Here is a 72,089-nt window from a genome sequence, read left to right as displayed (position 1 = left end):
AATATATATTGTTTTTAACTTACCTGGATACTACTTAAATTGTTTATCTATAGTATAGCCTACACTAAGTCAAAATAAATATATATATTTGGATATGTATATGTTTTTTATAGTATAGTACAGTGTTATAAACAATATTATATTAATATCCTGTAATATAATATAATCTTATGTATCCTGTTAATAAGTAAACAATATAATATATATATGTATAGTAAAGTGTTATAAACAATATTATTTATAAAAATAAATAACATAATATATAATCTTATGTATTCTGTCAACAAGTCCTACAAACAATATTATATAATTATAATCTTCTATATTTAAAATATAATCTTATGTGTCCTGTTAATCTAAGTCTAAGATGTGTTTTCTTTTTACACAATAATACATAAACCCTAATTTATTGTTTATATTCAAAGTATACTTTTGTTAATAGGACTATTTATTTATTTATTTATTTACTATATATATATATATATATGAATAAGATACACTGATATATTAACAAAAGTACATATTTTAAATATTTATCATAATGTTTATAGTTATTTTATGTGTATTTACATGTGTTTATTTTGAATCTTATGCATTTGTGTCTTCTATATAATAAAATGTATATATTTACAATGGTTATTAGCGTGTACTTGTGTTTTTGTCATTAATTGTAATTAATTCATAAAAGATCAATATTAGACTACATTGGATCTAAAGATACTATCCAGTAATGAAAAATAAATAAATCATAATATGACTGGCGGACCACCGTCGGGAAAGCGGAGGTGCCGCTAGAATAACGATGAGCAAAACGCCAGTGATCCGCCGGCGGCGCCCGCTGGACTCATGTTAGCTGGGTAGTTTGTCAAGGTAATAACATTAAATCTGATAGTAACTTTGAACTATTAAAAAAAAAAACGCTTCAGTGCGTCCTCGCTCTGGCTGAAGGTTAACAGGTTAACCACTGTACATTCATCTTGATTCATCTTCATAGTGTTGACAGAACGGGTGACAGGCTAATATGGTCATACTTCCTGCTTCTGGTAAGAATTTGAACTGCTGCGTTTTGAACTAGCTGTAGTTTGTTTGTTAAAGCTACACTGTGTGATTTTTACCCCCATCTAGCGGTGAAAAGGTATATGACCATCCAGTGAATATTAGTTTCTGTTCCTCTCAATTCCGATTTCGTTTTAGCTCCTACGGTGGCCAATGTAGTCCAAGATTAACATGGCTTCCAGTTCGACCTCGTCCATGAGTATTCCTTCAAGTGATGAGGTTACTCTAGAAAACTATTATAATTTGCAGTAATTGAATTTGTCAGTTAACATATAGGTTATGACATCTATGTAAAATTAATAATAGTTTTATGTTTTCGTAATTTTTTTTACCATTTCATTGCTAACATCAGCTATCAGGTTCCCAGACGAATGCAAGCTAATCTTAGTAAAGTAACTTTTATCAGTGCTATCGTTATTCTGTATATCGTACGACATCACTAGCGTAAGGCAAAGTTTACATTGTAGGCTATATAATTTTCTCCGTGAGCAGAGATCAGTTGATGTGACGGAGGTGCGAGGGAGAGGTAGAGGGAAAGGAAAAAATAAAAACAGGGCCGGTGCCAGTGAATTGCGAAGACGCAAAAGGCGAAGCTTGAATTAATGGGTATGTCCCTCTTTGGCTGATGTACTTTCAAGATGGAGGGGCAACATGGCGACCGACATTCGAACCCCTCATCCGTATGTATTTTCAATGGCATATTATACACTCACGAGAATACTTTATTCTTTGAATGAAGTAAATATACATTAATGAGCACATATATTTTTGAAAGAACAGTGTTTTTAGCTAAGAATAAACTAAAAAAGTTACACAGTGTAGCTTTAAGCGTGCAGGGCAACCACCCAGTAGAGCATTACAATAACCTAGACTTCAGGTCATGAAAGCATTAACTAATTGTTCCGCATTTGTCAATAAGAGCATATTGCGTAATTTAGACATTTTTAAGATGGAAAAATGCGGTTTTACAGATACTAGACATGTGACTTTCAAATGAAAGATTGGTATCAAAGAGCAGCAACCATCCAAGAACAGCTGCTCTGTTAAATCTTCGTCGTCAATTAGGAACCTGGGTGTCCTAACCGACGACGAAGATTTAACAGAGCAGCCATCAAGTGTTAGACAGTATTCTAGGTTATTACGTGTGGAAGTTTTTTGTTCCAATAATTAGAATCTCTGTTTTTTCAGAATTTAGTAGTAGGAAATTACTAGTCATCCAATTTTTTTATATCAGCTATGCATTCCGTTACTTTTGTGAATTGGTAGGTTTCGTTAGGTTTTGAAGAAATATACAGCTGAGTGTTGTCGGCATAACAGTGAAAGCTAATTCCATGTTTCCTAATGATATCTCCTAATGGTAGAATATACAGAGTCAACAGCAGTGGTCCTAGTACTGAGCCTTGTGGTACGCCCTACTGAACTTGTGATTGATAAGACTTTAATGGAAAAGTATAGGTCCTGTTAATTTCCATTAAAAAAACATAGAAGCCTGCTAAAAAAAACTCACCTTCAGAAAATTTTAGATGGAATCTTCATCCATTGAGTGCAATTGATGATGTTTTGAAGTGTATGTACATAAATTGTGTTAATGCAGTTTAGTAGTCTAGTCTTGGTAGGCCAGTAAACAAACAACAAAAAAAGGGTTTGTTTCTGTTAAGGTCTTAAAACTATGGCTTGCAATGAACCATCCTATTGGACACTGAGAAGAAGAGCAAAGGACAAGGTGGATCAACAACTGCAGACAATGCAAACTACAACTTTGAGAAAGGAGTTGGGCTGCATGCACAGTGAAAATACCTGTCAATGTCAAATTGACGATGAAGACACATTTATGGACCGTCTCTCATATTGATGAGACTAAATGTGTTCTTGACGACAGTGAATCAGACACGGAGTCCGAATCTGATCCAACTTCCCTGGAAGACGATTTGGCAACTAAAAAAATAAATTACACACATGGCAATGAATTCGTAACTAGATATATTGCGTCAGCATAGTTTAAATCTGCCAAAAGACTCAAGGACATTGCTAAGAACAATGCGTTTGAACCCTGAAATACAAGACAAGGCTGGTGGCCAAAATTACCATTTCGGATTGCTGAAATCCATTACAGAGGTGCTACACCAGAACATCGACATTCTGAGCAACATTCACACGCTGCAGCTTTAGGTCAACATTGATGGTTTGCCCCTCTTCACGAGTTCATCAACACGGTTCTGGCCCATTCTAGGAACACTGCAAAATATCTGACAAGAGGGACCAGTGACAATAGGATTATTTTGTGGCACATGTAAACCTGCCTCGCTAACGGAGTATCTTGAAGACTTCATCGCTGAAGTAAATGAATTGGCCAATGGATTCGAATTTGAAGGAGTGAGGTTAACTTTACAACTGTCTTCAATGGTTTGCGACGCACCTGCTCGTGCATTCCTGAAAAATGTTAAAGGTCACACAGGCTATCATGGATGCGAAAAATGCACAGAGGATGGCGTGTACCTGGAAAACAGGATGACATTTCCAAAAAGCGACGTGCCTCTAAGAACCAATGAGAGCGTCAGAAACAAGACCGATTCTGATCATCACCGAGGTATCTCACCGCTGGAAGAAACGTCCCTGGATATGGTCTCTGGCTTCCCCCTCGACTACATGCACCTCATGTGCTTCTCCACTTGTGGCTGAAAATGGGTCCTCTCACTTGTAGGCTGCCGGGTTTTCAAATAAATATATTAACAGCAAGGTTGGTCAATGCGCGGAGAAATGTGCCCATGGAGTTTGCACGGAAACCAAGGGCACTGAGGGAAATTGATAGCTGGAAGGCAACAGAGTTCAGGCAGTTTTTACTGTATACCGGACCGGTCATGATGAAGGATCTCCTCAACACAGAGGTGTACAAACTTCATGCTGCTTTTTGTGGGAATCTTCATCCTGTGCAACAACAGTTTCATTGAAGATTACTGTGATTACGCCAATGACATGTTAGTTATTTTTGTCTCTCACTTTGGGCAACTGTATGGTCTACAGTTCTTGTTCTATAATGCACACTCCCTCGTACATCAGATGATGCAAAAAAGCACGCCGTTCTTGACAACTTCAGTGCTTTTAAGTATGAGAATCACCTGAACAAACTCAAAAGATTTCTGAGGAAACCAACATGCCCTCTGAGTCAAATAATAAAAAGATTCTCAGAGATGCAAAGAAGCTGCAAAAAAACTCCCAAAACCAGGCCACATCTGCTAAAAAAACAGCATGCGAATGATCCTCTACCTGCATCCTTGCACGAGGCGACACAATATAAACAGTTAAGGACAAACCCTTACACTCTTAAACTAGACCAGGCAAATAGTCACGTTTACATTGGCGGCAAAGTTGCTAAGCTCCAGAACATAATTTCTTTCAAGGATGAAACTTATGTAGCTTACAGTACCTTCAACAACCAGGAATCTTTTTTTGACTATCCTCTACCATCTTCTACACTCGGCATCCATTTAGTTGGCGACCTCTCAACAACCGTTGATTTCTGCAAGTTTGAGGAAATAGAGAACAACATTTTTTCCTGTCCCATATCAATATAATTTTGTTGCATTTCCTCTTTTACATACAAATTAATTATTTATCAGGACTTTTTGTTACATAGTTTATGCATTTGAATTACATAGTTGAACATTTTATTCAAGTAAATAAACAATATGGACAACTGTACCAATTGCCAAGTCCAGGTATGCAGACGGCTACTCCTGGTGGCCACCATATAAAAACCTTGACAGGGTGTTGAAGAGCGTCAGAACCACAGAGGAACCACAGCCAGAGAAAGGGTGGACCTGACATAAATCAAGAATCCTGCATGAGTCAGGTAATAATAAAATTATACTGTAAATAAAACATGATCTTGCCCAGCATACCTGTATTTCATTGTTCAGAATCTTTTTTTTTTTTCTATACTGTAAAACGTGATCTCACATCTAGCTCTAATAAACAGAATTTAAACCTTACATGTATTTCATTTTTCAGCATACTTTCAAAATGTAGTCAAAAATTGAAAGAAGGCCAGCTACACATCTGACATAAATTCAGAACCTGAAATTGCCAGAAAAAGGATTCCCAAGTAAGTCACAAAAGACAAAAGAAATGGTTTAACACATGAAAATGCAATAATTAAGATATTTTTGATGAAATCTTTGAGCTTTCTGACCATTCAGCATATTTACGTAGCTTTGCCTTTAAACAGTGTAGCGCATCCAATTGTACTTTTTCTTTGTTTTCCTAGAAAAAACATACTCAGATAACATCTACTCATCAGATGATGAGGCACCAGAACCACCAACCATTAAAAAAAGAAAAACTGCAGACAAAGAAAGTGTTCCTCCAGTACCGAATCCTCTAGTCTAGCACTTCCAAAACGCACCAAAAAAAAAAAAAAAAGGTAATGGAAAATAATTATAATTATAAAAATCAAAAACAGATTCACAGCATTTAAATGCAAACTAACACGGAATAACATAATATTTTTGTTCAATCCATAGAGCACACATTTTCTGTCCTGAGAACCTAAAGGGACAACCAAGGAATAACACAATTTTACACCCCTCACCCAAATAGAGTCAGTTAGAACAGTTCAAATTGCAATTAAAATGCACTTTAAAATAACTGCAAAATAATTGTTGGACAAATGTAGCCAGACTAAAGGCACTGGGATGACTCAAAATTATCCACCCTTGTTAATATAGATGCTGAAATTAGTGTGTCCCGCTGAGTGTGAAGCAGGCCTTAGTGTGTTAATTTGCTAATTTAACAAGCAAATCTTACCTACTCCACCTTTCTCAGCTCCAGTGTGCGTCTCTCAGGAAGACCATCATGGAGTCGGCTGGGGTGTTGATCCACCGAACACACAAGGTAAAAAAGAGCATTACAATAGAAAAGGGAGAAAAAAAACCCCCAGAAATCTTTTTCAAAGCACTTCAACAAAATCTAAAACCATATATTTTATGATCTTTTCCAATCCATAGCGCAGACATTTTCTGTCCTGAGACCCTTAGGTGATTGTGACCACCCAGAAAGATCACAGAGTAAGATGAGAAATAATAAAAATAAATAAAAGCAACAAATAACTAACAGTGTCCTGCCAGACACAGGCTGCGTTTACATATGGCTTTAACATGATACCACAGTGATTCGATCAAGCAGATTGGATCATTAGCCAATCAGGACATGGCGCATTTACATTCACTATATGTGGTCTCTGTATCTGGATAACCGATTGGATTGTAGTGTAGACATTTTTTTGTTGGCCATATGAGTGTCTACTTATTTTTAAGGAATCTTACACTGGTTCAAACTAGGCTTCTGTACTCTATATCTTTGATTTATGTTGTGTTTGGGACAAAGCTTCAAATGAAGAGCATTTTGTTTGTATAACTAGACTCTCTAAGTATATATAATTTTGGATTTAGATTTATCAGCCAATATATCGTTATCGGCTTTCAGATATAAAGAATGAATGGTTATCGGTTTCGGACAAAATCTTCATATCGATGTATCCCTATTTTGGAAAGCAACTACTCCTAATCACGCCCTGTCATGTGATGGAATCAAGTGACCAGACCAATGCTGCAGGGGGTGCCAGGAATAATCACACTCAAATTTGGAAACATTCCCAATGTGAAAACCACATTAGAGTCCTAACTGTACTCAAAAGAACACTGATGGACTGACTGGAGATTGTTGGTAATGCCAGTGTAATGATGAATAAATTAACCGTTAACTGTTCTTACAAGAAGTGAACACAAATCAGTTTTATGCTTTACGGAGGGCTGTCAATCGATACAATTTTTAAATCGTGACTAATTGCATGATTGGCATGAGTTACTCGCGATTAATCGCAATTTTTTATTTGTTCTAAATGTACTTTAAATTAATACTTTTCAAGTTTGTAATACTCTAATCATTATGGGCATGGATGAATATGGATTCTTTATGCAAATGTATGTTTATTATTGAAACCATAGTCAACAGAGCATGAAGACGAGACATGTTTCAAAGGTCATAGATGTTTTTCAAAGAACTTGTTCATGTCTATTAGACACATGAAGAAAGAACAAAGAAATACCAGGTTCCCATTACTTCTCTTTCTTTGCACTGAGCAATTTACTAAAACAAACATTTTGCATGACAGGACAGCTCTTCTGAAAATGCTAGATGTACATTTATCATTTATTATTACATTAGTTTGTCTCTCTGTGCCCATTTTGATGAAGCTAAATTATCAATACTGTTTTCATTGGTATATTTTACTGTTTCTGTTGTCAAACAACGGAATGAATATGAAATAGTGACTGAAACGCGACCCATTAAGACATAACCAGCTCTCCCTTCTAAGATGTTAATCTGCACAAAAATCCTGATAATCGAGCCGTCGTCTGATAAAATCAAATACACATAAGATAAAGACAATATCTGTGCTGTGATTTTGGCTATACTTGTTTAACTGAATTAAAGCGCTGCTCCTCTCTGCCGTGCGAGACGCAGAGAGAGAGAGAGAGAGAGAGAGAAAAAAAAAGGGTGCGCGTGCTGGGAGAGCAGTACCGGCAATTCTCAGAAACTAAATAAGGTTTGGGTGCTCTTTTAAGGGAAAAAAAAAATCGCTAAAGGGGTCTGCAATGTCGCTAAGTTGGCAACACTGTGTACCTCCATTTCTCCAGTCAACGGGTCAAACAGAAAATACGTGCTGTATTTTCGCACGTTAAAAAAATTTGTGCCGTTAATATGATTTTGCGTTAACGCGTTATACGAATACATACATAGACTGCTGTCAGGCTTTGTTGACTAAAGTCCAAATAACACAATTGTAGGACATTCAGCAAAATATGGCAGCTACACCATGATGGACTTTAAAGCTAATAGGGTCACAAACATCCAACTAGTCCAGGTCCAGGTCCATTTTGTTATGTGAATTACTGTGCATTGATCTAAAGTATTTGTTTGTGTTTGCAGAGCAATGAAGTTGGAAACAGCCAACGGATGGAGAAGCAGGGATATGAAAGAAGCCGGTCTCTTCTTGAGGAAAGAGGTGTTGTGGTCCAGTCTTGGTGACTGACAGTCACACAGGGGTACAGAGGTTTATGAGGGAGCAAAAAAAGGACATTAGACACTTCTTCGACCCTTGGCATATGGGAAAAGGTTAGTATTTTTAATTGAACAAAAACAGTTCCAGTATTTCTAACAGAAAATGTTTCAGTTAAAGTGGTAGTGGTAGAACGTAATATAATTTAAAGCTTTCAGGCCACACTGTCATCAACTGTTTTATTAACAACTTTAAATATTTTTTTTTAGGCACAGCAGCATGTGAAAAATTCACAGCAATTTTGTTGTCACCACGTCTTCTTAAAGACATGCACAAAATTAGTCCACATACACAAATGTGGTGTTCTCCTTCAAAGGAATGTTGTGCAGGTAAACAAGATAATGGATTACACATTTAGTCCTGTTTACTAAATACACTACAATGTTGAAACCTGTAAAAACACATTTGTAACTTATCTTAAATCATGTTAGAGATTGTTTCAGAGATTATAATATTGATTAATGTATTTTTTTCCCCTCAGACTACAGCTTGCTGCGATGCATTATAATGAAAATGCAGGCAGATCACAGGCATCCACTGCAGCTGGTGATCTGCGATACTCAATCGTTTTCCCAAAATTTAAGCATGGCAAATTCACATTGAGAGCTCTGAAGAGCAATCCTACCACAGGTAATTTATACTTGTCTGAGTTATCTCAGAAAAAAATATATGATATATATTATAATAATTCTCTTTCTGAAGGCTACATTGACAAATGAATGGAGCTGCTGTTCCACCACGTGGTGGAAGACCCTCAGCCGTACCTGGACTTCTCTGGACAAATGACTGTACCAGAAAAACTGTGTGCTCAGTTTATTCGGCCCGACAAGGAGGCGGCAGTGAGCAGACGCAGGTCAAGGTTCTTTAAAAACACATGAGGTCCGAGATAATCGTGAAACTTGGTATCCCCCGCCAAGCAAATTATCTTCTTTATGGAATTAACCTGTTTAAAGGGATAGTTCACTTCAAAATAAAAATTCTGTCATCATATCCACCTCATTTTTTTAAAATGCGGAAGTAAGCTATTTTCTGTGAATGTGCGAGACTTCCGGTTCATTAGCCACTATAGGGAAATAATGAGAAGAAAATCAAAGTGCAGTAAATGGTAAAACTGTTTGGACTACTGTAACTCTCTGTACGTTGGCCTACCTCAAACTTCTCTACTACTTTTCTCTTTATTTTATTTTCTTGATTTATTGTATTGTAAAGCACTTTGGATCAACTACGGTTTTGTTAAATTTGTGTTCTATAAATAAAATTTGACTTGACTTTATTTTTATATTATAAAAAAAAGATTCAAAAATGCAGTGGGGGAAGGAAACCTCTGTATGGTCCTCCTCAGGAAACTCTTCCCTGATCCGTGTCACAGCGCATGAAGGTATGACCACCAGAACGTGTCGGCCAAGGTACCCCCAACACCACCAAACGACATTGCGATATGCAAGGTGTCTAAACACTGAAAGAGAGGTGGTGCACATGTATGTTGAAGTGAAGGGTACATTTTTTATTTTTTTTTAATAAATAAAATTGTAATTGTAGAGGGACACTGGAAATATCTGTTTTTCGCTTAATTAATAACACTAAATCATACCGAAATTAACCTAAATGCATGGGTTTTAATTTTGTATTAATTTTTAGCCTAATTTAGAAGAATGATTAGAATAGAATGAGGCATTTATATAGCACTTTCATATGTACTACTGTACACCCAAAGTGCTTTACAATCTTATCACGGGGTCTCTCCTCAACCACCACCAGTTATGGCATATTTAGCCATAATGCTAATGTTTTACCACTCAGACACTGGCCCCATTCTCTCTTGCGCGGCTGCTTCGCTAGCATCATCGGTTGCCGATCGCAATGCAGGAGTTAAGGCCGCAGTTTGAGCCAGCGGCTCGAATTGATATGGCTCTGGCTCTGTGTCCACAGACAATTCAACATCCTCCACTTCAGGTGGGGGAGAAAAGTCCTCAACTTCAAATGACCGCTCTGTTGCAAAGCTACTTGCGTCACTCCACTCACTCTCCGGCTGAGTTCGAAACCGCATACTTCCCTACTATATAGTATAGGCGAGCGAAAAAAGTATGTACTAATCATAAAAGAGTAGGCGAGAATTACCTGGGTGACGTACTAATTATCGCGAGATTCGGACGGACGTATACTAATATGGTAGGAGAAAACAGTACGTGAAAGAAGAAGTAGGTTCGAAACATCAGTATTCATAAAAGAGTAGGCGAGAAGTTCCCGGATGGCTTACTGCTTCCAGCCAGATTTTTGAGTGCTCAACCGATGGATACTCTTCTATCCCAGGAGGCCACGCGAGAGGATACGTCATTATCAAACATCACGGAGATCAGCGACGCGCGGGGTTTCAAATGTGAGTAAACACGGTTCCTTGTGTTAAAATTGCATGTGTTAAACTACTATAGAGTAAACGTTTTAACTGTTGAAGGTTTAAAGGAGTTAGACAATATAGTATAGTTGTGATTTTGCTGTAAAACACGTTTTATTATGTATAACGTTAGCTCTAGCTGACAGGAGCTCCAGTAAGGACACGTAAGTTACGTCTCTAAAGGGGATTTACATAAACCATATACATCTTAAAGACGCTTATTTTAAACGTCTATTTACATCTGACAGGAACATATTTTATAAGTATTGCAGAAGAGCACATCACAACATGAAATATACATCTGAGTGGTATGTGTGCTATTATGTAGAACAAATCTATAAATTAACTAAACATAAGTTATCTATTTTATTTGTCCATTAGTACTGTTGATAAATTGAGGAACATGTATGTTGGATAAAAACTTAAAACAACCTCAACATGTAAATGTTGTGTTGAGCTCATAAATCACAGAGGTTATGTGAATCTTGTCTGGATGTTACAGGGACAGAAGAACAGATGTGGGTTTATCCGGTGGAGAGAGGCTCATGAAGCTGATGCTGTCATCAAAGGCTTTGAGTGAGTATACTACAGAAATTAATAACAACTATTTAAATATTAAGTTGTAGTTTATTTTAATTATTGTAATTTCAAACAGAGCTATTATAGCACCTTTCTGATTCTTGATTTCTGTGCATTTGCTGCACAGCTGTTGTGGTGGAGCAGGACCTGCAAGGAAAGATGATGGCGGCATTTGTGAAAAAAAAAAAAAGCGTTTTTGTCTGCTAAATATTACAGAAATCAAATGACATTGTGCTGTTAAAATTACTGCTTTTGTGTTATGTTTTCGCATTTTTGTAGGATCTGAAATGTCAGCAGACTGGTGTGAGCACTGAGGATGAGGAGCACAGAGCTGAATCCTGGAGATGGTGCCATGGACGAGACCCTCCATCACTCCACCGGCCCTTATGAGTCCCTCCATCTCTCCACCGGCCCTTATGAGTCCCTCCATCTCTCCACCGGCCCTTATGAGTCCCTCCATCTCTCCACCGGCCCTTATGAGTCCCTCCATCTCTCCACCGGCCCTTATGAGTCCCTCCATCACTCCACCGGCCCTTACGAGTCCCTCCATCTCTCCACCGGCCCTTACGAGTCCCTCCATCTCTCCACCGGCCCTTATGAGTCCCTCCATCTCTCCACCGGCCCTTATGAGTCCCTCCATCTCTCCACCGGCCCTTATTGCCTCAGATTGTGAAGCACAACACATCACGCAACAACCTCCGGCACTACGGCATGGCTCACCTCTGGCGGTCGGCTGGTTCATCAGAATAAAGCCGCAGAATGGGAACCGCTGTGTTGAGATGGCAGTAGATGTGGTTCAGCGCCTGTAGTCTACATACATGATTGTAGTTTGAATAAAGCTTTGTTTAATGTGTTGACTTGTATATGCATTTGTTTATTGTGTGATGGTGACTTTCATTCATTAATTTACTCATTTATTAATATTTATCATTGTTGTCAGTACATAAAATATAATTATTTAATTAATTAATGCTTTAATTAATTGTTTGAATGAAAATGTAGATATGTTCACAATATACACATCTAGAGTGTATCCATGCATAGCTATGTCATTTGACATACATTACATTTTGTTTGTTTTATTGAATTATATAATTTTCAGTAAAAAGTAATACAATTAAGTATTGGTCAGTATTTGTCGTTGTTATTATTGTCTGTTTTGGGGTGGGATAGCAATGCAATTCATTCTGGGGTAATATTGATTTTTAATATTAATGATACATATACAATCTATAAAGTCATGGGTTTGCATACATAATATCAGATTTTATATACAGGAAAAAGGTTGAATATCTTAATATATATTTTCTTAAATAATTCATTATTATTAAAAAAATATTTTTTTTTGTTACTTAGAGGTCTGAGGGATGAAACGACAGAAAAAGAGGAAAACAGCAGTAAGCCACTTTTGCTTGTGGATGAAAATGTTTGGATATAAAATAAAGAAATTAACAACATATTCAAGCAGCCTGTTCTCACGCAAATGCGTCTCTATAGCACGCAGTGTGTTTATCGTGCAATTTATACGCGAAAATGAGTTTTTACGTGGATATGATACGCAGTTTTGCGCGTGCATATGATACGCACTTAATTTCGTGATATACACACGCACCCCACACCACTAATCCTACCCAAGCGTATAATACACACGCACCCTACCCCACCCTAAACCCAACCATGTGCTATCCATGCGTATACTATGCACGTAAAAACTCATTTTCGCGTATATATTACACGATAAACACACTGCGTGCTATATAGACGCATTTGGTGAGATCGGGTTGATTCAAGAGATGATCATTTTGGGTTTTCTTAATAATATAAATAATATCGGTAAAATGTAAACGGTGGGTCACATAAGTTGGGTTAAATAAAACTTAAAAACCCTAAATGTATTCACAAAATAAATGGGCAGCAGTTTCTTTAAAAAGACCATAAAATGAGGAAGTTTAATCAATATCAAGATATTTACAGATAGATGAATTAAACGTGTCTTGTGATAACGCGTTGTAGGTCACATGATAATGTCAACATGGCAGATGTCCGGTTCGCATTCATACTTAACGAGATTTGGCTATAAAGTACCTATTCTTTTAGCGCTCGTTAAGTAAATACTTATTGAAATTAAGTACCTACTCATTGAGTATGCGGTTTCGAACGCAGCCTCCATTTTAGCGAGTCTGACATCAACTGTCAATTAATCCGTCACCATTCCAGCACCTTCCAGCATTTTTTAAATATTGCCAGTGGGTGTAGTCAGGCCAAGGGTTTAGTTACCCTTTAATCTCACCTAAACAGTATGTAAGATTAAAATAACTATAAAGGCTCATGTTGCCCACAACACATTGCACTTTGGAGGAACTACAAAAACGTGTTAAAAAAATGACAAAACATGGCAGATATGTGCGACTGTTGGTGAGAGGTTTAGATAAAAATTTAATCTTGTAAAAAATATTTTTTATTTCATGTTATCCGAGTTATATTTATTGCAAGAACAATGTGGACTTTTATAAAGATCCGTTTGCCCATTAACTTTTAAATCCATCATTAAGCATGAAAATGAGGAGTCTTCACATAAAAGACCCGCGACTGCAGATCAACGTGCTTCTGCATTTCTCTCTGATACGGTAGGGAATTAAATTAATGTGATGGGGATATAGAGGTACTTTTTAACTGCTTTTGACTACGCCACTCCAATTTTACTTGGGTAGGAGATCCCAAATGACTAGAGGGTTTCCCGCTCGGCTATCCAAATAAATTAATAAACTTAAGGCAAGAATTACTCTACAATCAAAGAATCACTTTTATTAAATACCAAATATTGGAGTCTGGTCTCAGTTGATTTCACTCAACAGCTGGCTCAATTTACTCGTTACAGTGATAGTATGAGCAACTATGGGGGGTAACAACACTGTTAAGAAAAAGAAAATACACACAAAATAAATAAATACAAAATCCCCAAAAAAATAAATTACAAATTTCTTACACAGCACACTAAATGCACAAATACACAAAAGCTCTTTCCACACCACACTTGTATGACTCAACGTGAATATCTTCCCCCTAGTTACAATATTGAGAGCTGTAGGTAATGACCCAGCTTTAGTTCACAAAATAAACCATAACAAAAATAATTACAGCTGATTAGTTTCTGGGCCTACAAACAAACGAAAATATGATAAATCTCCAACCCATAAACTATTTAAAAGACAAAACTAAAGGCAGGGAAAACAGTGATTAGTTGCGCAGGACCACTCGAACTCTTTTGGCTGATTTCAGAAGCCACAGGAAGTACAACAGCGGTTAGTATCTATCCATAACTCTTCCAGCTTGACATAGCCAACGTGAGGGCCTTTAAAGGGATACTCTACCGTTTTTTCATATTAAACTATGTTATTCCCTTAACTAAGACGAGTTGATACATACCTCTCTCGTCTCAGTGCGTGCACTTAATCGCTCTGGCGCGCCGCGAAACTTTGATAGCACAGTTCATTCAATAGGGGCCAAGCAGAGAAGCTACCAAACACCTCCACGTTTTCCCTATTTAAATACAGTTACTCGAGTAGTGTAATTCGACCTAGGACGGTGACGCAAAACAAAACGTTGTGCTTTTTTAAGCGTGTAAAGTGGATAACTATATTGTATGGCGGAATACCATAGCAAATGCTTGGGAGCACTTCGACTTGCCGCAGTAATATCTTCTGGGAGAGTGAGCGGAGGCCGGTGAGAGGATTTTTTCACGAGTGAAATATTACTGCGCCAAGTCGAAGTGTTATTATGCTATATAATAATTCAAGTGCAGTATGCTGTAATGGTAACTCAGTGTCCACCACTCATCCAGCCAAACCTTGTCAGCATAAGGACATTTAGACCACACGTCTACAACAAATCAACAGAGCTTGTTCTTCCAGCGACCATGCCAAACAATTCAGGCACTGCAACCATTCCATTCATAGGAAGTGGCATATTTAAAGGGAAACTACAACCTCTATAAATACCCTCAGCAGCACCCTCTATTGACTTGGCTACATTAAATTAAATGTGGAGCATTTTATCTTTTGACAGGCCAGTTTACTGTGACAGGATGCGGCAGTTAGCAACAGTTAAAGACGCAATTGTATGTCCCAAAGCTTGTCTACTCTTCTGCTACACACTCAAAAGTATGCACTTTATCTTCACAAAAAGAGTACCGGTACATACTTTAGGGCGTAGTATAAGTAGGCGAATTGAGACGCAGCAAGAGAGTGTGACAGTGTGAGCTGAATGGCTGACCTCAAGGTGCTTGTCCAGCCGAACCAGGTTCTCCTGGTACATATACCGCACATCAGCCTTCCTGTTAAGCTGTGAGATGTGTAGGACACGATGTACAATAACTCATTTCGATTAAGATACTCAAGCAAGTGGTAAAACATTTAAACATACTTATCTTAGGCCTATGTGAAACTTTATCACAAACATTATAAACTAACTTGTCATCCACACCAACAGCCAATGAAATTGCCTCCCATGCCTTGTCTTTCATGTTTAAATCTTTATATGAAACATCCCATACAACGCCTGATCATCCGTGTTGTGTAGCCGCCTTGTTCCGAATTTAGTTCTCCGACCACCAGCCTGTCACATAACATGCTATGTAATGTATTTCACATAAAAAATATAGTTTATAATGTTGAAATATATTTGTGTGATTACAAAGTTAAAGAATAACAACCCAAAATATTCCCCATTGATTGTTGCATATTATTTGCATTTTTTTTTTTTTTTTGGGAGTAATCTGTTTGGTTTAATTTTATTCACAAACCTTGTTTATTGTATAACCTAAGTGTTTTTCCCCCTCTGGCACTAGAAAATGCATAGAACAAAAAAGTATGCACTGCCCAAATATGACATATAATTTATATATATAATATTTGTTTTGTGTGTTTTTTTTTGTAAATAAATATCTATGCACTTGAGATTTTAGCGTGTGAATAGGACTTTTATTTTGGTGTGGCGATGTGACGTCATGAGGCTGCGTCCGTGATTCGGCTGAAGAAAGGTTTGTTTTTAACAATTTAACGTTTAAATCGCTTGAAACGGTTTAGTAAATGTAATCGTTTTTACAAGCGATGAAAAATGAATGAATCTGTAATGAATGTAACTGTAAGGGTTTATTGCCCTTTTATTTAACATTAAGGAACGATTTTTTATGGGATTTAAAACGCGTCTCGTTTCGCTCTCTGTAGCCTATGGTGAATCAGTTTCTCAAACACGAGTTCGGTCACTGACTGACAAGTTGATGGAAGAAGAAAACTGCGCTTTTGAGTCGAATGATTTGCATAATGATTCACTCACACGAAACCGTGAGAGAGAAACCCCTGTAATGACAATTTTTCCAGACCAACTCCAAATGTTTTCATGAATGCAGTGACAGAATTTTATTTTATAGGGTGGCATGAGGACTCCAAAACAAGCAATAATAATTATTGTGGATTAATGGCCTGATATACACATTCGTGTCCTTTACCAATTCAAGTAATACTGTTTAAAAATATGTAAAAAACGAAATGTAAATAGCCACCAAACCAAGAACCAAATCAATTTTATCTTAAAAATGTCAACAGACTGATTTATTAGGCTACTTAAATTACAATTTTAGTGCAAGTTTAAGAGCAACAAAACACGTAAAGAATGTTAGCAAAGCACTGAGACTGGATCAGTTTTGCAAATGATATTTGAGTTTCTGCTATTAACAGGTGTGAAAAAGAAAAGAAAGTGACATGTGAAGGCTCAGTATGGTAACCCATACTTGGAATTTGTCCTCTGCATTTAACCCACCCAAGTTAGTGCACATTAGGAGTAGTGAGTATATAGCGTACGTGTATAAGTTAAGTATATTTTGGGCTTAAATAGACAGACGTGTGTGTGTGTGTGTGTGTGTGCGCGTGCGTGCGTGCGTTCACTAACTATAGTGTCTTGTTTTTTCTTAATTCTCCTCATCTCTCTTCAGACACACAGAAAAACTCCCGGTGAAGCAACTGAGATCCACATGACATACGATTATAAAGATGGCTATTATTAAAGTGGAAAGTGAAGACATGAAGATTGAAGAAACATTCAGAGTGAAACATGAAGATACTGACGAACAAACAGGTTGGTTTCATTCTTAAAAGCTGAATTCAGTCATTTGATCATTATTAAAATGTCTAGCTCTACAGAAATGAATGATATTTTTTTTTAAATGTCACATCAGTGCCCTTATTAAAGTGGTTTTATTTGACCTGGAGCGGGTCCCTCATGTGGACACTGGACAGACATGTTGAGATCACATGACCAGACAAATATTAATGCCACCTTCATTACTGAAGGCCCTGACTGAAACCCCACGGTACGCTACTGCATGTTGGACATTCATTATTGACAAGTCACGCATTAAATGAGGAAAAACAATACAGAAGTAGCTTAAACAATTATTTTGTGCTAAACACAATAATTGAAAACTACTAAATTGAAAACTATTCATTAATCAGGGTATCTGCACATTTTTTAAAAGTCAAATTAAAGGCTTTTTAAGACCTGAAGAAATCAAAATTAATACCACCGTACATTAGGGGTGTGCAATATTAACAAAAATATATCTCGAGTTTTGTTGATAATAATTAAATGATATTTTACTGATTTTGTACTGGTACCCTGGCTGGTTTAGGCCTGCTGTTGACAGCAGACTCACGAAGATATTCATATTTAACATATTCTATCTATGCAGTGGTCAGTTCACAGTAGTGACTGAAATAAAAAATTGTATTAAGGGGCAATATTTGCCACCTTAAATTGATTTACAGGGGCATTTTCACCTAAATATGGAAATTATTTCTAAACGTATTTAGACAGTGGCGGGCCGTGCATTTCACACCTAGGCCTTCAGTGATGTCCAACCTGAATTAATAACGAAAAACAGTGAAATTCCTGTTTTTATTTTGCACCGGCAGTTATAGGGTTAATGCGGGGAGTTCGGGAAAGGCTGGGTAGAGAGAAACGAGCGAGTGCGTTCGGCTGGCTACAGTGGTTCTTGCGTTCTGATTATAAATTCAGAAAAGGAAACTCCCTTGTCTTGTCCTTCAATGGTTACAATAGTATTAATGTTTGAAAAAAGAAGTTGCTTCGATCATAAATTTACAAGAAAAATTAGGAAGAAAATATTATGCACGGACAAAAACGGGGGCAAAAAATGCATTATACTCACCAAAACTACTGCCTATTTCTTTAATACAAAATCCATTCTAATTTCTTTCCTCAAAAAGACTTGAATTACTTGGTTGTACAGGTTGTCTGTGCGTTTCAGTCCCAACAACCTTTTCTATCGCCATCGAGGCTATAAAGTGCTGAAAGTCGAGTCCGTCCCGACGTATTTCTGGCATAAGTTTTAATTCGCTTTAGTGCTGCGAGTGTCTGCTCGACAGAAGCAGTAAACCGGGAAAACACCGCAAAACATGATGATGTGTAACGTTACAGCCGACACAAGCTCTCACACAGATTTTTGAACGATATCAATGAGATCAGCGGGACTTTTGCCTTCAAAATCAGCCCTGGCATAACTTTACATTGCAGTCAGTTCTGTTTTTACCGGGACAGATCGATATAGTTCCGTGACTCTGCGTAAGCTGAGTAAAGCTGAATAAGGGATTTTTTCCGGTAGGTTTGAACCTGCTGGTGGTCGAGGAAGGAAAGAAACATTAATTTGTGGGTTGAAAAACTATTAAATCTACAGGAATATATTTTAGTTTACACAGTTCGCTACTGACGCGGTTAGCTAGCTCTGACTACCAGTAATAATAGTACACGCTCTGACCATCCAATCAAAGGACGTGAAAATGCTTACGTTATTGTATGCCTGCTAGATGGCCCCGGTGCAGTCAACTCGAAATCTGATTGGCTTATTAAATCTGACTGATTGTCTGATTGGTTAAAGCAACAGTTTCATTGCCATTCATTGTAAGCTACAGGCGCCCGCACTATCGATTCTGAAGGCCTCGAGGCAGATATATTTGACCCTGACAACACATGATGGCTGAAATATGATTGGATAAAAGCGCTAAAATAAACATACACTACTGGAAGCAGCGCAACCAAGAGAAAAGCTATGACATTACGAGAATGGACTATTGGGAATCATGTAATACTCATTCATAAAACCTATATATTAAAGTTCAAGTCAGTGATTCTGATAATGTTTAGGCCAGCAGAGAAGGCCTTGCTGGCCCTGACGGCCCACCACTGTATTTAGAAGTATGCATCACCTTTTATGTCAAATTCTAACATTCAAATTAAATTCTATTAGAATAAGACCGTACCACTGTCAAATTAAATAATTAAATAAAAAACCATCCTTGCAGTGCAGAGGTGACACAGAAGCGGCATCCGAACTGGCATTACTATATTTACACTTAATTTGCAATTGCATAAATAAAGCTATTCAATATTTAAATATGAAATTATTTATAATTTTAACATTTTAATTAAAGGGTACTTTAAATATGCAACTAAACCCGCCAGTAGGAGGCAGTAAGTCACTGTCTTAATAAGTGAGTTGTTGGAGTCATTTATTCAACAGATTTGTTCATACGGCTGATACATTCATTGAATCAAATGATTCGTTCAAAACGTGGATTTCAGTAAAAAAAAAAAAAAATCGCTGTCTGTTGGACTATAGTTTCATTATGAAATTCTCGTCGGCGAAATAAAGGGGGAAACAAACAATATTGACAATATAAAAAGTAACGCACAATGTTAACTTTATTGTTAATTTAACTGTTGTATAAAATAAATAGCACATTTGTGCACAGGAAAACGGCACTCTTGCTCGTGATATTCTAATATAACAACATAATATGATATAAATATAATAAGACAAAAACTCATGGGGACATACCTATAACTGCACTGACACATCACGCAGTGAAAGCAATGAGAGACAAATGCGGTCAGCTCGCACTCGCAGTGCCTCGTACGTAGTTTAAACAATGATTACAATATCATCATAGTTCATAGACAATCCTAAGCACAAAGAATGAACTTAAAATTGAACTGACATTTATTCGTTCTCTTATCCTCTCCTCTCGCGTGCAGGAGACAGACGCAGGCTAATACGCTGCCGTAAATGACGCGAATTGTCACGTGAACAAGCAAATCCACAAAGATAGAATAATAAAAAATTATATGTACGCTAATTAGATCGTTTTCATTTGGAAAGTATTTAGATATGTCTAAGTCAAAGTGTCATCTAAAATTTAAGACCTTTCATAGGTAAAAATAAGACTTTTCATAAGTAAAAATAGGACTTTAAGACTTTTTATGGCCTTAAATTTTAAAAATCGAATTTAAGACTTTTTAAGGATCCGCGGGGACCCTGTTAATTTTTGTACAGTGCACATGGAAGATAACAGTATTCAGAGCCTCAAAATCCAAAAAGTTATTATCATGGTAACATAATAATAAAACTAAATATATAGCAGAAAATATTCATTGAATTGAGCTATACATTAGTCAGATGCAGGGTTGGGGAGTAACGGAATACATGTAACAGCATTACAGTTACATAAAAAAAACGGAATACTATCTGGATAGATACTTAAAACTAAATAAATTGGTATTTTGACATAATAACGCTATATGAAGAACGCTTCTTGTGGCTTGATTATAGTTCCTGGTTCTGTTGCCAGTCAAGAATCACGTGAGCTGGTGCATGCACAAAAAACACATTTACAATCATTCTCCTCAGGTGCAGGTTGAGAGATGGCTAAATTATTAATTACGATGCTTCCCATTCGTTTTCATGTCTGGAAATTTCACAGTTATTTTGTTTTCAAAGAGGAAAAAGGAAACAACATGGTTGTATAGCACAAACCATGCCTTTCAGCTATGAAAATGCTTTCTTTATCAAAGGACTTAACATTCAATTTAAAGGGATGGTTTGGAGTGATTTCAACTTAGGGTCCTTTGCACCATGACCACGAGCCAAACACACCCCCAGTCACAGAAGCTCTTTTTCCCTTGGTCGAACATTATTAAAGTTAGAGCTTATTTAGAGACATCAGCCGAATTGCTTAGTGCAGGCGCTAACGGATCCAAGATTGTATCTCTTAAATTACCCCACTAACAATGCCTGGAATGGTACCAAACTTCTACAGTAGTACAAATAGGTTCTGTACTCACAAACTTTCCAATGCCTTGTTTTAAAAGTACATCAGTTTATTTAAATAACACTTGCCAGATGGCTTATGCTACCGCTAACCAGGACTTCGAGGTCCTGGCAGAAAGCGACACCAGGCAATCACCCGGTAAAAGTTTCTTGGTATATCCCCAAAAAATTAGTATTTTTTCTGAAGTTTTGACAACTTAATTTTAACTAATAATTGTTGCAGACTGGTACTACAAACAAAATATTAGTGCATTCCTGAAACTGGGCGTCGTTACACTACATCCTTAATGCATCGCTTTCTGTCAGGACTTTTACGTGCTTTTCCCAAATCACGGAAGTGACCTTGACGTCTGGGTGGCGGTAGCATAAGCCATCAGGCAAATGTTATTTAAATAAACTCCTGATGTTGTGCGACGTCAAGACATTTTGGCTTCACCTTTCAGCACTTGTGTAGCACACTTGGAAATTAAGAAAGATCACAGCCTTGACCAACATGTATTTAAGTAGACTAATATGTAGATGGTGTACAATTTTTTTTTCCCTTTTTTTTCAAATATTGTGTATACACTATTAAGTATTTTTGTCCTTGTACATGTTAAGGAAATAAAAATAGAACCATCTTTAATACTATACTGTATCCACTAGATGTCTGTATAGACTTTTAAATATATACTGGACTGTGTAATCTAGTTGGTGAAACAAGACAGTTTTTATTTTTTATGCAATCAAAAGTAACCCCCAAATTTCTGACAGCTGGCTTAAGGTATGACGCCAAGGCACCCAAACTTAACAGCTGGACCGTTTGGGGTGCCTAAATTACTGAAGATACACTCCGTTTTAGCTTAAATTTAAATTAAGAAAGTTTTGTGACAGCCACAACTTAATATCATTAATACAGCCAAGTAGGAAGTCTAGTGCAACACTGTCATTCAGTTTCAGAGGCAAATAAATTTGCAAATCATCTGCATAACAGTGAAAAGACAGGTTGTGCTTTCCTATAATAGCCCCTAAAGTGCAGTGTTGGTAGACCAGAAGAGGTCCTCTTGTTATGTGCACACCCAGGAACTTGGTGCTGGGTGTGAGCTCTCCGAAAGTCCACAACAATCTCCTTTGTTTTCTCTACGTTTAGAGAGAGATTGTTTTCGCTGCACCACCTGGCCACCACAGTTGTATCGTCCGCAAACTTTATGAAGTGATTTGTGCTGTTCATTGGTGAACAGTCATGGGTTAGCAGAGTGAAAAGCAGGGGGGCTGAGAACACATCCTTGGGGAGCCCCTGTGTTCAATGTGATGGTACTGGACGAGTTGTTACCGACCCGAACTTCCTGTGGTCTTCCGGTAAGAAAGTCCAACAACCAGTTGCACAAAGAGTTGTTTAGGCCAAGCCGGTCCAGTTTCTGTATTAACTGCTGTGGAATGATGGTATTAAATGCCGAACTAAAATCTATTTTACAACAACGTTGTTGTGTTTGGTGCTGCTTTATTCAGGGTATATGCAGGAATCCTGAAGTTAATTTCAATACCTTTTTAAGACTTTTTGAAGACCTTCTCAAAATATTTTAAGACCTCATCGCCACTTCAAGTTCTAATCAGCAACAAACCTTTAACTTAATAAACGGTTGTAGTTTGTGCCATGTAGAGGACGACAACACATCACCTAATAGTTTTAATTTTTTTATTTAACATCACCTAACCGTGCGTTTCGCAAAATACGTGCCGTCACCTGTATGCAGCGATCTGATCTCACTGACCGACTACGCCGTTGTTTTTTATTAGTAATGGGGAGGAAAATAAATATATTCAAGCATACTTTTTGGAGTCAAACTCTTTGGACAAAGCTTGAACAAAATTGAATACCTCATAAAATCAGGATTAAGACTTTTTAATACCTTTTAAGGGCCTTAATTTTCCCAAAATGGATTTATCAACTTTTAATACTTTTTAAGAAAGTATTAAAAGTTGATACTTTTAATAAAACCCCGCGGACACCCTGTTATTGTATTTGCGGAGAAGACGTCGGACTCTGAGATTTTGGGTTCATGACACCCTCCATGACCGTTATCAATTCGGAGAGTATCACCGGCTGGTGCAGCAGCTGCGGCGTGTTGACGAGAGGTTCCAGCGGAACTTCAGACTGGACACGAAGCAGTATGATAGCGTGTTGTCAAAAGTGGGGCCGCTCATTATGATGACTAGCACCAGAGAATGTCTAATAAGGGGAGAAGGTTCACTCTCGCTACACTTCCGGCTTCTGACTGGTTGCAGTTCCCCTATGATTCCACATGAGGGCGCTCACAGGACGAGTGCAGAATGAATGGAGGTCTATGGAGCTATACCCCTCAAAATCCACTTTTCTCAGGATATAATTTTTTGTCTAGTAATTTGAATGTTGTATTCGAAAGGAGATGCAAAGAAATTGCACATTGCTGGGTGTTAGATTTTTTAGAGTCACTTATTTGCTTTAAAAAGTCTTTCAAAATGTCAATGACGTCATACACATCGTGCGACCAGAGTTACTGCTTTACGGCAATCCTTCAGTCACTTTGGTGTTTTCGCGCTCTGCACTTTCTTTTCTCTCGAGGCATCGCCAGCACAGTGGACACAGGTAAACACACGTGCTAGAAGAGTTTCTGCTAGAAGACATTCTGTTCCCGCTTCGGATGCCATGATGCCATCAAGCGGTATCTCTGGTCGTAACCAGTCATTCACTGACCAATCAGCGTTCATTAGCAGAATGCTAGCGTGTTATGAGCAACAACAACTCAACCCGTAAGAAATCGAAAGAACATAAGTACTCGTTCATTCAACTTTCGACCTATAACCCATGTTGAACTTGCCAAACCTACAATCAAATCTGAGATTTCTCAATGGCAATCGGGTGAAAGACAAATTTAGCCGTCTAGCCCCATAGACTACCATTCATTTTGCACTCGGGCGATCGCCCCCAGTGGAACTCTGGTGGAACTACAACCAAAAATTCGGTACAATAGGACTTAATAGGGAGTGGGCAGGCTCTCTGTAGACGGGCTCTGCTAGCACCAATTACCGCAGTGCAATATGTCCTGCTAAGCGTCTGGCTATTTGCCTGTGGCAAATCTTGTCCTATCTTGTCCACAGGGGACTCCTATCGCACTATTGCTGCCAGCTATCATATGGGAGTGAGCACTATGGCCAACATTGTCCCCCAGGTCTGCAGGGCCATTTGGGACTCCATGGTGAAGGAGTACATGCCAGTGCCCACCACGGAGGATTGGCTGAGCATTGCAAAGGGGTTTTACCAGCGCTGGGCTTTCCCAAACTGTCTTGGATCCATTGATGGGAAACATGTGGTTATTAAGTCTCCTGACAATTCAGGGTCCATGTATTTTAATTATAAGGGGACTTATTCAGTTGTGCTTCTGGCAGTGGTAGATGCCCAATATTGCTTTCGGGTAGTGGATGTGGGCAGCTACGGGAGGACGAGTGACTGCGGTGTCCTGGCCAACTCCACCTTCGGCTAGGCACTACTGGACGGGACTCTTGGCCTGCCACAGGATGCTCTGCTGCCGGGAGCTGAGCATCTAGGACCGCAGCCACATGTTTTTTGTTGCTGATGAGGCCTTCCCACTGCGTCCCAACCTCATGCGGCCTTTTCCTAGCTCCAACCACTCTGGCAGGCCCAGAGTATTTAACTTCAGGCTGTCATGCAAGGCTGATTGTTGAGAATACTTTTGGTATTCTCACATCTCAGTGGCGTATGTACAGAACTCATTGGGGTGCAAAATGTGGATGCCTGTGTGAAGGCTACCTGTGTCCTGCATAATTTCCTGAGGAGGACCTCCAAGACGCCAACCAGGGCAACTGCTAGACGTGCAGGACCACCACCAGCTGCAGACAGGGAAGTTGCTGGCCTACAGGCAGTAACCCGAGTGGGCAGCAACAACTCCGCACGGAAGAATTCATACAACGTAACTTTTTTTAATAAGTTAGTTGATGAGAATGCTTGCATAGTGACAAAACATTTACTCTTGAACGAGCTAACAAAAAGTTGGTCCCAACAGGGCCTGTAACATCAACATGTTGAACAAGTCCGCTGGCTCCAGCTATGCATTAAACAGACAGACGTGAACGTGGTTCCTCACTGCACTTTGGTTCCTCACCCCATTCCTCACTGCAGTTCCTGTGTGAATGATACTGTGTGTGTGTGCATGATTGTGAGGGAGAGAGAACAGGGGCAGCTGACAGCACTGCGAGGGTAACAAGCTTATGAACACCCCTCACAGTGTTGTCAGCTACACCCCGTTCCTCTCAGTCCAAGGGTCAACCTCACGACACCTTGCCTCATACACCAGGCGGTGCATCTCAAACTTGAGATCATGCCTTGTTCTTAAAGACAGGGTTCTAAAGTCTTCCTGCAGGCTTTTAAAAAACAGCTATCACTATCCTCAGGAGGAGGCGGAGGGGGAGGAGGAGAAGGGCTGGGGACAGGTCCCGGTCTGTTGCTCACAGCCTCCAATGCTGTGAGCAGTCTCTCCTCAAAGTCAGAGGTTGTGGGACCTCTTCCTTCTCTGGGCGGGCTGTCTTACTTTCTGCACTGGTGTGTTGTCTGATGCCTGAAGCTTTGGTGCCTGCTCTTGTGCCTGAAGCTCTGGTGACTAGTGTGAAAATCCATGGTTCTCGGTACCAAATCAAACCAGAAGAAGCTATCGAACAGCAGGAGAGAGCATCAGTCTGTGAGTGTTTACTTTTCTCAGTAGATTTAAGCGTGGTTCTTTGTTGCTAGGATACTTTGTTTTGTTTCCTGTGTTTTACTCTGGCCGCCTGTATCCGGGATCTTGTCCTTTCGGTCATGACCCAAAGCCCATGACCATAGGTGAGAGTAGGAACGTAGATCTTTCTTCACCACGACAGACCGGTACATCGACCGCATTACTGCAGAAGCTGCACCGATCCGTTTGTCAATCTCCCGTTCCATCCTTCCCTCACTCGTGAACAAGAACCCAAGATACTTGAACTCCTCCACTTGAGGCAGGAACTGAACCACCAACCTGAAGTGGGCGAGCCACCCTTTTCCGACTGAGGACCATGGCCTCGGATTTGGAGGCACTGATTCTCATCCCATCTCATAGTCTTTGACTATGGGGATATTATTTATATGCATGCTGCCTCTACCACGCTGCACACACTTGACACAGTCTACCATGGTTCATTACAAATGCCAAGATTCATTTACAGAAATCAGCTGGTTGAATGAAAATTGCTGAGGTTATTGGATTTTCAGGTGATAATCTCATACAGTTAACGGACGCTCTGAGGTAAAATGAATTCAGACTGCAGACTAAGCAAAGTGTGTATGTCAGGTTACATTTTTTTTTTTAGATATATTAAATAAGGTTTAGATGTTTGAGTGAAAATGTAATTATCATTAAAATGATTACTGTAACTGCCCTACAATGAGCTTTATAGCCATTTCTGTCAAGATCGTATTTTTAAAACACAGCTGAGCTGTGACGTCAGAGGAGGGAGACGTGCCAACAAAGTTCTATTCAAGTATGGAGAGTTTTGAGTCTGAGGAGATCCAAAATCCCCCTCAAACCTACGATGGCCCACAGCCTTACCATTTTGAGCGTCCCAGGCGTGAGACAGATGAGGAGCCAAACAGAAATTAAAAAAATTCCTATCGAAGAAAATATCTGGTGTGAAGAGAACCAGTGGAGAGTTGGTCAGGTGTCTGGTAATATAGGCATAACTTAGAGGTGGAACGGTAAATGTATTCGTATTGAACCGAAACGGTACGGGCGTCACGGTGCATGAATATACACGGAGAATACACGGCAAATTAATTAATGCGGAACTACTGTTAGATACGCGGGTTATTTAGGGACACCTAATCTGTAGCTCCGCCTTAGCTCTGAAGCTCCGTGGCTATAATGAACAGGCTGCGATGTCAAGATTGCAGTGCTGGAATATGTTGGTTGGTGTGTGTGTGTGTGTGTGTGTGTGTGTGTGTGTGTGTGTGTGTGAGAGAGAGAGAGAGATGCGTGGGTGCGATCAACTGCTTCTACTACAGTAGCATACACCGTAGGCACCGCATCAACTACCAGTCTCACTCGGGTTTTAAATCCCATTTTATAACTCATGAGATCTCCAACCGCGTAGTCCTTCTCAGTGAAATGGGCGCTGCAAATGACCGAAGTCTTGGATACCGAAGCAGCACGTTTGGTCCGAACAAAGTGGACCCAGGCACGGAACACAGTGGACTCTGTGACCGGTTTTAACAGTGTTTTTGCACCCAGCACAAACGCAGTAATTCATCATTGTGAAAATACACCTGCGTATACTAACTACCTAACTTAAATAAGCGGGCCCCTTTAGAGGAGGTTGACTCGCAACACTTGACAAGCCGACTGAACATGACATGGGGGCGTGGCAGCATCGATGATTCCATTTTTTAATTCGAAGTTCGAGATTGTGACTTAATTTCGGTCGATTTCGATTTTAAACAAACCCTTTAAGTGACACCCTTACTGGGTATAGGATCTACTGTTGTTTGTTTTGATGCTTTACATCTCTTGTTTTAATGTCTGTTGATTTGTGCCATTAAACTGGGGTTAACTTTGTATGTTTCTCTTTTCAATTTAGACCTGATTTTACTGAAAGAGGAGAGTCAAGAACTGAATGAAAAGGAAGAGAAAAATCAGTATGAAAAACATGACTTCATAACTGGAACAAAAACTTATAGTTGCTCACATAAAAGAACTCAAAAGGCAGGAACTACAAGTCATTTCACCTGCTTTCAGTGTGGAAAAAGTTTCAGACAACACGGGAAGCTTAAAGTTCACATGAGAATTCACAATGAAGATAGCGCTTTTACCTGCCAACAGTGTGGAAAATGTTTCAAAAGAAAAGAAAACCTTAATTACCACATAAGAGTTCACACTGGGGAGCAGCCTTTTACCTGCAATCAGTGTGAAAGAAGTTTCAACAGAAAAGGAAGCCTTGAAAGCCACATGAGAATTCATACGGGAGTGAAGCCTTACACGTGCCCTCAATGTGGAAGGAGTTTTAAACATAGACCAACTCTTAATGCCCACGTGAGAATTCACACTGGAGAGAAGCCTTTCACATGCCCTCAATGTGGAAAGAGTTTTGATCAACATGGGAACCTTAATGCTCACATTAGAATTCACACAGGAGAGAACCCTTTCTCCTGCCAACAGTGTGGAAAAAGTTTCAGTCGGAAAGGAAACCTTCAAGTCCACATGAGAGTTCACACTAGAGAGAGCCCTTTCACCTGTCAACAGTGTGGAATAAGTTTCACTCAAAAAGGAAACCTTAACATTCATATGAGGCTTCACACTGGAGAGAAGCCTTACATGTGTCTTCAGTGTGAAAAGAGTTTCACCTATCAAAGAGACCTGAAACGGCATTTACAAACTCATTCTGAGAAAGAATTTGCAATGTTCCTCAGTGTGGCAAGAGGTTTACAAAATTAAATTCTTCCTACAGAGTCAATGTGCAAGTGATTTTTTTTAAAATTGCTCTGTAAAAAAATATTTTCTCATCACTTTTACAGATGCACCTGAAAAGATTTAGATTTTCTTTTCTTTCTTTTTTGACCAGTTATTTTCTGCAAATAAATGCTTTAAATGACAATGTATTTACTTTAAATTTGGCGGAAATTTACAACGATGTACATATTTTGGTCACACGTGTGAGAACACCTACACAACCGGTGCCTTGTGTGAGGTTGAGGTAAACTGCTACAAAACTAAACTACATTAAATATGAGGTCCTCTATCCAGTTTTCCCACTATGCTTAAGCTTAGTTTTGAATAGTTTCAATAATTTACAGTTCAGTTACATTTATCACTTTAACAACAATTTCTGTTCCTTTACAGCTAATGATACAAAATGAATCCAGAGAAGACATTTAGACACTTTTTGTATAAAGGTGAAAAAGGTAGTCTTTAAACCAAATTTAAAGTTTAAAATTTCTTGAAATCCTTCAACAGAACACAAAGCACTTCCAGAAAATGCTATAAAGGACAAGTTCGGTATTTTACACTTAAAGCCCTGTTTTCAGATCGTTTCTGATGAAATAGAACGGTTAAGATAAAAATGTGGACACATGCTGCTGTCCCGAGAATTTTGGTTCTCTTACGTAGACTTCTCTCGTACTGCGTCGAAGAACGCTACGGGAAAGATATTTCTTTGTCGAGATTGAAGCCTAAAATTAATCCTTAATTTTGTAATAATGTAAAACGCTTTTCTGAAGCATACAACCTAGGCGGAGCAATACAGCTCACCCATTGGCTGCTCTGCCAGAAAAGCACAGCCTATGCGAGGCCAGGACGCTGACCAATGAGGACGCTTCGCGCCCTTCTGCGTCACCTCCCGCCCAAACAGGCGTGGCCTAGGCCTATAAATACGAGCATAGCTGTCTAACACGCCGATTTTCTTAAATTCAACGAAGCTGCACGCATCGCTGGATTGATTCGAGCCGCCACAGCCGTTTGGAACAAGCACCTCAGCAGGACGAGCCCTTACCTGAAGCCGCTGGTCATCGCCGCCTTCAGCCGCCGTTCCCTGCTGCGCTTCTCCGGCGTGGAATATCCTTTCAGTTTTGTGTGTGTTTTGTGTGTGTGTTCGCCTACCGCGGCACACATTTTTTTTCCTCACAAAAGAGCAACGAGTGTCTTTTTAAAGATGTCTCGCGTTTCCTGCGGCTCCTGCCGAGCCGCGCTCATCGACGGGGACCACCACGAACTGTGTGTTTCCTGCTTGGGCGAGGAACATGCAGCTCTCGCTCTCGGTGATGGCGGCTGCCATCACTGCGACATGATGCCAATCGCGACTCTGCGGACTCGCCTTGCATCTTTCGCCGAGACTGCTCAACCGCCCCCTGTAGCGCCGCGCCGTAAGAAGCGCCGCGCTCAGCGGGTCCCGGAACCTCCCTCCACGAGGAGCTCGCCACCGCCGCTAGCTCCTCTCAACGTGTCGCTTGAGTCGCTCACCGACGGACAACAGCCGCAGCACGCCGCTTTGTCCGTTATGGAGGACGACCAGCAAGCCGTATCAGAGGGGGATGACGATTGCTGTTCGCTTCTCGCTTCGGAGAGCGAGGGATGGGCGAGCTCTGTGGACCTCCCCTCCCCCGCCGTTCCGGAACGTCGAGGAGGGAAGATCAGCATCGAAGCAGAGCTGATGCGTCTGCTCACACAGGCCGTATCGAGCCTCGGCCTCGAGTGGTCGACGCCCGAACAACCTGCACTCAACCGGCTGGATGGCCGCTTCCTCGCTGGAGACCGCGCTGCGCCCCCCTCCAGACACGCACCCTTTCTTCCTGAGCTTCACGAAGAGGTAGCGAAATCGTGGAAGGCGCCATTTTCAGCCAGAGTACGTACTTCTGCTTCGCCAGCATTCTCCGTAGTGGACGGTGCTCGCGACAGAGGCTACCACGCTCTCCCTCCGGTCGAGGAGGCTGTAGCGACTCACCTTTGCCCACCCTCTGCTGGACGGCGGGCTAAGGGAGTCCTACCATCTAAAGCTTGCCGCACTTCGTCAGCTCTGAACGGCCGCGTGTATTCCGCCGCCGGACAAGCTGCATCGGCGCTGCACACCATGGCGGTGCTCCAAATCCACCAGGCTAACCTCCTCTGCAAGCTAGACGAGGAAGGCCCGGGCGCGATCAGTGTTCCGGACTTACGTAGCGCCACAGACCTCGCTCTTCGCGCTACAAAGTCCGCCGCACACGCCATCGGCAGGATTATGGCCTCAGCTACTGTTTCCGAGAGACATTTGTGGCTGACTCTCTCCGAAATGGCGGAGTCGGAGCGCTCTGCGTTCCTCGACGCTCCCATTTCACCGACTGGCCTCTTCGGATCCTCCGTGAAGGACTTCGCGGACCGATTCGCCGAGGTACAGAAGACTTCGCAGGCCATGAGACATTTTCTGCCAAAGCGCTCCAGTTCCGCAACAGGCCGCCCTAAACAGCCGCCTGCCCGAACTCAGCAGCGCCCCGCGCCCGCCGCACCGGCCCAGCAGCAACAGGCCCGAGAGAGACCACGGTCTCGCTCCGCCGGACGCCGCCCGCCACCGCGTGGTCCTCGGCCCAAGATCTCACTCAAGCCCGAGGCCTCGGCTCCATCCTAGCCCTGCTAGGAAAACGACGGTGTTCGGGTCCCGCTGCGGCCGGACTTCCACCAAAGGTTTTCGCTTGTACAGCCCTAAGTTCCGTGTTTGTACCAGTGTATTTAGCAGCCAACAAACCGGCCGTAAAGCCCGTTTGCCTGCACACAAACGCCGTTTTCACGGCGACCCAGATAAATCTAAAAAAGAGTTTAATTTCTGGTGTTCCGGCCAAGGCCGATGGTGTAATGTGTGTAACTGCAATGCCCACCCAGTGCCCATTCATTCACACAAGCACAGCCCCGTTCAACACAGGGTTTGCACACATAAAATCGGCTCATGCCGGTTGTGCTTTACATGTAGTGAGCGTGCCCACTATCCAGTGCCCACAACCACTACACACTGCACGTTCCGCGGTTTCTGTAAAAACGAAACTAACGAACGGTCAGTCAGTACACAAACACAGTGTCCCCGGTGTTATAAATGTGCCCGCCACCAAGCGCCCACGTTTATTCACAAACATAACGAGCCCCGTTGGGCTCGCCCCGCGTGCTCTCTCTCAACTCAGAGAGTCGAGCGCGCGCGGGACGCATACTGTGTTAAACATGTCCCCCGCCTCAGACGCCACGGCGTCCATGTTACAGCACACGGTTGCTCTCGTGTCGCCGCCATTTCGCGACCAGGGCCCAGATTACATTCAACCCCTAGTCACACGTGCACATGCATGGGAAAGACTTCCCGGGGTCTCAGAATGGGTGCTAGAGACTATAAAAAGAGGCTATTCGCTACAGTTTCATCGACGCCCTCCCCGTTTCACGGGAAAAGTCGAAACCACGGTAAAAACAGAAGTAGCACATCTACTTCGAGCCGAAATAGCGAAGCTATTGAGCAAAGGGGCCATAGAGCCTTTATCTCAAGCTCAGAGCGAAGGGGGTCTGTACAGCAGATATTTCCTGGTACCGAAGAAAGACGGGGGTCTCAGACCCATTTTAGATCTAAGGCGTCTGAACAAAACGCTAACAAAGCGGAAGTTCAGAATGCTCACGACCAGAAAAATCCTCGCGCAAATTCGCCGAGGAGACTGGTTTATGGCGATAGATCTGAAAGACGCGTATTTTCACATACAAATTGCGTCACGTCACAGGCGATTTTTGAGATTCGCCTTCGAGGGCCGGGCATATCAGTACACAGTCCTGCCATTCGGCCTATCCCTAGCACCTCGTACATTTACAGTGTGCATGGACGCGGCGCTGGCACCTCTGAGACTCCGAGGCGTTCGAATTCTGAACTATTTGGACGATTGGCTGATTCTAGCTCAATCGTCGTCAGAACTCGCTCACCACAAGACGCTAATACTCGATCACCTCGAGTGCTTAGGTCTGAGAGTCAATTGGGAGAAAAGTTCACTGTTTCCCAGTCAAAGGATCTCCTTTTTAGGACTGGATCTGAACTCACTGTCTATGACAGCACGTCTGTCATCACAGCGCAGGCGAAATACCCTGCAAATGGCGAAATCCTTCCGCAGCGGCCACATAGTGCCGCTCAGGAGATTTCAGAAAATGCTGGGCCTCATGGCCTCAGCCTCTACAGTGCTGCAGTTGGGCCTGCTGCGCATGCGCCCACTACAGTTCTGGTTGAGAACGCGCGTACCGCGCCGAGCATGGTTACACGGTCGTTATCGCCTCAAGGTCACTCAGGAATGCATTTCAGCCCTGACACCATGGAGAGCGTCAGACTGGTACCGGTCAGGTGTAAGCCTGGGGACTTCCTCGAGCCTGAAGGTGGTGTCCACGGACGCGTCCACCTCAGGCTGGGGAGCACTGCTCGACGGCAGACCGCTCTTTGGCCAGTGGGCAGAGCGAGCCAAACTACCGCACATAAACTGCCTGGAAATGATGGCAGTGGACTTTGCGCTGAGGCGTTTCTGTCCCCGGATAAAAGGACACCACGTCCTGGTCCGCTCGGACAACGTGTCGGTAGTAGCCTACATAAACCACCAGGGTGGCCTGAGGTCCCGAAACCTATTCAGGTTAGCGGAACGCATACTGGTGTGGGCCCAGCACAACCTGCGCTCGTTAAGAGCAATACACGTGCCAGGCCACTTGAACGTAGGCCCGGACAGACTCTCACGGAACAATGTTCCTACGGGAGAGTGGTCCCTACACACACAGACAGTGCGTCTGCTGTGGAAAAGGTTCGGCAGAGCGGAAATAGACCTGTTTGCAAACCAGGAGAACGCTCACTGCCCAGAATTCTTTTCGAAGAGCGCGAACGCGCTGGCCAGAGTCTGGCCCCGCCGTCCGCTCTATGCTTTTCCTCCTGTCTCACTCCTGCCTCAAGTGCTGGAGCGTATCAAGGAGAGCGGATGCTCGGTACTACTGGTTGCTCCATACTGGACGAATCAGACCTGGTTCCCAGCTTTGATGCGACTGAAAAGTACTGCCCCGTGGCCGATTCCAGTGAGGAGAGACCTCCTCTCACAGGCCAAGGGCGCGATTCTGCATCCTCACCCCGAGCTTTGGTCCCTACACGTATGGGCCATAAACGGGTACCCGCTAACCTCCCAAGAGGAGTGTTAGACACGATCGAGCAAGCTAGGGCTCCGTCTACTAGACGGCTCTACGCTTCCAAATGGTCGGTGTTCTCTGGATGGTGTTCAGATCAAGGTCTGTCACCACTTCAGTGTGGAGAACCGGAGATTCTCTCCTTCTTGCAAGAGCTATTGGATAAGGGAAGAACCCCATCCACGCTCAAAGTCTATGTGGCTGCCATATCAGCGTTCGTTAATCCAACGCTTGGCCGTTCACTAGGCAGGAACGACCTGGTGGTCCGCTTCCTGAGAGGCGCCAGGAGGTTAAACCCTCCAAGGCCTCCTTCAGTCCCCGTCTGGGACCTTTCTACAGTGTTGAACGCTATGAAAGGGGCCCCTTTCGAGCCTATTCACTCAGTTGACATGAAACACCTGTCTTTCAAGACCGTGTTTCTTTTGGCTCTCGCTTCAGTGAAGCGTGTGGGAGACTTGCAAGCGCTCTCAGTAAGAGCTTCTTGTATGGAGTTCGGGCCAAACGACTCTGTAGTCGTATTGAAACCGAAGCATGGGTACGTGCCTAAGTCCCTCAACACACCGTTCAGGGCTCAGGTCATCTCCCTGTCGGCCCTGCCGGCTTCAGAGGACGGAAATAGCTCCCTTTGCCCGGTCAGGGCATTAAGAGCTTATGTGTCCCGCTCCGCTGTTTTTCGACAGACGGAGCAGCTCTTTGTTTCGTTCAGTGGACGCTCCAAGGGGCGAGCCGCGACGAAACAGAGTCTGTCTCGATGGGTAGTGGACGCCATTGCGCTAGCCTACGCATCTAGAGGTTTGGAATGCCCTTTGGGCATCAGAGCACACTCCACGAGAGGCATGGCCTCTTCATGGGCTTGGTATAGCGGAATCTCGCTACAAGATATCTGTATGGCGGCAGGCTGGGCCTCCCCGTCTACATTTATTAGGTTCTATAACCTAGAGGTTCCTGCGTTGCAGGCTAAACTGCTCTCGGTCTAGAAGACTATGTATTAGTGTCCTGCCCCGCGCTGCGGCCCAGGTCACTTCAGTGTTAATATGTATATGTGTTCCTGCCCCGCTGTGCGGCCCAGGTCACTTCAATGTTTAAGCATCACTCACTGACAATGTGTCCCATGAGCATGCTATTACCCCTCATATATATCTATATTTACATATATATGCTATTATGCCTTATGAGGCACTACTATAAAGGGATGATGCTAATTTAGCCGCTCTCCCTATACTTCTTGGGGTAGGCACTTGTATACCAGGGCGCGCGCGCCCTTAGGTGTCTGTGTCGGTCCAAGAGCACGCACGGCGTTTTACATGGGGTTCCCGTAGCGTTCTTCGACGCAGTACGAGAGAACTCTACGTAAGAGAACGTACTCGGTTACTAACGTAACCTCGGTTCTCTCTAGAAGAGGGAACGAGTACTGCGTCTCATGGCCGTGCGTGTCCGCGCTGCGTCGCTTCATTGACGAAAATCGGCGTGTTAGACAGCTATGCTCGTATTTATAGGCCTAGGCCACGCCTGTTTGGGCGGGAGGTGACGCAGAAGGGCGCGAAGCGTCCTCATTGGTCAGCGTCCTGGCCTCGCATAGGCTGTGCTTTTCTGGCAGAGCAGCCAATGGGTGAGCTGTATTGCTCCGCCTAGGTTGTATGCTTCAGAAAAGCGTTTTACATTATTACAAAATTAAGGATTAATTTTAGGCTTCAATCTCGACAAAGAAATATCTTTCCCGTAGCGTTCTTCGACGCAGTACTCGTTCCCTCTTCTAGAGAGAACCGAGGTTACGTTAGTAACCGAGTACGTTTTCTTTCGCTTTCCCCCCTCACCTCCACAATGGCTGCATAGGTGCACAGGAATAATCCTTCCTAAAACGCATTAAACTTTCATTTACAAAGACGTGAAACTCACCGAGTGGTCGGGTGTTCACTTATATTTTCACACAAAAATCGCTGAAAAAGACGTGTTTAACCATTCGTTGTAAAACTGTGGACCTATTTTTTCAAACGCCTCACTCCCATTCTTCCATTGAGAGCTTGAAAACTACGATAAAACCTGTTGGAAAGCATCTTTTGCAGCGATTTTTGTGTGAGCATATCAGTGAACACACGCCTGACCACTCGGTGAATTTCACATCTTTGTAAACGAAAGTTTAACTTTTAAAATACCGAACTTGTCCTTTAAAACTGCACTGAAGACACAACACTGCCATATGCAGTTTAAATCCTAACAAACACTCCATATAACAAAGCCTGTTTGAACTCAACACAACTTTGAGCAATGCTGACACGTCTTATGCTGCGTTCACACCAAACGCGAATAGAGCATCAAATTCGGGTCTACCGCGTCTAGTTTGACGCTTGAACATTGTGAATGCATTCGCACGTCCAAAGCGAAATGGACGCGTGTAAAAAGCAAGCGTTTGAAGCGAAATTGACACGCGTTCACAGGCGAAGTCTGCTTCTTGTGGGAGGGGCAAGTGCTAGGAGGTGGTCTGTTTGCAAGAAAGGTCACAATGTAGTTTTAAGCTCAAATCTGTGGTTTATTTATAAAGATTGCGCCTATTCAAAATTTTTGATCTGGCGGTTTCGGAGTTGTGAGATCCAGGCGATCACCGGGCGCTCAGCACTCATGTAACCCGCCTGGAACAGCCTTACCTCGGCTAGTCCTCCTGATGTTTGCCGCTGGTAAACGAGAAATGTTTAAATTCACAATCTATACCTTTGGTTCTATTATATGAAACATAAGTTAAAATACATTATGATTCGTTAACGTAGGTCAAACAACTTCTTTAATTATGTGAGTTTTTCTTCATCTCATTCAGAAATGCATGACTGCAAGTGTTCAGTGTCACATATAGCTGAACAATATCATTCCTTCTTTCACGCAGGCATTTAGTCATATTACAAAATCATTTATTGAGGCCAAACATTTAAAATGACATTATAATCTGAAAATCAAGAGAGTCACTCGAAGTTGCACAGAAAAAAAATGAAATGTCATTTTGATCGTAAATCTGTACAGCGTTCCTTTAACCAGGGCGATCAGGTGTTGGTGTTGCTGCCTATTGCGGGGTCTGCTTTATCAGCACGATTTTCTGGACCATATGAAGTGGTAAGAAAACTCAGTAATACAGATTATGTAATCGGAACTCCCGATAGAAAGAGTAAGACTCGTGTGTGTCATGTGAATATGTTAAAGACATTTCACAACAGAGAAACTGTTCAGGTGAATGTTTCACCTACCCATGAAATGAATGTCCCTGTGTCATCTCCTGTCTTAGTAGCTTGTGCTGCGGTAGAGATTGCTGATTCGGAGGATGATGGAGTAATCTTGCGTCACACTTGTCAATGTCAATGTCACATTTATTTATATAGCACATTTCCAAGGCCAGGGCCTACCAAAGTACTTCACAGTAAAATACACAAAAATATTAGTCACAGACTGATACAATAAAAACAATGAAATAACAAAATACTAAGAATAAAGGTACACATAGAATACAACATTCATCAAGGCGGCTCCCCTGTGCCAAAAGCTACTTTAAACAAATGAGTCTTCAGCAATGATTTCAAAGTGGACAGGCTACTAGCATTACTAACGCCCGTTTCACACATACTCCGTGTGCAGTGCGTGTGCGGTGCGTGTTGCGGTGCGTGTCCGGTACTGGAGCAGCACGCGCTATAGTGCTTTCACATATGCTGTGTTTGCAGTGCGCTACTGATACGCAGTTTCTGTGTGTCACAAAATAAAAAATGGGTAAGTAATTTTGATTTTAAATCCAAATTTTAACTTTGATATTGTTACAGACATTGAAACAGTATGCAAATTAATTTTAATCATTGTGATTCTTTGTTTTACGTAGTTCGAGTTGACAGAAGAAAAGCTATCGCGCTATATCTGTTGCTAAGAAGGAGAAGAAAGAGACGCATTTGGGTTCACTCGGTCAACCAGTGCAGGAGACAGTTTGGTGCTTATTACCATCTTGTCTCAGAACTTCGGCTTTACAGTGACCGGCACCTAAAGTACTTTCGGATGAGTGCTGAACAGATGGACAATGTTCTTTCTCTGGTTGGAGCAGACATCACAAGGCAAACCACAACTTATCGTGTGTCCATCGAACCCAAGCAGAGACTTGCTGTTACACTGAGGTCAGGACAAATTAAGTATATTAATTACATGTATAAATTAATAAATTGAATGCTATATATTTGTTTAAAATTTGTTTTTTAAAATGATTTGATTAGTCATATTTAAAAATACAAAAGTGACATTTTCAACTATAGGGTACTTGTAAAAAAAAAATTGTGTGTGTAATATATATATCCATATATATATATATATATATATATATATATATATCCACATATGTATTTCAATATTTTTATTAAGTACAATATCCAAACATTACAACTCAATCATGCATACATGGGATAACTTTGTACATATTATTATGAGAACTTTAACACTTAAAAAAAAAGAGTACTTTAAAAAAACATTAAAGTAATAACTTGCCATAATTTAAATGAACAAATATTGCAAACCTATTAATAATTCACATTAAATGTAGTGTACAAGAACTTTAACTAAGGGAACTGATGATAAACATGAGAGGAATCCTGTTCTGATCCATGCTGATGGTAGGATGTTGTTGGGGGAGGTGTCATATGGTGGGGGTGATGGGTCTGGACAAGAGGTGGTGGGGTGGATCGGCTGAAATCCTGTTGTTTGTGGGGACTGGGTATGTGAGAACACAGGACCGGCTTGTGTGGCTTGAGGTCGTTGATTTTCATCCTCCAAATTCGCAAGATAGTTGAGGATATGGATTTGTGCCCTATTTTGGTTCCTTGGATGAAGCCTGTTTAGTTTAGGGACTAAACTAAGGGCAAAATAGTACATCTCATCCTCCTGTCTTGGTACTTGAGGTGGAGCTGTAGTTGTTGGTTGAGTGATAATATCCAGAAGCTGTTGTTCTGTTGGACTTGGTGATGCAACTCTTCTCCTTTTTTGTCTGTCGGCCTTCATTCACTATTGTCTGCACTCTGGGATGGGCAGGGGGGTCAGCGATTTGTGTTGATAATGGAGGAGTAGAGGTGGCTGGGGGTGCTGTGGGGGTTAAACATATTTGATTTTCCAGTGCAGGTGTTGCAGGCCTTTGAATAACTATGAGGGGACTGTATGGTCTGCTGAGCTGGCATATCTCTGGATCCACATCCTCCTCAACCAAACTCATATCCACTGGTTCATCCTCTAGTTGTAAAGTGGTTTTTGAACTGAAATAATAACAGGTGTTGTTAATTTACATTTACAATTTAATATAATTACAACACATTAGTTTTGTATTTTGAAAACATACGGTATAACAATATTCAAAAATTAGTAATAAAAAATAATTTGGTTACACTTTACAATAAGGTTCAATAGTTAATGTATTAACTAACCATGAGCAATACATTTGTTACTGTATTAGTTCATCTGTGTTGACGTTAGTTAACATAAATACAGCTGTTCATTGTTTGTTCATGTTAGTTCACAGTGCATGAATAATGTTAACACGATTTTAATAAATTATTATTAAATGTTGAAATTAACATGAACAAAGATTAATAAATGCTGTATACGTGCAGTTCATTATTAGTTCATGTTAAGTAATGTAGTTAACTAATAGTAACTAACAAACCTTATTGTAAAGTGTTATCAATTATTTAAACAATTCTTGTTTCCCCTAATTAATTGTTGAGTTATTTTGTCAACATTACAAACATACTAACCTTCTTGTCTGCATATGTGGCAACAGGAAAGACATCACTCGTTCATATTTCCACTCCTTGACAGTGCCACCAGCAGAACCACTAGGCATTTTCTTTTGCTTTTTACATCTTACAAAGGCATCTCTCAGTAGTCTCCATTTCCGCTTACATTCATTAACTGAAAAAAAGTGATTTTTAAAAAAAAATACATTATTGTTTCTTATGTTCACAGATTCCTTGGCACAGGGGAGAGTTTCAGCAGCCTAGCATTCCAATATAGGCTTGGAATAAGTACCGTGGCTGAATCTGTCCACATGACATGCAGAGCTATTGAGAGGCAAATGATGGCTTCCCAGTTCCCAAAACCATCTGAGGAAATGTGGAGAAATATTGCCACCAACTTTTGGGAGAAATGGAATTTTCCAAATTGCATAGGTGCAATTGATGGAAAACATGTCACCTTAGTGTCACCAGCACATTCTGGGAGCTTGTATTATAATTACAAGGGAACATTCTCTATTGTTCTCTTAGCACTGGCTGATGCTGACTACCGATTCACTTTTCTACAAGTGGGTGACTTTGGTAGAACAAGTGATGGAGGAGTATATAGTGGTTCAGCACTTGGAAGAGCAATGGAGGCCAAAACATTGTCTGTGCCTGCAAGACTGCCCTTTGCCAGGGTCTGGGGCACAAGGTCCGATGCCACACACCATGGTGGGAGATGCTGCATTTCCCCTGAAGACATATCTGATGAGGCCATTTCCTGGGAAACAAATTCCAAAATGGCGCAGAATGTTCAATTACAGATTGTCTCGGGCACGGATGGTTATTGAGTGTGCCTTTGGCATTCTATCATCCAGATGGAGAGTGCTCCACACAAAGATGAACGTGAAGCCGTCAAATGCTGATTCTGTGGTCACTGCAGCCTGCATCCTACACAACTACCTCCTGAATCCTTCAGAAAACCAAAGGTGGCTGGAGGAGTCAGAAGAAAGAGGGGAAGTGCTACCACCTGTGCGAAGTATGGGTGGCAACAGGGGATGCAGGGAAGCCTATGACGTACGCGAGAGGCTTTGCACATTTTTCAACTCCCCAGAAGGCAGAGTGTCCTGGCAAGAACAGATGATCTAAGATCTGTATTAACCTTCTCCAAGTACCGAATCTTTACAGAACATTTTGAATTGTAAATAGTTAATAGTTAAAAAAATAATTTGAGAAAGTACAAATACCAATAAATACAACTTAACCACTTCTTGTCTCAATTCTTTTGTAATGTAAGAACATATATATATATATATATATATATATTTTTTTTTTATACATATATATACACATATATATACATATATATACACATATATACACATAAATATATATATACATATATACATATTTATTAGGGCTGTCAAAAGATTAATCGTAATTAATCACATCCAAAATAAAAGTTTGTGTTTACATAATATGTGTGTATACTGTGTAGAATTATGTATAAATACACACACATTCATGTATATATTTAAGGAATAATTGCATTTATATACTGTATATACATTTATGTTATATATAAATATTTTATATATAATTATAACCAATTTTTCTTAAATATATACATGATTGTGTGTGTTTTTATATATATATAAATAATTATACACAGTACACACACATATATTATGTAAATACAAACTTTTAGTTTGGATGCGATTAATCACGATTAATCTTTTGACAGCCCTAATATATATATATATAAGTTATCATTTGTATTAGCCTACATATATTTTAAATTAGAATACAAATGTATAAATACTGATTATAAATGCATATTTTAAGATTGAAAAAAATATAAGAACCGGAAGAGAGGGCTAGCACCCAGAAGACAAAGGTCCTTTTTGGAAATTAACATTTGATATAATTGTTAGTACATGCCACTTATCTACATTAAAACGAGTATTTTTCCTCTGCTATAAATAAGGCTGGCTGTAGCACCAAATAGATAAACAGTTTGATTTACAATTACATAGTCAAAATTAATTATAACTACATAACTATAACAAACTTATAATTACACCCTGTTTAACTTCTGTATATTCAAAAATAAAACTAGCCTATATAATATGATTTACTTATGAATTCAGATATAGGCTACAACTACATATTCTGCTGTTCATTAACATTTAATAAATTCGCATGACATGAAGGTTGAATGTGACGATAAACAAAATAAATAAAAAGGGCAACACAGTAACGTTACATATTGTTTAAATAGAACAACATGCAGCAATAAAATATATTTATATTCTCGTTTAAACGCAATAATCATATAAATAACTTTTTGTATTCATTAGTCAACTAAAGGCCTATAAACATCGCACTTGAAACAAACATTTTAAAACTTACCATCGACACCAATAGCCGAGGAAATGGCTTCCCATGCCCTTTCTTTGGCATTTAAATCTTTATACAGCATATTCCGTGGATCATACAGAATGGTGTATTTTTCCACCTCCACAATAAGACGATTGTCATCCATGTCACTGTTTTTTGAGTAACTTTTCTCTCCACCAGCCTCTCACGTGATTGTCTGCTATGATGCTAGTGCCCCCCTCCCCTCCCCCATATCATGTATTTCTTGACGGGGAAAAGTCATATCTGATCGCATTTTGCAACTCTTGGGACTATACAGATTTTTTTTATTAATTTATTGATCCTGTAATTTAGTAAATGTAGAACACATTAACTGTAATTATGAGTATATGATCAAATTATTACAGTTTCTTGTCAATCTATGTTTATTTCAATGTGAACAATACGCTCCGGTGCGGTGCAGCACAGCAGAAAATAGACTCTGTGCGTAAACGATCGCGGCACTGCTGTATACGCACCGCAACTGGAACGGATTGCCGGACCGCATCCGTGTGCAGTGTGAAAGCTCTAACCTGTTAACATGGGTACGGAAAAAAATACGCACCGCATACGCACTGCACACGGAGTATGTGTGAAACGGGCGTAACAATCATCAAGGTGGCTCCCCTACTAGCAGTCCGCACAGCTACAGGCAGTGAGTTCCAGCGAGTGGGAGCTGCCACTAGCTGCGTTTACATGGACCCTTATAATCGGAATGAAGGCTCAATCGGATTGAAAAACCTTCATGTAAACACCTTAGTTGATCCGATTGAGCTCGATCCGATTGAAATTTCAATCGGATTGAAAGGGGTGGTTTATTCCTTTTGTAATCCGATCAAGAGAACATGTAAACACTTAATCGGACTGTAAACCAAATCTGAAAGGAATGCGCATGTGCAATGACAGCTACCGAGTTTATACAGTACGATTGCGACTCGCATTGTCAATGGTATTGGTGCTCTCACACATGGGCGTCAGTTTGGTTTGAAATGTGCTGGGGACAGAGACGCATAATTTTTTTCTTTAAACACTTGCATTTTCCTATCAACAGTGGAAACAACTTTAAATACTCGATCTTTTCTGGTCATACAGACAGGAATAATGCATCAGTCGCAAGTACTTTTATTTGGGTAAACTCACAATAACAAGAAAACGTTGTGCTTTTGTAAAATAAAATAAAACAAACAGGACGTGCTATAATTATCTCCATTGCGTGAACTGGATGTCATGATCTGGGTGCTTTCTCTGACTCTATCTCACACACACACACACACACACACATTCACACGCGGTCTAGTAACGCCCATTCACATACTCACACGCTGACCCATTTACGCACATACCTCTTCAATCCACTTTCATGTCTTTCAGCTGATGCTCTTTACCAGTCTTGGCCTATTACTCTCATCACCTGTCCCTCCTTTCTCACTGATTGCTTCCCTATATCCTGGGTCTTCTTTCTATCAGACCTCGCTGGAGTATTGCATTTGCTATTGTGAACTGTATTGTGTCTGACGCTATTTTTGTCCTGTCTCAGTCCTGTCGCGTGGACCCGTGTGTGTCGGTATCGAACCCAGTCCAGAGAATCGCTGACCGCCTCGTCTGCCTCCCGGACGCTATCACTCACGGGGAATTCAGCCACGCAGCTCCAGTCTAACAGACCTTTGTTCACCTGTTTGCTTTACGCGCTTCCTGTGTTTCGAACTACCTCGGGTAGTCTTTTGTTTCTTTTGAGGCTGCATATTTGTCAAGACTTGTCAAGCTCTAATTAAAGTGACTGTTTCTCCAAACCTGCTGTGTTGTCCGCTTACCCCCATGACACTGGAGCGCGTCTCAATAATGAACTGAAATACAGTGTATAGCCTCAAAAATATGATGAATATTTGTATATAAAGCTCGAAATGTCCACTTTTAAACTAAAAAATTTGAATCGAAAGCAAATACCGGCTGATTAGGCTGTAGGCCTAATCCATATGAAAGGTGCATTTCTCTCTAAAGGCGCATCAACTTTACAGCGGAGATGTAGTAGATATGTTTGGAGACGACACTGATTTAGAAATATATATTTTATTAATAAACAATAAAAATGCCTCATTATTTTTTCAGACAAATTATCATTAGTCTGCTTTTGCCGGTGCTTTGCGGCTAGATTTATGCATGTGCTTGAGCGCAGAATAGCCTTGGCTATATTCCTCCATGCACTCAGTATTTAAGCAGAAATTAATATAAACATGAGAAAAAATAAAACGAGCTCCACAGAACATAAAATATTCATTTTATTAAATTTTTCGTGTTCGCATTTATGAGGAAAAAACAATGTTACGGACGCGACCGGTCTGAAATCGGCACTAAAATATGCTTTAAAACATTCACAGACCTCAATCAGAAAGCACAAAGCCTTTCTTTAAAGTGAATTTCGTTTTGTATGAATTGTATCTTAATTTTAATCAATGTTTCATCAACCAATTGCCTGGATTTAATAAATAATAAGTAAAGCAAATATATCTATATCGCGCTCGTCGTCTCCTAATTAGCAGCTGGAGTTCGTAAATGTTATATCTGATTAAAAAAAAAAAAAGCAATGGTAAGAGGGTGGCTGTTATGCGCATCGTGGAACGGCGGCGGGAATCGTCTAGTGGACTGATTGTGCGTAACTGCGCATGTCTAAAACGATCAAATCAGATGTAAAGCTTGTGACATGTAAACGCGCACATCAACCCGATTACTTTTATTTGTCGTCCATGTAAACACCTTGTTCGGATTCTTTAATCGGATTGATTTCATTCGGATTGAGCCATGTAAACGCAGCTCTAGTGAGAAGGCTCGATCACCACTGGATCTCAGTTTCGATCTATAACCTCCAGGACCATCAGATTGGCTGAACAGAGGTCTCTGGAGGGCCTATGCAACCTGACAAGGTCTGTAAGGTACTCTGGGGGTAGCCCATTGATACATTTAAAAACAAATAAAATGACCTTAAAATCAATCCGATACTTTACTGGAAGCCAGTGAAGTAATGAGAGCACTGGAGTAATGTGCTCCCGCCTATTCCTGCCGTTTAAAAGACGAGCTGCTGCATTCTGGACAAGCTGCAGACGATAGAGCTCAGACTTCCCAATGCCTGTATACAAGGAGTTACAGTAATCCAGGCGAGAGGTAATAAAAACATGAATAACTTTTTCTAGGTCAGCCTGTCTCAGATACGCGCTCTGAATCTTGAATCAACCGCGCTGTCTTTTAAAACAGCTGGGCGCCATCAGTGTGGACGTCGAAGACCCGCCTTAATGATGATGGACATCTGACACAGCCAATCACGGCAACCTAAGAGCAGATAGAGAGCGTACCAGAGAGAGAGAGGAGATAACGAGGGCAACAACAAACACGTGTGTACCTAATGAAAATAATAACAGACACGTGGGGAACGTAACACTCCGTGTTAACGCGTGACTGATCCAACACATCATGTATAGTAAGTGGTTCGCACCTGAGAACCCAATGGCCCGCATAATGACCCCTCATAAGGAGCTTGCATAATGAGCCTTTCATTCAGGTGTGTCACACAAGAAAGAATGTGAGGAAAATTATATATATATATATAATACAAATATAAATTAAAGTCAAAAGCACATTTTTAGTACATAGTCATACCTGGAAACAAATCCTGTTCAAATAGGCTATATGAGCCATTCTACAGAATTGGTTCAAAGTTAGATTTGGAAACTTTTCTTCTTTTTTTGCACAATTTTTTTTTATACATGAAAATTGTATAATATCCTAGGTAAACATTTCTAGTAATTGTGCAGTTAATTCTCATACTGTATTTTCAGAAAGTTTTGGAATACATCCTCTGCCCAAATGTGTCACTAATACAAAAACACTCTTAAAAATGATGGGTTAAAAATAACCCAACTTGGGTTGTTTTATAACCCAACCGCTGGAGCAATATTGCACCAGACCAGCAGTAGTTAATTTGACCCAGAAAGATGGGTCGGTCATATTTAACCCACCAGTTGAGTTAAATATTCTACCCAAATGCTGGGTCAAATTAATTACAATTATGGGTTGATTTAACTACATATTAGTTATATAGTGTACCCAAATGCTGGGTCAAATTAATTACAACTATGGGTTGATTTAACTACATATTAGTTATATAGTGTACCCAAATGCTGGGTCAAATTAATTACAATTATGGGTTGATTTAATTACATATTAGTTATATAGTGTACCCAAATGCTGGGTCAAATTAATTACAACTATGGGTTGATTTAACTACATATTAGTTATATAGTGTACCCAAATGCTGGGTCAAATTAATTACAATTATTGGTTGATTTAACTACATATTAGTTATATAGTGTACCCAAATGCTGGGTCAAATGAATTACAATTATTGGTTGATTTAACTACATATTAGTTATATAGTGTACCCAAATGCTGGGTCAAATGAATTACAATTATGGGTTGATTTAACTACATATTAGTGTACCCAAATGCTGGGTCAAATTAATTACAGTTCTAGGTTGATTCAACTACATATTATGGTGGATAAAATTAACCCATATGCCAGATTAAGTCTAACACATTACAGTACAATTTAGAAAATAAATTGCAATTGACTACCCATTTAAACCTGTTAAACTACAAACCTAGAACAGAATACATACAATACATTTAGGCATATATTATGCAATAAACACTTAAACAATACAAAAACAAAGCAACAATGGAATCTTTGAAAAAATTTATTACATTAATATCGACAACTGGAACTGGTGCAGTTCTTAACAATATACTGGAACTGGTGCAGTTTCTAACAATATACTGGAACTGGTGCAGTTCCTAACAATATACTGGAACTGGTGCAGTTCCTAACAATATACTGGAACTGGTGCAGTTCACTCAGGTTGGAACACATCCAGAGCAAAACAACAATTTTGATTAAACTGGATGAACACTCGACAGACCAACACTCAGCAGCTCTATATTGAACAAATAAAAATTCCTAAAAGCTGCTATTAAGCTACTTGCAAGCAAGTATTCTAGTTTTGAAAAACTTAATTATTTTTGACTCACCACCTGGAATTTCATAGATCACATTTTGCACGAATTTCCACACATTCTCGCATTGTTTTGGGTATTCGACGTCAAAGACAAAAAATGCCTTAAAACAGACATCAATGGCCTGAAGCAGTGTTTCTTGCTCCAGGGCCTGTCCAGATATGATTACGAATGCCTGAGATGCACTCCGGTCATTACCCAGCGTCAGGACGTGGGGGTATGGCTTGGATGCCTTGGCCTCATGGAGATACTCGGCCATGTTTATTCCAGGCTAAAATAGAAAATACAAGAGAGTGAGATATACAAGAGTGCGAGTAAGGACCAAATGTCTACCGACTACTATAGTAAAAAAAAATTAACTGTAATAGTCTACATTTCATTGCATAACAAAATATTCCAAACCTTTTTTGATCAAGTGTTAGAGCATATAGCTCACATTACAGAAAATAAATAAAGGATTCAGACCTCAAATGACTTAAAAAGCCATAAATTGATTGATGATCTATCAGTAAAATAAACATTTTCAGAAAATGTGTGCGGCTCAACTTTTGTCAACTTTCTGATAAATATGTTAATTTCTGAAATCAATACTTAGTCGGTGCCAGTTTTAGAACAAATTACTGCATCAGTGCGGTGCGGTACAGAGGTAATCAGTGGCACTGCTGAGGTGTTCTAGAAGCCCAGGATGCTTTGATACTGACCAACTTAGTTCAGCAAGTTCTAAGCTTGTAGAACAGCTATTTTCCGAATACTGTCAGGCTATATTTGATGCCTGTCCCCAAAAGTATAATAAAACCTGAATATGCATGTGTGCCTGCAGTCTTGAGCTCAGATATGTTGATAAAATGAATAAAGTTTCCTCTTCAGAAACTTGTGCTTCGAGGACTCACAGCCTTATGATTGATGAAGGCCAAGCTGCATTCACGATTGGTGTGGCGTACCACTTTCGCACCACGGCCACGGCCAACTTTGTATGTTGTAGGGGGGAGTAATCCTGGCAGCTGCCTCAGGGCGAGTTCCCCAACGTCATCTGTAGGAAGACATATGTGTCAATACGATGTGAATTAGCATACCTTTGATTTCACAATACCAGCAATTTCATCGCATAAATATCCCGTATATTCCATAGCATTCCCTGCATTTACAAGATCTGCTGACAATATATTATCTGGTGTTAAACCATCCAGGGGCAATGTTAGCTTCCCCTCCTGTCTTGCCATGTACAGGACCTTCTCTGCATAAATGGGTAGCCAAGTTTCAAAAAGCTTGGATGCAGCATCCCCATGTAGGACAAGAAAGTCCTGTGCAATCTATAAAATGGAAAACACATTTTTAAATTCCAATTCAATGTGGCACACTAATAAAACGTTATAAACAATGTATCCTCATATGTAAGATCATTTTTCCCTATACCTACCATGCCTTTGGTCATTAGGCGAGGGAACTCTTCAAGGATTTGATCAATAGTCCAACTATTGTCTCTGATCCACTTTGCCCTGTAGACTGCCGTGTTTTCCATATAGGTCACTAACTGGCTGAGGGGCTGAGAATTGTTTCTCAACCATTCTTTACACTGTGACGCACGTTCATCTGATATGGTACATTCTGTGAAGAACAACAAAGTTGTCAGTCACTGAAATATGGATGTTGTGCTTCATCAAATAAGTTTTTTTTATTTAATAATTACCTGGTATGCGAGGCCTTGCAAGATCAGCATCATCTGGCGTTTGTGGTGATGTCGCCTGTGCCGTGCTCCGCGACCTGCTGGTTGATCTCAGCCGCTTCCTGATGTTCCGCAGCCTTTCCTCTAGGAGTCCAGTGGCTGGCCGGTGGCTCCGTCCTGGGGTGTACCATATTTCCTGCCAAGAAATCAAAATCTTTAATGAATAGAGATAAAGGACGTTTGACTGACAGCATGGGCTTAAAACAGGGTTTTTCTGTCCTCAGAGAAGTAGATAAATTATTGTTCCTGCTACTTAGTGCATAACAGCAGGCATCAAACAGCACAGAAATATTTCAAGGAGTGAGCTGTATTTTGTCTGTTAACTGACTGTTTTAGCTTTTACGCTCAATATATGCTTCACACTCCGTTGCCAAAAACAACAGTGTGTCGAGGTTGTGACTTCCAGCCAAATTTAGCAAAAATTAAAGCCTCAAATTCCCAATTACTTATTTACAACTTTTCAAAGGACCTGCGGGACAATGATTTTCACATGTACGAACCCTAGTGTCTATTCTTTGGTGATGATTCGCCAGAAACAGGAGATCTAAATTGGAAATCTAGCAAAAATAGAAGGGGGCCTGTTGTAGAGCCCTCGGCTGACTCTAGTTAACTAAGTAAAGTTAAAATTGAGAATCGAATTGGATTGCAACCTTGAAAAAATTTTTTTATAGTTGTATTATACTTCATTTTTCAACTTTAAAGTGTTAGTTTCTTTCGTTAGTGATTTTTCTGTGTTTTTCTAAATAAAAATCGGAAAATGTATTCTTTTTTTTTCTTCTTTTTTTTTGTCTATTTAAATTCTATTTACAAACTCACCACACACAATAATGGTCAATAACTGTAATTTGTTGAAAGCTAATCTTTTTCTGACAAAGATGACACCTTGCACATGAAGATAGCACATTGTTTTAGAATTGTACAGTCAAAAAATCTAAATATGTGAAAAACACCCATTTTAGCTTCAGGTTCTAAAGGGTTAAGTGTGATCATTAATCTTCTATGGCACATTTATGACAGGTTGTGTTGTCTTGGTAATGTCAAGTTGTCATGACAAAGACACTGACAGGTTATGATGTATTGGTTTATGTCAAGTTGTCATAACAAAGACATCACAAACAATGTCATCGTTGCATTAAATATGACATAATTAAGCGAATGACACTTAATGACAGTTGTCATAAACATGCATAAAACCTTGTTCATATTCATGACATGCGTCATGTCATTATTATGAAGGTGTCATGTCAGTCTTATGCACACCCCTTCAAGTAAAGCGTTACCTGTGGGGTATTAGAAGTGGCATATTAATTACTTCCCACACAGTGTTATTTCATACCTATTTGCTTTTTCAGAGGCTGTAAGAAAATGTTCCTTTCAGCCAAGTCCTCCTGATTCTGAAATTGAGAGTGAGATAAAGGTGTGGCTGCGGAATTCAAGAGACAGAGCGGGTGGACGAAAGGAGCGCTACCACCGTCTGCTGACTAGGCAAGAGACCTCGGGGGAAGAGTGAGCTTTGCCAATTGTTACGTCTGACGTGAGAAGCGGGAACGAACGCATAGACAGCTTGATTTCTTGCCGCTCTGTTTGTCGCTCTGTACGCTCCTTATTTTTCGTTGCTGTCATTTTTCCTGTGTTGTTTTCTTTGTCACGTCGTTTTGAATATGATTATGATACTTTCCCTTTATACTCCCTTGTGCTCTGCCCATGTTGGCGTGTTTTGAGGATACCTAATGTGCTCTGCCCATGTTGGCGTGTTTTGAGGATACCTTGTGCTCTGCCCATGTTGGCGTGTTTTGACGATACCTAATGTGCTCTGCCCATGCTGGCGTGTTTTGAGGATACCTAATGTGCTCTGCCCATGTTGGCGTGTTTTGAGGATACCTAATGTGCTCTGCCCATGCTGGCGTGTTTTGAGGATACCTAATGTGCTCTGCCCATGTTGGCGTGTTTTGACGATACCTAATGTGCTCTGCCCATGTTGGCGTGTTTTGAGGATACCTAATGTGCTCTGCCCATGCTGGCGTGTTTTGACGATACCTAATGTGCTCTGCCCATGCTGGCGTGTTTTGAGGATACCTAATGTGCTCTGCCCATGTTGGCGTGTTTTGAGGATACCTAATGTGCTCTGCCCATGCTGGCGTGTTTTGAGGATACCTAATGTGCTCTGCCCATGTTGGCGTGTTTTGACGATACCTAATGTGCTCTGCCCATGCTGGCGTGTTTTGAGGATACCTAATGTGCTCTGCCCATGTTGGCGTGTTTTGAGGATACCTAATGTGCTCTGCCCATGCTGGCGTGTTTTGAGGATACCTAATGTGCTCTGCCCATGCTGGCGTGTTTTGAGGATACCTAATGTGCTCTGCCCATGCTGGCGTGTTTTGAGGATACCTAATGTGCTCTGCCCATGTTGGCGTGTTTTGACGATACCTAATGTGCTCTGCCCATGCTGGCGTGTTTTGAGGATACCTAATGTGCTCTGCCCATGTTGGCGTGTTTTGACGATACCTAATGTGCTCTGCCCATGTTGGCGTGTTTTGACGATACCTAATGTGCTCTGCCCATGTTGGCGTGTTTTGAGGATACCTAATGTGCTCTGCCCATGTTGGCGTGTTTTGAGGATACCTAATGTGCTCTGCCCATGCTGGCGTGTTTTGAGGATACCTAATGTGCTCTGCCCATGCTGGCGTGTTTTGAGGATACCTAATGTGCTCTGCCCATGTTGGCGTGTTTTGAGGATACCTAATGTGCTCTGCCCATGTTGGCGTGTTTTGAGGATACCTAATGTGCTCTGCCCATGCTGGCGTGTTTTGAGGATACCTAATGTGCTCTGGGCATGTAATATAACAATGTAATAATTTGGTATTTTTTATGTTTATGTTTATATTAATTTTTTTTATTTTTATTTAGAGAATTTTAAGTCCCTTTCAGAGTGTTAAATTAGCTTAATTAACCTGTATTAACCTGAATTGAATGTTTTATATTTTGTAATTAATAAATGCATTGATTTGAAATCCCTTTGACTACTGTACATTTTTAACAATACAGACATTAGTTATGTGGTGACTGCATCCATTTCAGATGTATAGAATAATTGTTTTTCCAAAAGACTTATAGTAGATGAAAATAATTTATAGTGAAACAGATTTATTGTTGTAGATTAACAATAAATAAAAAGAATAACCCTGTGTGGGCTCAGTGAGGGCCCTGTGTGGGTTCAGTGAGGGCCCTGTGTGGGTTCAGTGAGGGCCCTGTGTCGGTTCAGTGAGGGCCCTGTGTGGGTTCAGTGAGGGCCCTGTGTGGGCTCAGTGAGGGCCCTGTGTGGGCTCAGTGAGGGCCCTGTGTGGGCTCAGTGAGGGCCCTGTGTTGGTTCAGTGAGGGCCCTGTGTGGGCTCAGTGAGGGCCCTGTGTGGGCTCAGTGAGGGCCCTGTGTCGGTTCAGTGAGGGCCCTGTGTGGGTTCAGTGAGGGCCCTGTGTGGGCTCAGTGAGGGCCCTGTGTGGGCTCAGTGAGGGCTCAGTGAGGGCCCTGTGTGGGCTCAGTGAGGGCCCTGTGTTGGTTCAGTGAGGGCCCTGTGTGGGCTCAGTGAGGGCCCTGTGTGGGCTCAGTGAGGGCCCTGTGTCGGTTCAGTGAGGGCCCTGTGTGGGTTCAGTGAGGGCCCTGTGTGGGCTCAGTGAGGGCCCTGTGTGGGCTCAGTGAGGGCCCTGTGTGGGCTCAGTGAGGGCCCTGTGTGGGCTCAGTGAGGGCCCTGTGTGGGCTCAGTGAGGGCCCTGTGTGGGCTCAGTGAGGGCCCTGTGTGGGCTCAGTGAGGGCCCTGTGTGGGTTCAGTGAGGGCCCTGTGTGGGCTCAGTGAGGGCCCTGTGTGGGTTCAGTGAGGGCCCTGTGTGGGCTCAGTGAGGGCCCTGTGTGGGCTCAGTGAGGGCCCTGTGTGGGCTCAGTGAGGGCCCTGTGTGGGCTCAGTGAGGGCCCTGTGTGGGCTCAGTGAGGGCCCTGTGTGGGCTCAGTGAGGGCCCTGTGTGGGTTCAGTGAGGGCCCTGTGTGGGCTCAGTGAGGGGCCAACGTTTTGCCAATGAGCAAATTCTCATGGGCCCTGCGCTGGCAGCCTGCTAGGGGCCCTTAGGCTAGCCCTAAGTGGGCCCGTAAAGGGCCAGTGTGGGCTTGTTTGCAGGGTAGTGTGAGTACACCGAAAGTGCTTGTCCGATGTGCTAGACGCGCTCAGATGTCCTAGACGCGGCTCGGTTCTGCGCTTCTCGTCCACTCTTGGGCGGCTCGCAAACCCAAACAAGTGTGTGCGGCGTGCCTGTTGTTTTGTTTCTGGTCTCGCTAGATCCACTGTGGTGTTGTAGTTTTAACAACGTTACTAGTTGTTGCAAAAGTATGTGAAAAAAACTACAAAGTTTGCTAGGCGTTAATCTCGCGGTAAAAAAATTGACGCCGTTAAAATGGGTTTGCGTTAACGCCGTTAATAACGCGTTTAACGGACAGCCCTAGTAATGAGTGTCCCCGTTGCATTATATATATTATATATTATAATATATTATATTGCTCAATATATTATATTGTACAAGACGTGCACAAATTAGCAAGTTTCGCGGAGGGACTTCATCACGCGACTGGCGAGCGAACTCGCTCCGACCACATGAAATCAAAAGCCACACGACCGGTGGTGCGAGAGCCAGGACCATACCTGTCAACACTCCCGTTTTCACCGGGACTCTCCCGTATTTCACACCCATCTCCCGCCCCCCTCCCGTTTTGTCCTTTCTCCCGTGAAACTCCCGTAATTTGTGTTCCCAAACGTTGTTATATGAATAATCACATCAATATATTATTCCAAGGTTGCCCAGTTGTCAGATCTTGTATGAAACCCATCCTACTCGCGCAATCAACACATCATTCACATTTCAACCCATTTGTGAGCTCAACCTGGCAACCTACAACTCAGTTGCGCTGTTGACGTGCGCAGATCGACGTTGGAAATTGAATAAAGCGATCACTGGTAGAAATGGGAGGAGAAGACTCCGTGGTAAATATTTCACGTAATTAACGCAGCATACGTTTTTTCTGTCATCCTTTGGCTGGCGTTACATTATATGATGCGCTTTTATTCTTGCAAATGCTTTTAAACCATTCACGCAAAGACAAATTGAGCGCCAGAATCGAGTTCTCTTTCGGCTTGAAGTTGACCGAACTAACACGCAATTCTGCAAAAATGTCCGTTTTGTCGAGTAGCATATCCTCATAAGAGCAGACTGGGCACTCTTAAATGAGTTAAATAGTTTTAAATGAACAAAGAAGAGTTGTGAGAGAATGAAGCGCGTGTGAGATCCGCGTGTGTCTCTCTCTGTCAGCAGCGGCTGCTCTTAAAGACACAGTAGCCAAAAAATCTTTCTGTCAGTAAAGTTAATCAAAGAACAAAGGGAACAGAGAAAAACACTCACTGCTCTTGACAAAATAACATTTGTAACTTTAATAATGATTCATCTATGTATAATTTAACATTTATGCAGTGCAAACTGTTTGATAACTTTATAAAATTTCTGTATATTTCCTACCTTTTAGACAAATATTTAAAATATACTGTCTTTGTTGTTTCTACATTAATTTGGAGATTAAATGTGAAATTATGACATTATAAAATATATAAAAAACAAGTTTTTTTATCGTGAGTAACCACGATCAATTTTTGTTTTTAACCAAGCACCCCCCATGTTATTTTGTTATTGTATATATGTTATAAGCTATTGTATCATAATATTTGTTTTTATTGTACAAAGAAAATAAGAATGTTTGACGCAAAACTTTCCTCACAGAGAGGCAGCACCTGTCGGGGCAATCTTTCTTTTGTGCTTGTTTTAAGGGCGATGACATCATAACATGACGACAGGAATTAAAAGCTTCATTGGAAAACTTAAAGAGAAGGTTCAAATGTAGATATGACATGACGAAAATGACGTTTAGTACGGCCATATGAACGTCAAAGTATAAACGGTCAGAATGATCGCTATGTTCGTTCTAGTAGTTATGGAATTCCGGTAGTTCTAGTGTTAAATTGAGTTGTTCGTTTATTCTTCTCACTTTCACGGATGAAAATAAACAAGTGAGATGAGATAATTTTCATTTTGCTGCATAATAATTCTGCACACATATATTCTCCTAAGAAAGCCAAAAACTCACTTTTACTTCCTTAAATATTCAGGATTGAGGTTTATTAACATTTTTGGATTGACTGAGAGCACTGTAGTTGTACAATAACAAAATTAATCCTCAAAAATACAACTTGCCTAATAATTCTGCGCACAGTGTATATCGATATATTAAGCTGTTTTCGTTTTTCACTCTTCTGTATGTGTCATTGATTTCTTACCTCTGTATAAGCTACTGTTTGTCTAATTTGAAAGAAAAAGAAAGAGAGAAAAAAGATTTAAGGGTATTTCAACTTTTGAATGGTGTCATTTTTATAAATTCAGCTATTTGTCTTGAGGACTAAATGTAAACGTCTTGTATCTAAAATAGCTTATTCAGGACAACACTAAATAAAAAATAATAAAAAAAATTGTATCATCCCTTATTTTGTTAAAATTATTCATTTTTGCAGATTCTTCAAAGGGTATGTAAACTTTTTTTTTTTAACACAACTGAATTTATATGATCTCTGCTTTATGAACTTATAATACATGTTATTTTAACCTGTAAACCAGACTTGTCACTTTTTGCATTTTAATATTGTGATATCTTGTAAATGTTTGCTGCACTCAAACGTTGAAGTTTCGAAAATTCGTTTGAATTTTAGACAGAATCTCACACTGTTTCATTAGTCATTATTAAAATTTCATCAACCTCCTAAAATAACTGCCCACGTCATTTTCATTTTCAAATGACTTGGCCAATTATTTTAGGAAGGTGACGATTTTATATATGTCCTCATGTAATATTCTATACACTTTTGTGATTTTAGACAGCGTGTGATTGGGACTTTTATTTTGGTCTGGCGATGTGACGTCATAAGTGTGCACCGCACTGTTGTAATTCGGCTGGAGAAAGGTTGGTGTTTATATGAAATCATGCCGTTCAATCAATTTCATAATATTTACAAGCTCTGTAAGATGAATTAATCATTTACTGTAACATTGTAATGCTTTATTTAACATTAATGAACGTTATTGTTGTGAGTAAAGCGCATCCACAGGAGTAACACAAAAGGTGCGTCTCATTTTGCTCCCTATATCGTAAATGAGTTCGTTGTACACGCGAATTCGGTGACTGGCCAGCAGTAATGGGAGAAACGGAGCTTTTCGACACTCCCGAGTTAATTTATTCATAAAATGAATCACTGATTCAAATTGCTCGATTCACCGCACGCTGATCAGACCTGCAAAACAGTGTAAATGTAACGAGAACAACATGTAACAGTTCAACTGCAAATGTTGTCATGAAAGTGTAATCTATTAAAAATTATTTACAAATAATTGAATATATAAATAAATCATTAGTCTAGTCTAAATATGAAGTGTAATTTGTAAAGCTTGTTTTGAGTAGGCTATATTTGGCTAATCGGGCCATTAACTATGACTGAATCCCTAGTGAGTTCAGAGATTTAGTTTTGATTTTCTTTCTTTCTTTTTTCCCCCCGTTATTTATTCTCATCTTAAAGATGACAGATTGTCCAAGCACACAGAAAAACTCCTGGTGAAGCTGCTTACCTGAGATCCACGTGACACTATTATAAATATGGCGCTTATTAAAGAGGAGAGTGAAGACATGAAGATTGAAGAAACATTCAGAGTGAAACATGAAGATACTGAGGAACAAACAGGTTGGTTTCATTCTCAAAGCTGAACTGATACGGTTTAAAATCTATACAGAAATAATGATATTTTTGAAGAATATTATGAGTGTCAAACTAAAGTGGTTTTATTTGACATGGGTCAGGTCCCTCATGAAGAGAGACATGTTGAGATCCCATGACCAGACAAATAGCCTACTATTGGGGCATTCCATGTCAAATCAAACAAATTTCGGAAACTACCCCGTCTCAATTTTTTTATTTTGTAAATAGTTTTTCTGTAGAAAGACAAACACAAATAGTGAAGAAAACCAAAATATTGAATGTGATGCATGTAATCCACTATTTTGTTGAGGGGGGTCAAAATGACAATTTTTTACCTGAGATAGGAGCCAAGTTAAAGGGCTATAAACATTACTTTAGAAAGATGGCAGCATCATTATTTAATTTTTTACACAGGGATTAGTAGATGTATTAGTACAATCTGTTGGCTTTAGCGATCTTTCTCACATTATATGATAACAGGGACAGTTAAAAAATGTGAAAAAGCACCTCGAGATTGCATGCCTGTAACTCAAGAAGTGTTAAAGATGATCTTAATATCCTTTTTACATTCTGCATCTTAACAAACATTTCTTTTGGTATCTTCATTTTAAAAGCTCTATATGATTCGATCCTAGAGATATGGAGATCTTAACACGGCTGCATGAGTAAATTGGTCAATTGTACACAGTTTCAGTCAAAAACCAAATGTGGGCCACTTTGCATTCAGCTGATACTCTATTAAAGAGGAATATCTGAAGAACAAATAATGTTGAAACTAGAAATGTAGCCTATTATGTGAGTGCCATAAATATATATTTTTTTCAAAGTTTGCGTGTAGATTTTCCCTTGATAAAATTTGTATTCAATAAGAGAAGGTAGAAAGGGGAATGTCGCTACAGTTAGGACTCATTTGTGGTATTACCATAGTATTTAATAGTGATAGTGTATATTGTCTAAAGAAAGTAAAAAATATAAATGTTTTCTTTATGTTTTCAAGTTTTACCAGTTATGATAAGATTTAAATTGTAATGACTATTATAACTGTATGTCTGCATATGATGATGATATTATGCATTTTAATGAATAAAGAGAAAATTAATTAAGTATACAATTGTGTTATATTGTATGTTGTTTAATGTTTAATGAAGATAAAAAATGTGTTCTTAGACTTGTATTGATAATGATTTATTACTGCTATAATATAATACTTTTTAATGAATGATGGTAAAAAAAAATACATGTGATTTTAATTAATTAAATATGTATTAAATTACAATAACATTTTTAGTGTAATCTTAAATGTAGTTTTATGCGCCCTGCAGTGACTGGTACTTTACTGTGGAAAAAGTGTGAAAATCTCTATTAGCTGCAAAGCACATTTCACAAACAACGCAGCCCTCCTGTACGTTTACTAGCGATCACAAAATATAAAACATTGTTCGCAAGACCAACACATTAATCCACAAAAAAATGGATTAACTTAAAGGGTAACTAAACACTAAACCAACTTTTTTTAGTTAATGATCTGTAAGAATGGAGCTTCATAAATGCTGTTCATTGATTCGAGTACTTTTTTTAACATTTGAGTATAAAGTGTTTTAATTTTCAAATATATGGTGTAAAAACGTCTGAGTGCTGCCCTCTTCAGGTTAAACGGAATCTCCTGAAGCAGGGGTACTCTCTGACGTAGGGTACTCTGTGACGCTACTCTGCCACGCCCCTGGCAGCCGCTGGTATAAAAGCATCTGCTTCCGTCAAAACCACTGTAGCGAGTCAGGAGTTGGAAATTGGAATTACGAGTATTGAAAACGATCAGGATAGCGTATTTTAGCATCTAGATAGCATAGCATTTATATAGTTATTTAGATTATTTCGTATAGCCTAGCTAGTTATTTAGCATAGTTGTTAGTGTTGTTAGAAGCATAGTTAGTAGCATAGTATTGCATCAGTTAGGATAGTGTAGATTTTTAGCATTAGCTTTATCTGTGTTTAGTACAGTGGTTAGGCTGGTATAGGTGTAGTGTTGCCGGTTGCAACAGCGCTGCTGGACTGTATAACTTTCCACCAGACTTAGAAATTAGCGCCAGTGTTTACATGCACTTGTGTGCCAAACGCTGCTCTTCCTGCATGGACTCCACAACCGCCGGCGCGTTTTGCTGGATTTTTTTTTTTCACATAGCGGCAAAATATGCTTAACGGAGGTCAATAGTAATAATAATCCACTCAGATACTGGCCCCATTCTCTCTTGCGCGGCTGCTTCGCTAGCATCGTCGGATGCCGATCGCGATGCGGGAGTTAATGCGATGCGACACCGCAGTTTGAGCTCGCGGCTCGAATTGATATGGCTTTAGCTCTGTGACCACAGACAATTCCTCCACTTCAGGGGAAGGTGGGGGAGAAAAGTCCTCGACTTTAAATGACCGCTCTGTTGTAAAGCTACTTGCGTCACTCCAGTCACTCTCCATCTTAGCGAGTCTGACAGCAGCTGTCAATCACTGCGTCACTGCGGGTCTGTCAATCACCCGCTCAGCCCCGCCCTCGGTTCGTCCGTTGGGCTCTGCCCACTTTTCCAGCATTTTTCAAATATTGCCAGTGGGTGGAGTCAGGCTCTGACCAGGGGTTTAGTTACCCTTTAAGCTATAACTGACTGTCATAAAACACTGAACTGACGTCAATGCCATTCCATGATAGGCTGAGGCGCCTCGCGTGATACAAATTACCCGTTACGCTTTCTCCAATGGTATTCTCCATCTCCCTATAATAAGACAATCTCTGATCCTACTTCCACGTTAGACATTCGATAAGACGTCAAGCATGAAATTGGGAAAAAATAATACACAAGTAGCCTAAACAAATCTATTTGTTTTTTGTAACATTAAACCCAGTATCAACTTATAAACTGAAATCAATTAATATATATCTCTTTATTATGCAACAGTATACAACAAAAACATTTATTTAGGAGGAGATTCCCCCCTTCTATGTAAAGCGCTTTGAGTGTCCAGAAAAGCGCTATATAAATGTAATGAATTATTATTATTATTATTTAGCAAATTGTGAAATGTAAGTGATCAACTTTACATTTGATGAAGTACTGGTTACATTTTTTGTTTTCTTTAGGTCAAGTTTTAACACCGGATCAATATATTATATGCAGGGCTCCAGTTAACATCTGAGAGCAGTAGCATCAGATCCACTACCTTCTACTGATGGTAGCGCCAGTGCTGGGTGGGTGGGGTGATTTTTTTTTTTTTTTTAAATCATAAAGATAATTTTATCATAAAATTGGCGCATGGTCGGATCTTCCTATTCTCTTAATGAGTAATGGGTGTGTTTTGGGCGTAACATGCAATAAACCAATCAGACTCTCATCTCTCATTCCTTTTAAAAGCCAGTTGCAGTCGTGCCATGGCGGATTTGCTATTTACATGCGGAAAAACTTTCTAGCGAAGAAACAGATATGCTTGTACTCAAGGTTAAACCAACAGACCATCTTAGGGACAAAGTGTTCGCACATTGAGGACCCGCTTATAGCCGCACATTACAAACGCACTCTTTAAATGACAAAAAAATATTGCGCCATTGACCAACAAAAACCTGGCCTAAAGTCAGTCTAATTCAGTTGCCTCAAAATAGCAACGTGCCAACACTGATACACTCTCCACTGATACTCAGTCGTAGCTCTTGTCTGCTGCTATAGTCCACCATCATCTCCATCCTTTGCAAAAGCAATTCAAAATCATAATTTAGATATGTCATCAAATGTAACATTTTATTTATAATTTCCATATCAATAATTATCTCAATGAATCACCAGTAAGCACCATTGATATTGTGTAATTTGGAGGGAAGTTAGCATAAGTGGAACATGGCCAGAGTCCTGCATGTGAGAGTGAACCGCTAATATTTCATGGAACGGGTGGAAAATATTTACCTTGTCATTGCGGTAATGGCGCATGTCAGGAACCAATAGGCATGGGCAGATTGCAGGTAGATAAAATGGTAAGAAAAATGTAATGTCTTAAATACTGCAATATTACATAAAAAAGGCAAAGTCAGTTTGGATTTTATGGTGTCTTTAAAGTTTAAATGGTCTCAGCTAGTGCTGGACAATAATTCAATATCAATATGTATCGCGATATAATTTTTTTTCAATAAAGGTGATATGATTTTTAAACACATTTCCGATATTTCGATGTACATTACAGGCATGGGCTACGTTCACGTTTTCATTTTTACTGCGTGATTAATATAAGCAGCATGGTACAACGGTTCATATGTTCATTGTCTCCAAATTGACCGTTCGCAAAGACCCGCCCCCTTTAGTTACTGTTGCTATGTTCAACAAGCCACGGCGCTCTCACGCCACACTGTTCTCACGCAGTGAAAAATACATCGCGGAGCAGAGAGGATGCTGACAACGCGCCGACAGACAGGACAGACCAGGTTACTTTTGATATGAAACAAAGCCTCAACTTTCAAATTTGGCAATTTTGTCAAGAAATTTAAACAATAAATACCGTTTTGTGGCTCTTTAATGTGTGTGACAGATCGCTGTCGAGCCTCCGTTAAAGCTGCTCGTGAACCGATCATCTCTTCCTTCTAGTTAATTTATAGCATCAAATAAACATGAATGAACATAAGGAGGAATGTTGTTTTAACCGCGGAAAGGCGTCAGTACACTCCGCTTCTCAAGTTCCAATCCTCCCACGTTAATCTACTAAATTAACTCTCCTGACTGCTTTGTCAGACAAAAATGGCGGATTCGGCGAATGGAGCTATTATGTGCAAACAGCGCATGTCAAAAAATCTATTCTGATTTTAAGCTTGTGACAAACGCGTACATCAACCCGATCACGTGTTTAGCGTTCATGTAAACACTACATTTAGATTCATCAATCAAAATTAATTCTGGGTGTCATCAACACTCAATGTCCCTCAGCAACATGTTTTTGTTGTTGCTCACTTTTTTTTGGTTTGTTTTCTGCAGCAACTCTGAGCACTTTTCATATTCTTTATCCTGGCTGAAGCACTTTTTTCAATCTATAAGAATATAATCAACCTATGTTAGCCTATAGCTTAAAGTGTATTAATAAGTTGAGTTATTATCTTATGTTTATTTGACAGTGATTTCACATTTCTTGTATGAAGGCTAAATACAAATAAAATATTAACAATAATTTATTTGTACCATTTTTATTTCTAAAATATTATATAGTTTTATAGGAGGAGGTTTCAGAGATTTCGGAAATACATTTTTCAGAAGTTAGAAGGTACAGACATTAATTGTGGGCATTCTTGCCAGTTTTTCCTGAGGCTTTTATATTGTTCATATCGATATCGGAATTATATTGTATCGACCGAAATTAAGAAATATATCGTGATATAAATTTTGGCCATATCGTCCAGCCTTAGTCTCAGCAGTTCGGGTGGAGGTTTGCAGCTCGTTCCACTAAGGAGAAATTGACTTTCTGCCTCATTGTGGAGAAACAAGGCATCACTCATTTTTTATTACAATAACATTTTTTTATTAAAAAAAATTAAAAAAATGATTACAGCTCTCGGTCTGTTTGGAAAAGAGTCTTTCAACTTTGCACATTGTGACTTGGGAATATTTTCCCACTCTTCTTTGCTATAACATTCCAGATCTGTAAAATTTTCTGCGATCTGGCTGGGCCATTCCAAAACATTTAAAGCTGATGTCTGTAACTTTTTTGGGTTAAAAATCATCCAAAATAAATGTTTGAGCAAGTACATAATCGGCCAGTGTTCAAAACTATCTGCTTGCTTTAGCTCGATTCAAAACGGTAAGCTTGTAATAATATTTTTAATTCCAGTGGTACTGGTGGATTTCCGCTGGAAATTCGAGCATGTCTTTGCGTCATTACGTCACATTGGTACACAAAAAGAAGGTGTCACGGCTCTATAGGCTATATTGCGTGTGAGGATGTTCTGCCTTTTCTAACGAATGAAGTGGAGGATGAAGTGGAGATGTATATCCTTTTCTAACAGCACTTGATATAATTAAACTTATTAATTTGATGGCGGATCCAGAAAGGTTCAAACGACAATCACCAGTGACGAGATTCACCCGTTGTAAAATGCAAAGTATTTCGTTCGGACTTCGGAGTGGCTACAGAAAAAAAAGAGACTGCAACCGGCCGGGCCCATGCAAAAACAAGGTCAAGGATAAATATCGGAAGGGCATTAAATGTAGTCACGCAATGCTGATGTTGTTAACATTACAATTTGAGAACAAAGTATAATTTGCGCGGTTTTACGTGATATGTTAAGCGATCGTTAGATTTAATCAACGCGATTTACTGCAATGCTTTTTTCCCCTTGGTTGGTCAGAAAAAAAAGTGGATGTTACTTGTTCATATGACATTATCTGGTGAAAACTCTTATGTTGGTCATACTTCCAAAAAGTATAATCAGTGATTCTGAATGACAGTATCCACAACAGCACGGTGACGGAGAGACACATTCTCCTCAAAACATTGTGTTCATCCGCGCTGTGGTGTGTCAAGGCACAACTCACGTAAAGTTGATAATTCCGCAAATGACTGCAATTGCAGAGGGTTTTGTGCCAAAATCTACTGATACTTGGAGCTATTTATAAATCCCTCCACCTTCAAAAAGTCCACAGTTACAGTTGAAGAAAAGCAGCACCAAATCATGATGCTGCCACCATGCTTCACCTTCGATATGGTGTTTTTGTGCCAAATACCACAAATAAAGTTCAATCTTGGCCTCAGCGCAGTGATTTCATAATGTCTAAATATAAATTCAAAAGCAAAATTAGGGAGTGGAAATGGCCAATAAGTGCTTCTCTGCTGCCATCTACTGGTTATAATGGTAATTCCATGTATGTTTTATTGATAAATAAGTGTTTGTTTGCCAACAAGTGTTAGTGTTCCTACATTTTGAAACATTTAGTTTTACAAATGAGGATGATCTTTGTTGGATGAACAATAATAATAAAAAAATTGGGTAATATTTAGAGCTTTGGAGTGCTGGAAAAATGGTAAATCACTTGAAAGTCATTGCTTGAATTTCACTCAAAAAAAAATTAACCGTGAAGAAACATTTGACTATTTCTGTCAAATTACCATGGTTACAGTTAGTGTCGCTACATTAAAACCATAGTGAATGGTTGTAATTTGTTTGCTGAAAAGCCTTCTGTATTCCCATCAAAGGAAAAAAAAAAGGAAAAAAATGCAAATCTAGAGAACTGGCTGACTAAAATCAGCTTGAAAAACGTAGGCTACCTCATGAAAAGTGTAGGCCTACATTAAACAATTTGATTTAGGCTTACAAAATGGATCCTTAATTTCTTTACAATTTAAAGGTACACTGTTATTTCCTCCTTAAATCATGGAAGTCTATTCTGACATTAACATTAAATTAGCCCATATCCACTTTGATTTACAACGCAGAATTTGTTTTTTCGTTGAATGTGCAAGACTTCCGATTCATTAGCCACTATAGGTAAATATATTGAATATGCCAGGATTCGCCACTGGACTAGATATATGGTTTAGCAAAACTTTATCTAAGCTTGGATCCTTTTTTTTAAGTCAGAAAAGACCGGCGTCTTCACACAATCCTGAAAGATGGAATAACGGAGATAGTTGTCACACGTAGGGAACAAACAGTACTTAACAGAAACTCTTTTTAATGTTGCTGTAGGTCTCTTGACAGCATCCTTGATGAGTTTTCAGTCTCCTCTGTCTCCCTTTTGATCTGTTTTCACTTTTGGAGGAATGCTCTGTTCCCTTTCAAAGTGGAAATTAACACTGCGTCTGGATCGACACTATGGGGAACGCTATCAGTGTGACGAGTGTCTGAAGCAAATGTTTACACACGACAATTTCATTGGCTGACAACAGTCCACTACTGAAGCGCTCGTGAGTATAAAAGGGTGCCTGAAATCAACTCATCAACTCTCTTTTTATTTAATTCGTGGGGATTGTAGGAAGAAGTCTGACAGGGAGTCCTTTTCCTTTTGGAACTCCTCCTGCTAGCTCTAACACTTTCATGTTGGTTTCTAATTTAAAAAATAATAATCCTGGCACCATCCAGCCAAGATTAGGCAGATGTGGTTTATGAGAGCAAGGATATTTCTTATAGTGAGCGCTCTCATCCTGCCAGCTTACTAGGATTTGCAGGAGGTGATGGCCCACGCCACGACTAGACTAGATATGGTTTGGGGGCGCGAGAGAAAGGAAGCAGGTCCTAGATAAGAGAGTCAGAATGTTGAGCTACCTCTCCCAAGAGATGTGTTTTAAGTAGAATGGCACACCGTTGGCTCCTTTCTTAGAAGGATAGCAGTGTCGAAGGTCGTACCTAGCACTTAGCAGGTTCCCTTTGGCAAGCTGTTCTTCAGGGTTGAGTTTAGTACAGGCAGGGTGTGGGCGCTTTTCCCTGATTGTTCTGGGGTAGTAGAGCTGTAGCTTCCTAGAGGTTAGTGTTCTTAGTTAGCAAGGAGGGTGAATAGTTCTTCTAAATGAAAAGCCCTGTGTTTGCTCCCTCTAGTGGTAGGGACTGTTGTTGGCCAATGAAATTGCTGTGTTTTCGACAAAAGACACCAGTCACACTGATGCTGTTCCCCATAACAACGATCAGACACAGTTTCTCACTCCCCTTCTCAGGGGAACCATGGTTACTGTCGTAACCGGAGATATTTTTGATAATGTCACTGTTATGCCATACTTTCTACACTTGTTGATGACTGTCTTCACTGTGTTCCATGATATATCTAATTTGTCGTTTTTTTTGTAGCCATTACCTGAGCTGTACATTTCACCAATAAGACCCCATTGAGACTTCCAGTTGGCAAGTGTAGGGAGTAGCTGCACTTCGCCTTTGTTCCCACAGATTTAGTTTGAAAGTTTCTTAGATCTTCAAATGAAATGTGTTTCGTCGTTGTTTTGATAGTGCAGGAGTGTGCCGTATTCTTGTAACAAACCATTCGGTAGGAAGTTCTAACTTAATCCGTATGTTTCTGTTTGATACAAAAACCTACCTGTTGCTGATACAACTGTAGCTTGATTGATTATTGAAGTGCAGCCATGTGTAAGGTATCTGACTGATTGATCTGAGGATCTTTGTAACAATGATAGGTAAGGGTTTTCTGTGTGTGTTAGTTGAAGGGTGATCGCCATTAAAGGTCCCATGGCATGAAAATTTCACTTTATGAGGTTTTTAAACATTAATATGAGTTCCCCTAGCCTGCCTATGGTCCCCCAGTGGCTAGAAATTTTGATAGGTGTAAACCAATCCTGCTCCGATTTAAAAAAAAATGAAAGCTCAGACGGGCGAATCTGGAATCTTCCCTATATGTTGTCATAAGGGGAAAGGTTACGACCCTTTCTCTGCTTTGCCCGCAAAGAGAATTTGTCCCGCCCATGAGAAAATGAGCAATGCGAGCGCAATATTTTTTCCTCAAGAGACATCAGGCTTGCAAACGAGCGAAGCATGGCAGTTGCTCAGTGTTTGGATGTACAAATAAACAAAAAAAAATATTCTTTTTTTTCCTTCATCCGAGCCTCTGAAGAACCAGTGGATAATGTGAATTTCTGATGTGTAATTGTTCAAGTTCAGACAGATAATCTTTCTCTCAAAATCGTTCAATAATGTTTGTGCATCAGTAAATCAAGCCAGTGACTAAAATATCAATTTCACATCGTTTCTCTTAGTAGGATGAAAATAATCTTATTTAAACTGTGATGAAAATATATACAAGCGATCACAGAACAATTCCTTTCCAATCGCCCAAGCTGTCCATCACACAGCGCGATTTTATGTAACGCTGTTACACTGCACAACGAAGCTCTTACTGTATTTACGCGAGAATGATAAAATGTGGCGTTTTGAATGAACTTCTGATAATAAAATATTATCTGATAATGAGAAATTGTTCTTTTTCATTCGCTTTTAAGAAGACATGTTGAAATCCTTCGTTTGGTGTCATATGATGCCCATATATAGTTGTCAGTCGGATTTAATGGGCGGGATTTATGGTAATTAAGAATGAGCGTGTACGCGCGTCCCATTTACGACTGATTGGATTTCACTATCACATCTGACGTTTATGAAATATTTGTGAATCAGGAGAAGAGTTTTCGGGAAGGTCTCTTTACGCGCAGATCACTCGCATATTTACCCGTATATTTATGAAGGTTTCATGAATGAGACCCAGGGAGCATTCCGGGACTGATCCCGGCAATTTTACTAGGTCCTCATCCCGGGATTGATCCCAGAATGTTTGCGTTCACACAGAAGGCGCAATTTTCTGGGATCAACTTAAGGGGCTTAAGAAGCATTTTTATGTTGTTGGTTTTGATGATTTTTATATGTATAAATGTTTAGATGTCTGTTGCTTTGTGCCATTAAACTGGGCTTAACTTCCATTTGTCTTTTTCACCTTAGACCTGAGGGTGCTGAAAGAGGAGAGTGAAGCACTGAATGAAATTGAGAAGAATCAATATGAGATTCATTACGATTTCATAACTGAAGAAAATTCTTTCAGTTGCTCACATAATTACAATGAAGAGAAGCCTGTCACACACCCTCAGTGTGAAAAGACTTTTGATCAAGATGAAAACCTTAAAGCCCACATGACAATTCACACTGTAGAGGGTCCTTTCATCTGCCATCAGTGTGGGAAAAGTTTCACTCAAAAAGGAAGCCTTAACAGGCACATAAGAATTCACAATGGAGATAAGCCTTACATGTGCCCACTGTGTGGAAAGAGTTTTAATCAACATGGAAACCTTGAAGTCCACATGAAGCTTCACACTGGAGAGAGGCTTTTCACCTGTCAACATTGTGGGAAAAGTTTCAACCGAAAAGGAAACCTTAATTACCACATGAGAGTTCACACTGGAGAGAGCCCTTTCACTTGCCAACAATGTGGAATAAGTTTCACTGTAAAGGGAAGCCTTGTTAGGCACATGAGAGTTCACACGAGAGAGAAGCCTTACACATGCTCTCATTGTGAAGAGAGCTTTGAGCAACATGGAAACCTTAAAGTCCATATGAGAATTCACACTGGAGAGAAGCCTTACGTGTGCTCCCAGTGTGAAAAGAGCTTTGAGCAACATGGAAACCTTAAAGTCCATATGAGAGTTCACACTGGCGAGAAGCCTTACACATGCCCTCAGTGTGGAAAGAGTTTTGATCAACATGGGAACCTTAAAGTCCACATGAGAGTTCACACTGGAGAGAAGCCTTACACATGCTCTCAGTGTGGAAAGAGATTCACTCAAAAAGGACACCTTGAAGTCCACGTGAGAATTCACACTGGAGAGAAGCCTTTTACCTGCCAACACTGCGGAAAAAGTTTCAAACGAAAAGGAATCCTTAACAGGCACATGAGACTTCACACTGGATAGAACGAGTTTCAATCAGCATGGAAACCTTAAAGTCCACATGAAAATTCACACTGGAGAGAAGCCTTTTATATGTGATCAGTGTGGAAAGAGTTTCAGATATAACATAACCCTAAGTACCACATGAGGACTCACTTAAGAGAGTACTGTTGTCATCAGTGTGGTTCCAGGAAAGACTCATTCTGGGAAAATATGCAGTGTTCCTCTGCATCTATGTTTATGCGCATAATGCGGATATTGCATAAAAAACAAACATGCGCTCAATTGAGTTGGATAAAAAAAATGTATCAGATGAGAAAACATGCGCATAAACCACGATTGGAACACATTTACTGAATAAGTTCATCGATGTGCATCAAAAAGTTGTGACTTTTCAATGGGATGGCATAACTGGACCAACCACCAGACCGATCTTGTTGCACAGCATCTGAAATCTGTCATCTAAGTTGTTTGGTATAATTACCTCCCAGAACTGTCTTACATGACTGCAGGGCTCCAGACAAGGAGCCAATGGCTCCTATAAGGGAAAATAGTTGCCAAATAATGCCACAAAATAATAAATGTGTTTTAATTATGTGTTTTCATTCCTGCCCTTCTTTTACAGCATCAACATTTTCATCCATTTTGTTGATGGTCCTGGGAACTAAGATTCACTTATATTCACTATATATATATGTATTGTATTCTGGCTTGTTTCGTGGACTCAGGGGTCTTGAGTTTCACGTTCGGCCAGTTACTTATGATGCGGTGTTTTACATGCGTATTTTACTGCGTATAGCTACGCAATACAACAGTGACCGTTCGAAAGGGAACTACTTGGTTACTATCGTAACCTCGGGTCCCTGAAATAGGGAACGAGTATTGTGTAGCCTGCCGCACTATAGTAATATGGCAAGTTTGTCCCTTCAGTCAATTTAAACCTGCTATAATGGCGAATTCGGGCTCATTTTATAGACTCTGCCATGCCCTGTTGGCGGGCTCTGACGTATGTTGGCGCGCTGTTAGCTGATTGGCGCATACGTTGGAGGTGCCTTCGCCATTGGATGTGCAGTTGCTGCAGCACAGCCAATGAGTGAGCCAGTTTCACTGTGCTAGCTGTGTAGCTGCAATGCGCTTTACATTTTAAGCTTCAATAAATCTGAGTAAATGAGTTTCCCCACTGAGTATAGCTACGCAATACTCGTTCCCTATCTCAGGGAACCGAGGTTAAGATAGTAACCGAGTAGTCTCCACTATAAACCGGCATTTCTGAAGCCCTTTAGTGTAAGAGTCTGGAAAATATGGTAAATATTGAAAAATATTAGATGGTATAATAGTAGATTAATTTAAATCATGCAAAAACTACATTACCTGTTCTTAGCTAAACTTTTTTTAATGATTACCTTTTTTTTTTTTATTCAGAGGTAACAAATTGTGCAATAAAAGTGAGAGGTATCTTAATAATTATAAGATCCTGTATTATATAATCATTCCAACTTAGCTCATTTGAATTTAACTGAATGGGGGGAGAGAGAGAGAGCAAGAGAGAGACTCCTAGGGCATTATCTGTCCACATGCAGGGTTGCTAAGAAAATCGTCTCTTCTCTTTTTTCCACCATTATAGCTTTTCTTGTCAGTTGCCATTTTGGTATGAGCTTCATAACAGCATGCCTTGATTGCACTTTGAAGCATCCAAGTATTCTTGAGTCACATGGATCTCTGAAAAATTGTTCTGTTTTCTCAAAAAGCTTGCACAGCAGCATCTTGCAACCATCATCCGACTCTTCTCTCTCTTCAATGGCCTCACAGCATTTACCTCCATCAAGTATGAAGGCATTATTAGGCCTTTTGAATTTGGGCTCAGAGGCCTCCACAGACAATGGGGATTTTGACATCTCCTCTAGCCACTTGAGTAAGTGGCTGCTTTCCTGACCTTACAAGTCGTTTCAGCTTCCCAAGATAGTTTTCAAAAGGGAATGCACTGCAAGCATCAAGACTGCCAAAAAGCCATTGCCTCCTCTGGTAGATGCACCATTGAATGTACATTGTACACCATGAAGTGGTCTCCATATAGTTCTCCTGCTTTTCCAACAAAGTATTTCATCAGCTCTTTGCTGTAGCTGTTGTGTTCCACGGCAAGTGTAGGGCTAAGCAGAAGACTCAAGGCAACACTGAACACCATGAAGTGATCATATAGCTGGTCAAACAGAATTCCTTTAAGCATGATATTTCCTGTGTAAACAGCAAACTGCCGCAGTTCGGTTGCCTTCCACCTATCAATGTCTTCCAGACTTCTAGGTTTCCGGGCAAAACAGCTGGGAATGACCTTTCCAAGTGACAGCAGCCTTTGGGTCACATTGCTTATTTACCCAGCAGACGTTCTCACTTTCCTGTCTCCTCTAACCCACACTGTTATTATTTTTTTCATTACTCCCAGGCAAGCTTGGTGCATGTAATCAATCGGGAATTGTTCTACCATGTCCAGTGGGAGGCTCAGAAAGGGGGACACAGGAGTGTCCTCATTTTCTTGACGTCTAGTCATTTCAGTTCGAAATGTGTCGTTGCTTCGTAAAGTGAGGTTATCAACCTCTGGGTAGGTCACGCGTTCCACCCATGTGCCCTTCTGTGTGCATTTCACACCCATAGTACCCAGAATACTGTTTGATCTTTTTCTACCATGGCTCTTGCGGGTGCGTCACACACAACACATCTGATTTTTATTTATTTTCCATCCAAACCATTGTCCAGAAATTCCTGAATGTCCTTTATGGCTTCTTCAGTAAAATCCAAATTTGTTGGTTTGGTGGGACCGGGTGTTAGTGTGACAGGAAAGACACTGATGGGTGGCAGATGAATGGCACAGAGGATGGGCCAAAGATTTGTTTTGCTTTTAAATATAGGCAGGCCATCTATATTAAGTGATAGCTCCAATGTGCTTACTCCCTCTGTAATCTCTCTTGAATAGCGCTGCAGCTGCTCAAGAAGGCTCTCACTTAAATTAAAATGGACACACTCCATTCCTGGATTCCTCCATTTTGCCACTGATTTAATGAGTCTTGGAGTTTTCAGCAGTGTCCTTGCTGTTGATGGGAGCTCTGGGTATCCATTTTTTTAAAGTCCTTTCAGGAGATCATCTAGGGCATTATGCTTGATGAGGTGTTTTGTTTCTCATTCTTGTAAAAATGTTGAGAGTGAAGTTAGGGCCACTTTGTTTTCATCCTCAGTTTCTGAATTGCAGTTTTCCTCACTGGACCCATCGGCCACATTGTCAGGTCCTGAACTGCATCTCTCCCCACTGACCCCAATTTCTACACTTTCAGTAACACTTGAGATGTCTTCATTAGTGTAATTTTCTTCATTAATTATTTCTTGAAGTGTTACTGGATGAACTGATGACTCCTCTCCAATACACATTTAATGCAGTGATCTCCATGCATACTTCCACTTCCTTGTGTAGCGTTGCCTCTTGGTTTTTGAATCAATTCTAAATCCAAAATATTGGACTTGTTGAAAATGTGGTACTGGCATATTTTTGCTATATTTTACTATATCTATTAGCAGAAAGTCTTCAGTTATTTATATCAAACATTTATTTCTTACTAGTTGAAATTTTAACCCCACATGCTCGAAGATCAGTTGGGTAGAATTTAATGGAAACCAAGAAACAAACAGTGATAATTCAAAACAAGATAACAGCAGCATTAACACAAGACCATGAATAGAAGAAAAAAACTGGGCTTATATACACAGGACAAACAACGATTTAATAGGTTAATTTATAAGACACAGGTGAATTGGGTCAATCAAACACATATGGAATGTAAGTCAAACAAGCAGAGAGTAACCAAACACAGTGGGCTGTGTTTAGATGCAAACAAATAATTGAAGGCTCAATCGGACTGAAAAGTGTCTCAATTGATTGACGGCTCAATCGGACTGGAAAGTGTCTCAATTGATTGACAGCTCAATCGGA

The 72,089-nt window shown here is 40.3% G+C and overlaps 2 protein-coding genes and 2 long non-coding RNA genes across 14 annotated transcripts; 2 read left to right on the top strand and 2 right to left on the bottom strand.

Annotated features, from left to right (window-relative positions):
• The first annotated feature begins 8,380 nt into the window (after nucleotides 1-8,380).
• LOC307004110 lies at nucleotides 8,381-11,940 on the top strand. Its single transcript, XR_013798916.1, has 5 exons — nucleotides 8,381-8,502; nucleotides 8,655-8,803; nucleotides 8,876-10,550; nucleotides 11,068-11,141; nucleotides 11,424-11,940. It is a non-coding gene; the product is annotated as an uncharacterized lncRNA (long non-coding RNA).
• A 4,168-nt stretch (nucleotides 11,941-16,108) lies between these two features.
• Nucleotides 16,109-68,893, top strand: LOC307003884 (uncharacterized protein). Of its 10 annotated transcripts, none has more exons than XM_079622753.1 (4): nucleotides 16,109-16,182; nucleotides 16,880-16,985; nucleotides 17,134-17,276; nucleotides 27,943-28,966. In XM_079622753.1, the coding sequence occupies exons 3-4, from the start codon at nucleotides 17,192-17,194 to the stop codon at nucleotides 28,794-28,796; spliced, it is 939 nt and encodes a 312-aa protein (XP_079478879.1). In that variant the 5' UTR covers nucleotides 16,109-16,182; nucleotides 16,880-16,985; nucleotides 17,134-17,191; the 3' UTR covers nucleotides 28,797-28,966. The 10 variants fall into 10 exon arrangements, with proteins under 10 accessions (XP_079478879.1, XP_079478878.1, XP_079478874.1 ...); XM_079622746.1 differs by having other exon boundaries at nucleotides 16,131-16,182; nucleotides 16,880-16,965; XM_079622752.1 differs by lacking the exon at nucleotides 16,880-16,985 and having other exon boundaries at nucleotides 27,943-29,099.
• On the bottom strand, nucleotides 38,695-42,370 carry LOC307004380 (uncharacterized protein). The gene is made up of 3 exons (XM_079623526.1): nucleotides 42,125-42,370; nucleotides 39,752-39,908; nucleotides 38,695-39,253 (listed from the first exon to the last, which is right to left on the bottom strand). The coding sequence occupies exons 1-3, from the start codon at nucleotides 42,255-42,257 to the stop codon at nucleotides 38,881-38,883; spliced, it is 663 nt and encodes a 220-aa protein (XP_079479652.1). The 5' UTR covers nucleotides 42,258-42,370; the 3' UTR covers nucleotides 38,695-38,880.
• On the bottom strand, nucleotides 46,536-52,131 carry LOC307003628. Of its 2 annotated transcripts, XR_013798763.1 has the most exons (5): nucleotides 51,732-52,131; nucleotides 50,251-50,641; nucleotides 48,879-49,050; nucleotides 48,609-48,796; nucleotides 46,536-48,501 (listed from the first exon to the last, which is right to left on the bottom strand). It is a non-coding gene; the product is annotated as an uncharacterized lncRNA (long non-coding RNA). The 2 variants fall into 2 exon arrangements; XR_013798762.1 differs by having other exon boundaries at nucleotides 48,879-50,641.
• Nucleotides 68,894-72,089: the final 3,196 nt, after the last annotated feature.

This window comes from Phoxinus phoxinus (genome assembly GCF_949152265.1).
Source record: "Phoxinus phoxinus genome assembly, chromosome: 9".
NCBI lineage: Eukaryota > Metazoa > Chordata > Actinopteri > Cypriniformes > Leuciscidae > Phoxinus > Phoxinus phoxinus.
This window is presented reverse-complemented; position numbering and strand designations above follow the sequence as displayed.

Bases quoted from the DNA above. Each gene is read 5' to 3' on its own strand.
- LOC307003884 (XM_079622747.1), top strand. From the start codon at position 56,641: ATGGCGCTTATTAAAGAGGAGAGTGAAGACATGAAGATTGAAGAAACA. The intron at 56,726-67,175 runs GTTGGTTTCATT...TTTTCACCTTAG, and splicing joins AGATACTGAGGAACAAACAG to ACCTGAGGGTGCTGAAAGAG.
- LOC307004380 (XM_079623526.1), bottom strand. From the start codon at position 42,257: ATGGATGACAATCGTCTTATTGTGGAGGTGGAAAAATACACCATTCTG. The intron at 39,909-42,124 runs GTAAGTTTTAAA...ACTTTTTTTCAG, and splicing joins CTCGGCTATTGGTGTCGATG to TTAATGAATGTAAGCGGAAA. The intron at 39,254-39,751 runs GTTAGTATGTTT...TTATTATTTCAG, and splicing joins CCACATATGCAGACAAGAAG to TTCAAAAACCACTTTACAAC.